Source organism: Oncorhynchus masou, chromosome 8 (assembly GCF_036934945.1).
Source record: "Oncorhynchus masou masou isolate Uvic2021 chromosome 8, UVic_Omas_1.1, whole genome shotgun sequence".
Lineage (NCBI taxonomy): Eukaryota > Metazoa > Chordata > Actinopteri > Salmoniformes > Salmonidae > Oncorhynchus > Oncorhynchus masou.
Window position 1 is genome coordinate 34,827,973 of NC_088219.1, and position 72,089 is coordinate 34,900,061.

Consider the following 72,089-nt stretch of genomic DNA (forward strand, 5'->3'; position numbering starts at 1 on the left):
TAGACGTAGCTGGTAAATTCACTCTGGCTAGCTACTCCAATTTCAGAGCACTCTTGTCTGAGTGTGCCAGAGCGCAGAATAACTGACAAATTTACGAACGCTCAACACCCATTGAATATGGCCAGTGTCAGTAAACGTTGGCAAAAAAAGCATAATTAAATTGTTGCCAGCAGCACAGTTGCAGTCACCAACACTCTGGATAACATAAAAACAGCCTAACGAGCTCTGCTAGGGTGAGTAAAATGGTTTTGTGTTTGGAATTTGTTTTGTGTCTCATTTGTGTCTGGAAGTAACTAGCAAGCTAGCCAATGTTAGCCTGGGTGCTTGACTGCTGTTGTTAAATCAGAACACTCGGATCAACCCTACTCCTCAGGCCAGAGCATCCAGTGTGCACTCTGAATGCTCTGAAACCGAATCGCTCGGAATTTACAAACGCACAATCTGACAACGCTCTGAGTTTAAGAATGCCCAGAGCACACTCTGGCACTCCAGATTAAATCCACGAACACACCTGTAGTATAAACCAGCCTTTAGTCTTGAAATCTTTGCTGGTTAAAAAACCTCTTAGAGATCGGGCTACTTTTTTCAACATTCTGTTAAAAATCGCGCAACATTTCAACGTCCTGCTACTCATGCCAGGAATATAGTATATGCATATGATTAGTATGTGTGCATAGAGAACACTCTGAAGTTTCTAGAACTGGTTCAATGGTGTCTGTGACTATAACAGAACGAGTTCCGTGGTCAAAATCGCCAGAAAACCTGGTCACTAAATCAACAAAGAAAAAATCAATCCGCCAGCCCAAGTATTGTCTATTGGAAGGAAAAATAATTAAGAGTGAGATTACAGTTCCTACAGCTTCCACACGATGTCGCTAGTGTTGTGATTTTGATTCAACTAAATCCTTGGTCATCTGAGTAATAGCCACGTCCGGTTGTCAAGTCCACAGATGTAAACAATGGAACCGGAAAAGTTAGTTACGTTACCCAAACTCGTGCTTATTGAATACAGATCGCTCCGTGATCAATTTGATAGTTGATTAACGTTTAGTAAGACCTAAAGTTGGATTACAGAAGTAGTTTGAAGTGTTTTGTCAAAGTTTATAGGCAACATTTTTAATAAAAAAAATAACGTTGCGTTTAAAAAATTTGTTTTTACTGGATCTGACGGTGTTCATAAATTGACATTTTGGGTACACAAGGACCGATTTAATCGAAAAAAAAGACCCAATTGTGATGTTTATGGGACATATAGGAGTGCCAACAAAGAATCTCGTCAAAGGTAATGAATGTTTTATATTTTATTTCTGCTTTTTGTGTAGCGCCGGCTACGCTAATTCCTTTGTTTACGTGCCCTTCTGGTATTTCGGCGTGTTGCCTGCTATCAGATAATAGCTACTCATGCTTTCGCCGAAAAGCATTTTACAAATCTGACTCGTTGGCTAGATTCACAACGAGTGTAGCTTGAATTGACTACCCTGTATGTGAATTTTAATGAACGTTTGAGTTTTAACGAGTGCTATTAGCATTTGGCGTAGCGCATTTGCATTTATTGTTGGAAGGGGGTGCGGTTGCGTCCCGGGTGGGCCAGAGAGGTTAAGTACTTGGCCTCACATATGAATCCTTAAAGAGATGGGTGGGGCTAAAGCTTAAGAGGGTGTGAACAATGCTGAATAGGTATAGATAAAGAAGAGTTCTCCAGTAGGTACCACAACATTCAGGGGCCATTTTCTCGAAAGTGAGGTTACTTGTGAGGTACAACAACACAATTTCGAATTTTCCTACATAAGACGAATCAAAAACATTTTGATTCGCTCAGTCGGTCTATTTTTATTGTGTGACTGAAGGAGAATGTGGTTCTTATCAAGTTCTTATCAAGTTACACAAATCCACGAGGAGTCAGTAGAAACCACAGAGAACTAACTAGGCACACTCCCTCGGGACATACCAAGATGGAGTTTCTCTACCATCATAGGACTATGGTAGAGTAACTCCATCTTGGTATGTCCCGAAGGAGTGTGCCTAGTTAGTTTTCTGTTTGGATATAAATATGTGCATGCTAATGTGAATGTGTGTTTGAGAAATATTGCACTTCTAAGAGTTGCATACTGTAAGTGTGCATGTGTGTGCATGTGTGTGTGCGTGTGTGTGCATGTCTGAGTGTGTGCGTGTGCGTGTGCGTGTGTGTGTGTATTCACTGTTAAAGGGAAACCATTGTGTAAGTGCTAGATGGAAGGCTACAGATGACAACAGCATGGTCTTCTTTCTGTGGCCTTGTTCTTCTATATGCCATTCAGTCTTTGTTTCTATCCTCATTGATCAGAAGCCTTGAGAGGGAGAGAAAGAGAGACAGAGAGAGACATTGAGAATGGGAAAATGAGAGTAAGAGAGATTGAAATCTTATAAAGGGTTTCTATACACCATTTTTATTTTAAATTGTACCAGATATGGCTTGTAACCATAGCAAAACCCTTTTTGGTGCTATGTAGAAACATTTTGTAAGGCTCTTTAGAGAACCTTGCTCATAAGCTTCTAAATGGAACCTATATGGTGCTATATGGTGCTATATTTAACCCTTTTTTAAGGTTATTTTGAGATTTTAGTATGTACATTTTGGTGGCGCAAACTCAACCAGTTTTCCTAGATGCATGCCAGAAAAATCACTACACCACATAACACTAAACAAGACATTAGTTGCACAATAACGGTGACAAACGGTGCCCACAAACTGTTAGGGCCGACTGTACATAAAGCTGTCCCAACAGAGGAGCTTTCTTTCCAGCACCATGGAGCGAATCCTTACCACCGCTACACCTGGCTATCAGCAGAGACTCGTCTGGCAGCGAAACAGTTCATTCAGCCTCATTTACTGCCTTTTTGAAAACCATAGCTGACATGACTGACTTGTTTAAATACGGACTCCTCGTGGATTTGTGCAACTCGATAAGGACCGCATTCTCCTTCTATAATATCGAATGCCCATATGAGTTGTACTTCTGAACCATACCCAAACATTACATGTATGTTCAGTAAACTCCTAATCTTTGTTCTTGTATCATATGAGATGTGAATAGGAAACTTAATTCCGAAGTTGAAGTGTATTTTCTGTCACTTCAGCTCAAATAATGCACGCCGTTGACTTCAATAAAAGTTGCGTAATTTTTTACAGCAGCAGATACACAACAAAACAATCAGCATAAGTCCACCTCTGCATATTTTGGCCAAATTGACAGACCCCTAACTACTTCTTCACCCAGCCTGATACCACAAATGTATGTGCCAAAAGGCATGGATCTGATTTTTCCATGAATCATACTCCCACAGGGCCAGAGTGATCTCTGGAATATACCTGAGCGTTTTGGTACTGCTCAGGAGCCTTCACCTCACCTGATGACACAAGTTCGTTCTTCTCACTTTGTAATATGAAACCAGATAACACAACACGTCACACTCTCAAAAACTGTTGCACAAAAAACAGCTGGGCGCAAACCACACCCCAGAATATTCTAACAGGCCGCTCCCCTACATTTTAATTAGCACTAAAAGATCAGGGAACACTTTTGTGAACTGTAGAGAATCATTGAAGAGCTCGAAGGGTTCTTTGAGTCATTATGGTTCCACATTGACCCATCACCCTTCCCAACGAACCCACATTTTGTGAGTGTTTAGAGTCGCAAAGATCTTCAGCCCCACGGAAAGTGTCAGTGCGAAATCCAGTCTATATTACACTCCCAACAGACTATTTCAGAACCATGGACAGCGTCCACATAGAGACAGACAAAGGGTGGTAGGAGAGAGAGAGAGAGAGAGAGAGAGAGAGAGAGAGAGAGAGAATGGTTACAGGCAGTTCCCAGTAGTGTAGAGTGTTAACCTCTTAAAGCAATTGTAAAGTAAACCAATTGTGTCTGTGCGTGTGCGCATGTGTGTACAGGGGAGCAGTGGTGAAAGGAATGGAGAAGTGAAACGAATGAGATGATAAGAGAATGAGATGATGGCAAGGTTATACCTCCTGGAGCCTCTGACAGATACATCACCGATTTTGAGCTGCTCGACCAGATACAGCATAGTTGCTGGACAGAGAGAGAGCGAGAGAAAGGTGGAGAGAGAGAGAGAGGGAGTGAACAGTTTCACTGTACTTGTGCATGTGACTATAAAAAAAACTTGAACTTGCACTTCGGGCAGAGAGAGAGCCAGAGCCAGAGACAGAGGAAGAGAGTGAGTGAGAGAGATTTTAAGAGTGGTATTTTCATCAGACACTCCATGTCTCTCTTACACACACTTACACACCCTTTCCAGTGTTTCTCTATTTTGGATCTCAACCTCTTTACCTTCTCTCACTCTGTCTCACCCACACATTATAACCAGAGGCAAATTGAAGATTGGATAGTATTTTCTCCTTCATATGCTGCCTGCTTGGCATCATAGAGATATTTCTGCCCTCAAGACATTTCCTGTTATTTTTTGTTCATCCAAAACAATATGCTGTGTGTGTGTGTGTCTAGATGTACTGTTTACAGTTTGCGTAACTTCCTCTGTTCATTCACCTTGAACGGTTCAATCATCTTGATAGACACCTCGGCTGCCCTACTGTTTTGGACAGATTGGTTTATATCTCCATGTCTGCATCTAAAATAACAGCCCCATGGGCCCTGGTCAAAAGTAGTACACTACTTAGTGAATAGGGTGCTCTTTAGAACACAGCCCATATATGTGGAATGAGAAGTGTTCGGTTTCCTGGAGGTGATTTCAATCTGTCTGAAATGGAGCTCCCATTCATTTGGCTTCTGTCGCTTGCTAGCCTGCCTGGGCTGGTGCTACTGCTATCAAATAGAGATGTTAGATTAAGTCCTACTCTTATAAGACGCACAAGAGCTGCACAGCTCCCCGGCATAATGGACCTCTCTGTTCCCCGGCTTCCCTATTAATCAAGGGGTTCTTTCATGCACACATGAACACGCACACACATGGACAGCATACAAGTTAGTAGACACCCACACATGTGCAAGCGTGCATACATGCACACACATACACAGAGACACGCACACACACTAAAAACAAATGGTTATATATCGTGCCAAATAAGTGTTATTTGGCTTGTAACCATAGCGGAACCCTTTTTTGGTGCTATATGGAACCTTTTTCTGAAGGTTCTCTATAGCACCAAAAAAGGGTTTCGCTATGGTTTCAACACGTTTGGGGGCACTTTTTATGGTTCTTTATAGAATGTTTATGGAACATGGTTCTATAAAGGACCTTGCTCAAACACAAAGGTTCTTTGAGATGCCCCACTGTGTTCGCCTATCATCTGTCATATACAAAGCATGGAAATCCTATTTGTCTTTGTGTTAAAGACACATGGTGAAGCCCTGATGATTGAGTTGTGTCTCCCTGACTGAGTAGTGCTCTCCTCAATCGCATTATTGGGTCTATTCTCAACCAAATGGGGCTGTTTCCTCTTCAAACCGGTGTCATATATTTACCCACTAACAAGTGCAGTTCAACTAACAGAGAGCATTAATAATGTCTTTATGGGCCAGGCGCCATCAAGTGTCCCAAGGTTAATAGATATTTTAATTGACTTGAGGCAACTGGAGGGAAGGATGCTTATAGTTTCCCCTTGGCTCATAGTGTTCGACAGGGATGGGTGACTCTGGTCCTCAGGGGCCTGAGTGTCTGCTCTGCTGATTTTGATTCTGTCTTTCAAATGAGTGTCTGGTGTATGTATACCTGGAGAACCAGGTTTGTCTACTCATATTTTTATGAATCTGAGCACTGTCGGGGAAAGAGGGATGGAATAGAAGAGTGGGCAGGTGAGAGAATAGAAGTGGTTCTGCGGTCAAAAGATCTGCAGTGCACCCTCCCCCACTACAGCCTGGGGTTCGATACCAGGCTGTGTCATAGCCGGCTGAGTCCGGGAGCACCATAGGACGGTGCACAATTGTCCCAGCACCGTTCGGTTTAGGGGAGGGTTTGATCAGGGGGCTTTCCTTGTGTCATTGTGCTCTTGCGACTCCTTGTGGCAGGTCCAGACGCCTTCAAGCTGATGTCAGCTTAACTGTGTTTCCTCCAACACATTGGTGCGTGCGGTTCACTCCTGGGTTAAGCGAGTTGTGCGATAGGGATGGGTGACTCTGGTCCTCAGGGGCCTGAGGATCAGAGTCACCGCCTGAAATTTGGTAATGATGTAGTGCGGCCAGGCGGGTCATGTTTCGTAGGACGCATGACTCGACCTTCCCCTCTCCCGAGCCCATTTTGGAGATGCAGCGATGAGCCAAGGTTGCAATTTGGGGAGAAACAGGATTTTTTTATATACTTGTGACCATACCGCCCTGAAAACACCTGATCTTGTCTGATCTTGGTAGCTATGCAGTGTCAGGCTTGGTTAGTACTTAGTAGAGCTGTAAGCTCCCCCTCAAAAAATGTAAGAAGATTAAAAAAAATAACAGGTGATTGTAGTGATGGGAGGGTGACAAAGATGGAGTGATGATGTATCACAAGAGACAAAGTTCTCTGATGGCAGATATCAGATTTAGATTCCGTTTGCGATGGAGAACAGAGGGCTACAGCGATGAGTTCATTCCTACTGTACTATAAAACACTTATGACAAACTCATGGCTAATATATTAACAGAGTTATCGTCTGCCATTCATAATTTATTCACCATCAAAAATTCAATCTGGCAGACTGTGTGCCATTATTCAGCCTCGCTGGGGGAAAGCAGTCGCTGCTGTTTTAATAAATGAGGAGTTTAAGGACTCGACTCCCACGGATCACAGTTATTCCAAACCCCTGAATAGAAATGGAGGGAGGGCGGGAGTTGGAGGGAGTTGTTGTGGAGATCTCTGGAAGTAAATGTATTGGGATTGGTTGTCTTCACGCTTTTAGAAATCAGGACAATAAGTGCTTGTTTGCGTTTTCTGAAGTGACACTTTTTGGTTCTTGAACCCTCTTCAAAATCAACAGTCTGCTGTGATTGCCTTTTACAACCGGAAGACATGAAAACACCAGTCTCTCTCTCTCTCTCTCTTACTCTCTCCATCGCTCCCTCTCCGACTGCCATTGAAGTCAATGTATTGTGTAACCCTTGTGTTTATGCTGTAGTTCTATGTACTTGGATGTTACTGTAGCCCTCTGTGCAAAATGTGCAGCAGGCGGCAATAAGCCTGATTGGATATGGAAATGGGAGGTGTTGGGGGTCCAAAGACTTTCTGCTGATGCTGTACAACTCTTTGCAGTGTGCATACTGGGGATCTCTTTGTATTACACGCGCACACACACACGCACGCACGCACGCACGCACGCACATACACACACACTGAGCATGAAACAGCTCTCATCCCCCCCCCCCGTGTAGCGAACACTAATCTTATAAAATAGGACAGGAGTTAGCACGTGTGGTTTCTTCGTATTACTTTGACCAATTTGATCATGTTAGATTACTAATCTCTGCAAGGAAGGGCCAAAGGAAAGATTTTTCCAAAACACCACTGTGCTGTCTTCCGCCATCTTGTCTGTCACCTTTTTTTGAATTCCCTCCCTGCTGCTGATGCTCCATGACTCATATCCACAGCCATAGAGAGATGAAGGGAGAGAGACAGGCTGAGAGAGAAAAGCAGGGAGTGAGAGTGAGACAGAGAGAGAGAGAGAGAGAGAGACCGATGGAGGTTACAGACTAAGAGGGATGGAGGGGGAGAAAAAAATAGGGAGAAAAGGATGAAGGAGGGGAGAGTAGAAAGACTGAGAGAGACTGTTGTAGGTATTCCAACAGGTAGACTATCCCAATAGGCGAAGCACCGCCACAACATGTAATTTTTTACTACGAAAATGGCAACAGAAGCTAACTCCTTTCCCCGCTTCGTCTGCTACAGTATGTTGAGTTTACCGGGGAAGCAGTGAAGCCAGCTGTAGAATATTGAGTGATTATGTTTATGAGTCTGTTATTAATAACATTTTACTTTTTCAAAATTGTGTGATATAAAACACTTTCGTTCCTTGTATTAATGGCAGTGTTATTTGCCTATCGCTATAATAACCATTTAGCTGTGAAATTAGAGATTGAGTACCAATCATCAGCTGAATCAGAAAATATTTTACCAAATGACAGTAAAGTGAACAGCTGTTGTGATAGAGCACCACGTTTTTCTGGAATGTTTTGATGTTGTTACACAAGGGATAGTCCAAACTATACAGACTCAAAATGTAGGCCTATAGCATTTTTTAAAAAAGGTTCAAAAGCTGAAAAGCTCTCCTGAGTGGGGTCACTACAGACCCAGGTTCGATCCCGGGCTGTGTCCCAGCCGGCCGCGACTGGGCGACCCATGAGGCGACGCACAATTTGCCCAGCGTCTTCCGGGTTAGGGGAGGGTTTGGCCAGGCGCATGCACGCTGACACGGTCGGCAGTTGTACGGTGTTTCCTCCGACACACTGGTGCGACTGGCTTCCGGGTCAAGCAAGCAGTGTGTCAAGAAGCAGTGAGGCTTGGCAGGGTTGTGTTTCAGACGATGCATGGCTCTTGACCTTCGCCTCTCCCGAGTCTGTACGGGAGTTGCAGTGATGGGACAACACTGTAACAACTGTCGGGTTCACCTAGGGGTCATGATAAGGGCCATACCAAAATGTTTGATGTATTAGAATAATTGATTATGCTTATGTTTTACTAATAGAAGGGTAGGGGTTATAAGACCCCTTCCCTTACATGTATAGATAGGGCCATAGACTACAGATGAACAATATATATATTCATTATAGAGTTTCATAATTGTTCCACAGTTGTTGTTCTCTCTCTCTCTCTCTCTCTCTCTCTCTCTCTCTCTCTCTCTCTCTCTCTCACAAAGGAGACCCCTCTTAGAAATGTGTGACTGACACAGAACTCTGCAGGGGAGTGTGGGAGATAATAGAGGGGGTCAGACATTCCACAATAAATCAACTTTGTTGAGTGGACATTTATTGCCTAGCTTTTAGATAACATTGAAACGCTATGTTTTGTATAGCTATGGATGCATGGGCTTGGTCTCCGGAGTAGAAGGTAATGACATAGTCAGTGACATCACTAAGGCTGGATTTTGGTTTAACAAAACAACTGGAGACCTTTTGTTTGATGCAGAACTTACTCAGAAACATGCGTGCTATGTTCCTGATTGTCAACTTCTGTCTGCAATTGCATTAATAAAAGGTTTTTGAATGATTTAATTAAAGATGTTGTCCTAATGCTAATTTCACCACTGAGGCATTAATGATTGCCAAGGACCAATTTGATATCACGAAATTGGGGAGAAAAAAAGAGTAAAAAATAATACGAAAAATATATAGAAAGCTTTCTTTGCTTGTTATTAATTTTATTCAATGGTTTCACCTGAGTGTCCTTGCCAGCCAGGGTAGGGCAGCACTACAACATTCCGATGTGATAGTCTTGTGAATCTTTCATGCATCTTTTTTGATTGAAAATGGGAGCGATAAGAGGTGAAAATTATTTGAATGTGTGTCCAGACAAGACAGGGCAGCATTTTACAGCATTATAATGTTATAGTCTTGTGAATCTCTCAGGCATATTTTTGTTGTTGTTGAAAATGGGAACAAATACTGATTTCAAACAAAAAGGACTACATTCTCATTCATATTATGAAGACATGAGGTGAGAATTAAAATAGTTTAAAAAAATGCCCTTGCCTTAATAAAGTTGAAGCATGGATAGATCTTATGTGTAATAGCCTATTACAGTCAACTCAAAATATAGTGTTCTGTTCTTATGAAATAGCCTACTTTTTCCATATCATAATGAGACTAAATGAAAGGACATAGGCCGAATCGATGTGATTTTGTCCAATATTAAATTGTTAAAATGTAGGGGGAAAGGCAGACATTTTATATAAACATTGGGTTTGAGTGGCTCAAAGTTTTCAGACTTTTTCTGTTGGTAGGCCTACCCATGTGTCTCTCCTCATTCGGAAAGGCTGCTCACTGCTGTCAATACAAAAACTGATAATTCTGACTTGGAATGATGTGAATAATGATGATGATGATGGTGAGAGCTCAGTATAGCCTAACCCTTGAATGAAATTCCATTTCTATAGTCATGTGACAGAGTATTTTTTTTTTACATTGAAACATCCAAATGCTGGCCTTTTACCAGATATATTTTTTCTAGCAAGAAATGTTCGATTTTCAGAACAAATGCTGTTTGCTATAGCATATAGATAACATTCAGCCGATTTGAACACATTTATAGAACATATAAAGAACAGCAATGTACGATCTAATGGATAGCAGCAGACAGACACAAAATTGTTTCACATTCTTTATTAAAAGACACAGAAACAGCCAACATGCAAAACAGTTCACAGCTTCACAGCTTCCCCGCCAAATAGGCCTACTGTCACATCCTGATCTGTTTCACCTTATCCTGTTATTGTCTCCACCTCCTCCAGGTGTCGCTTATTTTCCCCAGTGTATTTATCCCTGTGTATTCTGTCTCTCTGTGCCAGTTCGTCTTGTATGCTTCTAAAGCCAACCAGCGGTTTTTCTGTTTTTCTGCTTTTTGCATGCTCCCTTTTCTTGTCCTCACGGTTTCTGGACTTTGTACCCACCTGCCTAACCATTCTGCCTGCCTTGACCACAAGCCTGTCTGCCACTCTGTACCTCCTAGACTCTGATCTGATTTTGACCTTTTTGCCGGTCCACGACCATTCTCTTGCCTACCCCCTTTGGATTAATAAACACTGTAAGACTCCAACAATCTGCCTCCTGTGTCTGCATTTGGGTCTCGCCTTGGGCCTTGACACCTACAAGGAAACTTGATGTATCTTGATGACGTTGAGTGCATGAGGGGATCTGTGCGCTACGTAATACCTTCTATAAAAAAAACAACAACATTTTGCTTGACAAAAAGACACGTAAGCCTCAACAGGTATTCCAATTAGGTATTCTAAATGTAGGTGCCCTTGACATTGGGTTTGAAACTTGAAGGAAACAGTAATTAAGTGGTTCCATAGCCACTTATTAAATATGCTCTGTTATTGGCACTGAGACACTGGTTGGTTAAAATAGACCCTCTCATTCACCTCTCTCCTATCTCACACATACACACAAATTCACAACCACACCAAAACCTGTAAAGCCCACACACTATAACACACACGTATATGCATGCAAGCAAACACACACACGCACACACTCACTCGATGTGAGTGTGAGAACTGGAATCAGTGAGGTTGGAGTCAACTCTCCAGCGACTCTTCCCCTGTAAGGGAAAATGTAGGCCAGGCTTCACAGGCCCTGTAATGTGCCAACATAAGAAATCAATCAAACTCACACTACTCGTACAGGCCTACAACTCACATTGATCTACTACTGAAAATGTGCAAAAGATGGAGGGAAAACACCACCATGCAGGTTTCTACTGAACAGCGTTGGGGACAGGAGGATGAAGAGGGTTAGGAGGGATGGGAAGAGGTTGCAGAGGAGGGAAATGCAGGTGAGGAGGCATGGGGAAATACAGGAGGTAGTGTAAGGGGGACCTTTGTTCTGACCTTTGATCTGATTGGCTGATACCAGTGACCCTGGGGGTGATGGAGCTGTCAATCACATGACAGGAAGTCTGGGAAAGTGATTATGTCAAAATTCTGCTGTGGCGTGCCGGTATGAGTTGAGGTTGGGATGGGGAGGCATTTATTTGTATTTGTGCGTGCGTGCGTGCGTGCGCGCTGTGGTTTATGTTATTTCCACTCTGACACCCTTGACAGCAGCTGTCGCCTGTGGTGAGTCATGGTTCAGAGGTTAGTGGGATGCCCCTGCTTCTAACAAGACACCCCATACTTTTGATCGACTTATTCGGCACTAAACTTTCTTGACAGACCAAACCAATTGCAAGTTCAATATTTTACAGAGGATCCTCTGTTTTTGTCGTGCAGTAGATGACTACAGAGCAACAAGCTCTCACAGTCTCACTGCAAGATTAAACATTTCTCCAACAGTAACATTTTGTTGACATTGCACTGCTTATCACAGGGATTGAACACATAACCCTCCAATACAGAGCCTGCGGTCTTACATCCCTCCACCATCCTCAAAATCCAAGCATACTTGATGGTAATAGCGCTCTTCATTGCCCCTAATGGCAATGTAGGTTAAGTTAAGGGTTTAGGTTAAATTAAGGGTTTAGGCAGATTAGGGTTTAGGAATATTAGGCACACAGAAACAACTCTACGGTTCAGTTAAGGCATTCATTCAGACTGGGTTAAGTTAAAGGCTAATGTTTGGGATACATAATTACCTCTAGGGCTCACTTCAGGCATACATTCTGAGTGGTTAAATTAGGGATTAAGGTTTGGGATAGGGTTAAATCATTTCAGGAATTAATTCGAATTGTTTAACAATTCGGGCATACATTTCAATTGGTTAGATTAAAGATTACAGTTTGGAATAGTGTTCATTAACTTCAGTCATTAGGTCTGATTGGTTAAATGAAGGATTACGGTTTGGGATAGGGTTAAAACAGAACAACAACTCCACGGTTACGTTTAGCCGTTTACTAAGACTCGCCTTTCATCACATTGTGGATGGAGAGGAGATATGTTTTATAGACCAGGTTTCAATTCCAGCTCCCGTCACTTGCATTTTTCGATGTTGCCCATAGTGACCGGTTTTGACGGAGTCAAAAACGTCAAATTGCTACATTAATCTACATTAATCTCCCAGCTATAAAGACCGATAACATTTCTACAGTCCAAATTTTTTTTTTCCATTTTCATCCCATCAAAGATGTTTTTATTATACTAATGTCATAAGTGATACATCTCCTGCAGGGGATAGTTGCAGTATTTATAACCAAACTTGCTTTTCCATTTTAGATGTGGGAATCAAACCTCTTCAGTAAATATGCGTGTATCTAATTCTGGTCTAAATGCAGAGAACATTGACATTTTTATTTAGCAAAAACTTTAACCAGTGCTATGGTATATTTATGCAATATTCTCCTAGCATCCCTACAGTGTACTAATGACTCAATGTGTCTGAGAAAGAAGAGGATATTAGACAGATAGATATGGGACAAGTGACACAACACGGATAATGATTTCAGTGTTAGAAGGATCCATCCATGCATATGGGTGGTTTAACCAGCTAGCGACCACACTTGTCCCTGGTCAGATAAGGTGATAAGGTCTAAACACATTAAAATAAATTCACGTGAAATGTCCATGTGTCGGACATGTGTGACATTTCACAATACTTTTTTCACATGACTCAGACACATGTGGTTTACCAAAATGTCACGTGTTATTTTAAGTTTTCCATGTGCTTTTGTAAATGGCGGGATTAGAACGTGGGTCTTCCATGGGATAAACCAACATCTTGTACATTAGACCTAGAGGGACAACACTAATTTGGAAGTTGTACGCTGGGCTACCTCATCACGTGACCAAGACATTGTTTTTTTTGTTGTCCATTTTAGCTAGGGCTGTAATTTCATATTATTCATACAAAAAGCAAGAATATTGACGTCTTGATTTTATCCAAAGCAAATGTTAGGAAAAGCAGGTAAATTGATACACTTTCTTTAACCACAATGTCAACTTGTTTTGACATCGCATTGTTTTTAATTGTATTGATTATGTATTTTGGATGTGCTCAGGGTATTTTGACCGCTTTCAAACAATGCTTTCAAAATAGATGTCAACGTTTTTAACATGTGAAACTGCAAATTTCACATGTGCAACTGCAGTTCACATGTGAAGTGAAAACATAGGATGATTATCCGCCGTATGTGACGTGTCAACAATTAGAACTGTTGGTGATCCTGAGGGGTCATAGGTCAGATGAAGATCAGCGCTGGGGTGGATGTAAAGTGCTGTTTGGAACATGCATTAGGGTCACGCAAACCATACTATTTCACCGTAAGGTATGGCTAAATAGAGCGATAGTATTTATATTATTCCATATGGAGGAATGTATGGTGTTGTGCTTGATGCTCTATCCCAGTCACACAAACTAGACTGTATTTATGGATTGCATTTATACTTCTGTGCTCCATTCCATATAGTTGAATATAGTGCTTGATACTCTTTGAAGGATTTACGTACGGTGCCTTCGGAAAGTATTCAGACCCCTTGACATTTTCCAAATTTTGTTACGTTACTGTCACGCCTCCTCCCCCTCTCCCTCTCTCTGGTGCTCGAACCTGCCCTTCATTACGCACGCCTGTCAACATCATTACACGCAGCTGAGCAATATTGTAATCACCTGGACTCCATTACTTTGTTGATTGCCCTTCTATATCTGTCTGTTCCTCAGTTGGTTCCCTGTGTCAACATTAATATAATTTCGGTTTCCCCTGTCCAGACGCTGTCTGTATTCTGTTTCTTTCCGTGGTTATTAAATGTTCACTCCCTGTACCTGCTTCTCGTCTCCATTGTAAAACCTTACAGTTGCATGTTTATTTTCCACACAATACCCCATAATGACAAAGTGCATTTTTTTCAATTTTTTTACATTTTAGCAATGTATTCAAAATGTAAAACCGAAATACCTTATTTACATAAGTATTCAGGCCCTTTGCGATGAGACTCGAAACTGAGCTCAGGTGCATCCTGTTTCCCATTGATCATCCTTGAGCCGTTTATACAACTTTATTGGAGTCCAGCTGTGGTAAATTCAGTTGATTGGACATGATTTAGAAAGGAACACACCTGTCTATATCAGGTCCCACAGTTGACAGTGCATGTCAGAGCAAAAAGCAAGCCACGAGGTCAAAGGAATTGTATGTAGAGCTCCGATACAGGATTGTGTCGAGGCACAGATCTGGGGAAGGGTACCAAAAAATGTCTTCATCTTTGAAGATCCCCAACAACACAGTGGCCACCATCATTCTTGAATGCACAAATTGTGGAACAACCAAGGGTCTTCCTAGAGCTGGCCACCCAGTGATCAGGGCAGAAGGGCCTTGGACAGGGAGGTGACTAAGAACCCGATGGTCACTCTGACAGAGCTCTAGAGTTCCTCTGTGGAGATGGGAGAAACTTCCAGAAGGACAACCATTTCTGCAGCACTCCACCAAGCAGGCCTTTATGGTAAAGTGGCCAGATGGAAACCGCTCCTCAGTAAAAGGCACATGACAGCCCACTTGGAGTTTTTTTTTCACCTTTATTTAACCAGGTAGGCAAGTTGAGAACAAGTTCTCATTTACAATTGCGACCTGGCCAAGATAAAGCAAAGCAGTTCAACACATACAACGACATAGAGTTACACATGGAGCAAAACAAACATACAGTCAGTAATACAGTATAAACAAGTCTATATACGATGTGAGCAAATGAGGTGAGATAAGGTAAAGGCAAAAAAAAGGCCATGGTGGCAAAGTAAATACAATATAGCAAGTAAAACACTGGAATGGTAGATTTGCAATGGAAGAATGTGCAAAGTAGAAAAAAATAATGGGGTGCAAAGGAGCAAAATGAATAAATAAATTAAATACAGTAGGGAAAGAGGTAGTTGTTTGGGCTAAAATATAGGTGGGCTATGTACAGGTGCAGTAATATGTGAGCTGCTCTGACAGTTAGTGCTTAAAGCTAGTGAGGGAGATAAGTGTTTCCAGTTTCAGTGCTTTTTGTAGTTCGTTCCAGTCATTGGCAGCAGAGAACTGGAAGGAGAGGCGGCCAAAGAAAGAATTGGTTTTGGGGGTGAGCTGTGTTCCAATATATTTCACTAGTGATTTTCATGAATAGGAATATTTTCTAGGAAGATTTATGTCCGTTGCGTTATGCTAATTCGTGTCAGATGATGATAACGGTCCAGTCACGGACTGGGCGTCACTACAGGTTAAAGCTTTATTCTAAAATCGATTCAGTTGTTTCTTTTCCTCCTATCTACAACACTATACCCCATAATGACAAAGTGAAAAGGGGTTTTAATTTTGTTTTGCAAATGTATTATAAATTAAAACTGAAATATCACATTTTCATAAATATTCAGACCCTTTACTCGGTACTTTGTTGAAGCACCTTTGGCAGCGATTACAGACCTCAAGTTTTCTTGGGTATGATACTACAAGCTTGACACACCTGTATTGGGGTAGTTACTCTGATTCTTCTCTGCAGATCCTCTCAATCCCAGTCAGGTTGAATGGGGAGTATTGCTGCACAGATATTATCAAGTCTCTCAAGAGATGTTCAATCGGGTTCAAGTCCGGGCTCTGGCTGGGCCATCTCAAGGACATTCAGAGACTTGTCCCGAAGCAATTCTGCGTTGTCTTGGCTGTGTGCATAGGGTCGTTGTCCTGTTGGAAGGTGATCCTTCACCCCGGTCTGAGGTCCTGATCACTCTGGAGCAGGTTTTCATCAAGGATCTCCTTGTACTTTGCACCATTCATCTTTGCCTGACTAGTCTCCCAGTCCCCTGCTGCTGAAAATATCCCCACAGCATGATGCTGCCACCACCATGCTTCACCGTAAGAGCAGAAATTTGCTTCCTGCAACACTAACTCAAAAAAGTTCTGGGACACTGTAAAGTCCATGGAGAATAAGAACACCTCCTCCCAGCTGCCCACTGCACTGAAGATAGGAAACACTGTCACCACTGATAAATCCACCAAAATTGAGAATTTCAATAAGCATTTTTCTACGGCTGGCCATGCTTTCCACCTGGCTACTCCTACCCCGGTCAACAGCACTGCACCCCCCACAACAACTCGCCCAAGCCTTCCCCATTTCTCCTTCTCCCAAATCCGTTCAGCTGATGTTCTGAAAGAGCTGCAAAATCTGGACCCCTACAAATCAGCCGGGCTAGACAATCTGGACCCTTTCTTTCTAAAATTATCTGCCGAAATTGTTGCCACCCCTATTACTAGCCTGTTCAACCTCTCTTTCGTGTCGTCTGAGATCCCCAAAGATTGGAAAGCAGCTGCGGTCATCCCCCTCTTCAAAGGGGGGGACACTCTTGACCCAAACTGCTACAGACCTATATCTATCCTACCTTGCCTTTCTAAGGTCTTCGAAAGCCAAGTCAACAAACAGATTACCGACCATTTCGAATCTCACCATACCTTCTCTGCTATGCAATCTGGTTTCAGAGCTGGTCATGGGTGCACCTCAGCCACGCTCAAGGTCCTAAACGATATCTTAACCACCATCGATAAGAAACATTACTGTGCAGCCGTGTTCATTGATCTGGCCAAGGCTTTCGACTCTGTCAATCACCACATCCTCATCGGCAGACTCGACAGCCTTGGTTTCTCAAATGATTGCCTCACCTGGTTCACCAACTACTTCTCTGATAGAGTTCAGTGTGTCAAATCGGAGGGTCTGCTGTCCGGACCTCTGACAGTCTCTATGGGGGTGCCACAGGGTTCAATTCTTGGACCGACTCTCTTCTCTGTATACATCAATGAGGTCGCTCTTGCTGCTGGTGAGTCTCTGATCCACCTCTACGCAGACGACACCATTCTGTATACTTCTGGCCCTTCTTTGGACACTGTGCTAACAACCCTCCAGGCAAGCTTCAATGCCATACAACTCTCCTTCCGTGGCCTCCAATTGCTCTTAAATACAAGTAAAACTAAATGCATGCTCTTCAACCGATCGCTACCCGCACCTACCCGCCTGTCCAACATCACTACTCTGGACGGCTCTGATTTAGAATACGTGGACAACTACAAATACTTAGGTGTCTGGTTAGACTGTAAACTCTCCTTCCAGACCCATATCAAATATCTCCAATCCAAAGTTAAATCTAGAATTGGCTTCCTATTTCGCAACAAAGCATCCTTCGCTCATGCTGCCAAACATACCCTTGTAAAACTGACCATCCTACCAATCCTCGACTTTGGCGATGTCATTTACAAAATAGCCTCCAATACCCTACTCAACAAATTGGATGCAGTCTATCACAGTGCAATCCATTTTGTCACCAAAGCCCCATATACTACCCACCATTGCGACCTGTACGCTCTTGTTGGTTGGCCCTCGCTTCATACTCGTCGCCAAACCCACTGGCTCCATGTCATCTACAAGACCCTGCTAGGTAAAGTCCCCTGTTATCTCAGCTCGCTGGTCACCATAGCATCTCCCACCTGTAGCACACGCTCCAGCAGGTATATCTCTCTAGTCACCCCCAAAACCAATTATTTCTTTGGCCGCCTCTCCTTCCAGTTCTCTGCTGCCAATGACTGGAACGAACGACAAAAAGCACTGAAACTGGAAACACCTATCTCCCTCACTAGCTTTAAGCACCAACTGTCAGAGCAGCTCACAGATTACTGCACCTGTACATAGCCCACCTATATTTTAGCCCAAACAACTACCTCTTTCCCTACTGTATTTCATTTATTTATTTATTTTGCTCCTTTGCACACCATTATTTTTATTTCTACTTTGCACATTCTTCCATTGCAAATCTACCATTCCAGTGTTTTACTTGCTATATTGTATTTACTTTGCCACCATGGCCTTTTTTTGCCTTTACCTCCCTTATCTCAACTCATTTGCTCACATCGTATATAGACTTGTTTATACTGTATTATTGACTGTATGTTTGTTTTACTCCATGTGTAACTCTGTGTCGTTGTATGTGTCAAACTGCTTTGCTTTATCTTGGCCAGGTCGCAATTGTAAATGAGAACTTGTTCTCAACTTGCCTACCTGGTTAAATAAAGGTGAAAAAAATGTGTGTATATATATATATATATATATATATAAATATATATATATCAGTCGGGACAATTAGTTTTTCACTCTGACCGATTGGAGTAATGGCTACTTCTGTATTTTACGCGAGAATCTCTCTCCGAGCCACCATGTGACCACTTACGCAATGTGGCTGCCTAACGGCGATTCTTCAACAGAAATACGTAAAACTACGTCACAATGCTGTAAACACCCTGGGGAATACGTAGAAAGCGTAAGCTCGTTGATGGTATATTCACAGCTGAATAGGGAGTCATTGGAACGCAGCGCTTTCACAAACCTGGGGCAATTCCGGATTGGATTTTTCTCATGCTTTCACCTGCAACATCAGTTATGTTATACTCACAGACAATATCTTTACAGTTTTGGAAACGTTAGAGTGTTTTCTATCCAAAGCTGTCAATTATATGCATATTCTAGCATCTTTCCCTGACAAAATAGACCCGTTTAAAACGGGAACGTTTTTTTTCCAAAAATGAAAATACTGCCCCCTTACACCTAGAGGTTTTAAAGCAACAAAATGTGGAAAAAGTCAAAGGGGTTGAATCATTTTCAAAGGCACTGGTTATAAAGTGCGTGCTGTGCTCGAATCTCAAATGGCTGAATTACCGATTTGACCTCATGTCACCCATGACCGAAAACATTGCAATGTTGGCCATGGTGATTCATCAACTAAGGTGAAACCCAGGTTTTAGATAACCAAACAAACACTTCCAGGATAGCCTATAGCTCAAGACTGTTTCTCTCCAACTCAATGAGAGATGATGCAGAATGCACGAGTCCCTTGTGTTGCTATGGTATGTCCGTTGGAATAGAAAGAGGGGGAAAAAATCGAGAAAAACATTTGGAAAGCCTTTGCAGTTTGTCCAGGGTCATTCCATTAGGACCGTCCAGGCATTTTAACTCATCCCACAGTGATCCTACTGGGAATGCTTCATTTCCTATCAAGCTGTGCTCTCACAGGCACCCTGGAAAGGCAGGAGCAGTAAGGTGTAAAGAGGTTTCGCCGTTCTATTTTACGGTCTGTGGCTTTGATCTGCACCATGTTACTGCTGAGAGATGGGCTGCTGTTATTAGGGAGCGGTTTATGTGCATGTGTGTGCGTGCGTGCGTGAAGAGGAAGTTGGGATAGGGGTTAAAGTGGTCATGTTTTTCTGTGAAATTACATCATCAGACTGCTTCAACAGTGCTTATCTATCATTACAAATCTCCTACTAGTGCCAGTGCAGTGGTAATTCTACCATGTACAACCATGTTAATATTGGATTAGTGGTTTATATCATGGTGCTGAATGTATAATGCTTGCGGTGGGTCTCTTATTTACATTCGATACTGTAATTACACAACCTGAACTGACATGTTTCACATCACATTGGAATCATAAAAATCACTTTTCCAACATGATAAATCCCTCACGGGTTAATCCGTGCCATCAGATAGTGTGAGAGATGCGTGGGCTGGTGGCCTTTATCTGTGATCGTATTTGTCAGATGTCAGTCCAGATGACAGGGTGACATTACGGGGTGGCAAGGCTGGCAGCGCCAACTGCCAACATTCCCATAGGGCTCTGGTGAAACGTAGTGCACTATGTAGGGGATAGGGTGCCATTTGGGATGCACACCTTCCTGGCATCCTCTCTACATTTTTGACTCTTCCGCTCTCCTATAGGGCTCTGGTCAAAAGCAGTGCAGTTTGAAGGGAATAGGGTGCCATTTGTGTCGTAGCTAGGGACTCAGTGCCGCAGTCTCTCCAGATACTACTTAAGACTTTAAACACCAATTAAGGTGGACTTGTGTTTCCATATCAACACCTCCAGTCTATTAGATTGTCACCCAACTGACTCGTGGCTGTTGGAACAGAAGACACTCTAGAGCCCTATGGCATACTACTGGTGAAATAATTACTTTCTACTGCCTATTCAGTTTCATAATTACTGCCTTTTAAATGGGTTCATTTTACCCACTCTAAAAAAGCTAGCTAGTGTAGAGCTCTCTCTTTTGATTATGGTCTTGTTCCATCCCCCTCGTTGTCTCTCTCTCTCTCTCTCTCTCTCTCTCTCTCTCTCTCTCTTTCTCTTTCTCGCTCTCTCTCTCCTTTTCAGTCCTTCTCTCTCCCTCTCCATCTTCTTTCTTTTTCAGGAACCTGTCTATCAAAGATAATTAATAAAAATCCAAATAACTACACAGATCTTCATTGTAAAGGGTTTATTAAACACTGTTTCCCATGCTTGTTCAATGAACCATAAACAATTACCGAACATGCACCTGTGGAACGGTTGTTAACTGACAGACAATTTTTGAGTGTTTTCTATCCTAATCTGTCAATTATATGCATATTCTAGCATCTGGTCATGAGAAATAGGCCGTTTACTTTGGGAACGTTATTTTTCCAAATATAAAAATAGTGCCCCTTAGCTTCAAGAGGTTATTAAGACACTAAGAGCTTACAGATTGTAGGAAAATAATGTCAAAGTTATGAAAACTTAGGACACTAAAGAGGCCTTTCTACTGACTCTGAAAAACACAAAAAGAAAGATGCCCAGGGTCCCTTCTCATCTGCGTGAACGTGCCTTAGGCATGCTGCAAGGAGGCACAAGGACTGCAGATGCGGCCAGGGCAATAAATTGTCATGTCCGTACTGTGAGATGCCTAAAACAGCACTACAGGGAGACAGGACAGACAGCTGATCGTCCTTGCAGTGACAGACCACGTGTAACAACACCTGCACAGGATCGGTACATATGAACATATGAACAGGATGGCAACATCAACTCCCTGTGTTACACCAGGAATGCACAATCCCTCCATCAATACTCAGACTGTCTGCAATAGGCTGAGAGAGGCTGGCTGACGGCTTGTAGGCCTGTTGTAGTAAGGCAGGTCCTCACCAGACATCACCGGCAACAATGTTGCCTACGGACACAAGCCCCTGGACCAGGCAGGACTGGCAAAAAGTGCTCTTCACTGACGAGTCGCGGTTTTGTCTCACCAGGGGTGATGATCAGGTTCACATTTATTGTTGAAGGAATGAGCATTACACCGATTCCTGTACACTGGAGCGGCATCAATTTGGAGGTGGAAGGTCCGTCATGGTCTGGGGCGGTGTGTCACAGCATCATCCGACTGAGCTTGGTGTCATTGCAGGCAATCTCAACGCTGTGCATTAAAGGGAAGACATGACCCTCCAGCATGACAATGCCACCAGCCATACTGCTTGTTCTGTGCATTATTTCCTGCAAGACAAGAATGTCAGTGTTCTGCCAAGGCCAGCGAAGAGCCTGGATCTCAATCCCATTGAGCACATCTGGGACCTGTTGGACCGGAGGGTGAGGGCTATGGCCATTCCCCCCAGAAATGTGTGGGAACTTGCAGGTGCCTTGGTGGAAGAGTGGGGTAACATCTCACAGCAAGAACAGGCAAATCTGGTGCAGCCCATGAAGAGGAGATGCACTGCAGTACTTAATGCAGCTGGTGGCCACACCAGATATTGACTGTTACTTTTGATTTTGTCCCCGCTTTGTTCAGGGACACATTATTCTCTTTCTGTTAGTCACATGTCTGTGGAACTTGTTCAGTTTATGTCTCAGTTGTTGAGTCTTGTTATGTTCATTCAAATATTTACACATGTTAATTTTGCTGAAAATGAACGCAGTTAACAGTGAGAGGACGTTTCTTTTTTTGCTGAGTTTATATTACATGGATGATTCCAGATCAGTTTATTTAACTCTCATTACTACAGAGGAGTACACTAAACTCCAGAGGCTCCCGAGTCTCATAGCAAAGGTCCAGAATACTTAATGCACTGCATCTCAGTGCTAGAAGCGTCAGTACAGACCCTGGTTTGATTCCAGGCTGTATCACAATTTGCCTAGCATCGTCCGTGTTAGGGTTTGGCTGGAGTAGACAGTCATTGTAAATAATAATTTGTTCTTAACTGACTGTTTTAATATTCATAAAAACTATAGTCTTCTCTAATCTATCTAATCACCGAGCATCTTTACTCCAGAAGGCTAATGCATCTCTGTTTTAAATTCCTCAGTACAGGGAACTCACTCCTGAATTCCTTTTGATATGTTTGCTCATGCTCTTGTTGCCTCTGTGATGTATTAATGATACACTAGTTGTCAAGCATCACAATGAATACATCTGCTGGTTGTTATTTATCTCCCTTGACATGTGAACCTGATTAGTAAATATTATGGCGTGTTTGAACTAAGACTTTGAAGAGTAGAGAAATGTAAACCGCTTCTAGTCTGCTGAACAGCGTGATCTCCTTTCTGTATCTCTTAGTCTTAGCCTTATTTAGCAATCGCTAAATGTGCTAACAGTGAGGCAGCCATTTGCCTAAATTGATGCACACAAGTCCTCTTCAATAGGTATTTGCCTTGTGTATCTTCGACATCTCCTGTGTAAATTGACAGATGAATAGCAGAAGTGGCAGCTGTCAGCGAGTGGCTGGGGACTCATTTCAGAGCTGCGTAGGCATGCCATGAGGTTAGTAGGCTTCTCCTCTGATGTGTTCCCAGCTCCCGAGGATTCCTGCTATTGACATAAGATGCTGTTAGCTTTATTTAGCAAAGTGTTAAGCTTTACCCTCGTTCTTCTTTTTTCCTCCATAGACAACAACAGACTTTATTTAGTTTGTTAACCTGTTATCGCTGCAATCCCCCTTTCGGAATAAGTGTCATCAACAACCGCTGAATAGCATAGCACTACATACAATAAATATTACTATAAATATTTATATTAATGAAGTCACAAGTGCAATATACAAAAACACAGCTTAGCCTTTTGTTAATCCATCTGTCGTGTCAGATTTCGAAATTATGCTTTACAGTGAAAGCAATCCAAGCGTTTGTGTAAGTTTATCGATCGCACGATAAAACATTATGTACACTTAGCATCAGGTAGCTCGGTCACGAAAATCAGATAAGCAATCAAATTAATCGTTTACCTTTGATGATCTTCAGATGTTTTCACTCAAGAGACTCCCAGTTACACAACAAATGTTCCGTTTGTTCCATAAAGATGATTTTTACATCCAAAATACCTCTGTTTGTTTGTCGCGTTATCCGTTTGTTTGTCGCGTTATGTTCAGAAATCCACAGGAAAGAGCGGTCACGTCAACACAGACGAAAATTCCAAAGAGTTTCCATTATGTCCACAGAAACATGTCAGATCCTCAGGTTGTTTTTAAAATATATAATCGATAATATATCAACCGCAAATGTCTTTCACTGTAGGAGAGGGGAAAACAATAGCTGTCCAAATTCTGTTGCGCAAGAAAAACTCATGTGACCACTTGACGCGATGCTATCGTTCTGGCTCATTTAAAAAAATAAAAGCCTGAAACTATGTATGAAGACTGTTGACACCTTGAGAAAGCGATAGGAAAAGGAATCTGGTTCAAATCCCTTTAACCTCTAGCATCGAGCAATCCCGTATCCGGGAGCGTAATCATAGCCTCAAGCTCATTAGCATAACGCAACGTTAACTATTCATAAAAATCGCAAATGAAATGAAATAAATATATTGGCTCACAAGCTTAGCCTTTTGTTAACAACACTGTCATCTCAGATTTTCAAAATATGCTTTTCAACCATAGCTACACAAACATTTGTGTAAGAGTTTTGATTGCTAGCATAGCATTAAGCCTAGCATTCAGCTAGCAACATTTTCACTAAAACAAGAAAATCATTCAAATAAAATCATTTACCTTTGAAGAACTTCGGATATTTTCAATGAGGAGACTCTCAGTTAGATAGCAAATGTTCAGTTTTTCCAAAAAGATTATTTGTGTAGGAGAAGTCGCTCCGTTTTGTTCATCACGTTTGGCTAAGAAAAAAACCCGAAAATTCAGTCATTACAACGCCAAACTTTTTTCCAAATTAACTCCATAATATCGACAGAAACATGGCAAACGTTGTTTAGAATCAATCCTCAAGGTGTTTTTCACATATCTATTCGATGATAAATCATCCGTGGCAGTTGCCTTTCTCCTCTGAACCAAATGGAAAAGTGGACGCAGCTGGAGACGCAGCTGCAATAATTTTGACGGAGGACCCCAAGCGGACACCTGGTAAATGTAGTCTCTTATGGTCAATCTTCCTATGATATGCCTACAAATACGTCACAATGCTGCAGACACCTTCAGGAAACGACAGAAAGTGTAGGCTCATTCCTGGCGCATTCACAGCCATATAAGGAGACATTGGAACACAGCGCATTCAAAATCTGGGGCATTTCCTCTATGAAACTTCATCTTGGTTTCGCCTATAGCATTAGTTCTGGGGCACTCACAGACAATATCTTTGCAGTTTTGGAAACGTCAGAGTGTCTTCTTTCCAAAGCTGTCAATTATATGCATAGTCGAGCATCTTTTCGTGACAAAATATCTTGTTTAAGACGGGAACGTTTTTTATCCAAAAATTAAAAGAGCGCCCCCTATATCGAAGAAGTTAAAATGTCCAGTGGTTGGGTCTCAATACAGTATATACATGTGATATGAGTAACTGAACTTTTTTATGGCTGCAGGGGCAGTATTGAGTAGCTTGGATGAAAAGGTGGCCATTGTAAATGGCCAGCTCCCCAGTCTCAGTTCCCCCTATAATCGAAGAAGTTAAATTGAGCAAAGGGAGGCTATGGAACACGGGATTTTCAAAACAGAAGCCACTTTGTTTTTTATTTAAAATTTTTATTTCACCTTTATTTAACCAGGTAGGCTAGTTGAGAACAAGTTCTCATTTACAACTGCGACCTGGCCAAATTAAAGCATAGCAGTGTGAACAGACAACAACACAAAGTTACACATGAAGTAAAGAATAAACAAGTCAATAACACAGTAGAAAAAAAGAGTCTATATACATTGTGTGCAAAAGGCATGAGGAGGTAGGCGAATAATTACAATTTAGCAGATTAACCCTGGAATGATAAATTATCAAATGGTCATGTGCAGGTAGAGATACTCGTGTGCAAAAGAGCAGAATAGTCAATAAATAAAAACAGTATGGGGATGAGGTAGGTCAATTGGGTGGGCTATATACCGATGGACTATGTACAGCTGCAGCGATCGGTTAGCTGCTCAGATAGCAGATGTTTAAAGTTGGTGAGGGAGATAAAAGTTTCCAACTTCAGCGATTTTTGCAATTCGTTCCAGCCACAGGCAGCAGAGAACTGGAAGGAAAGGCGGCCAAATGAGGTGTTGGCTTTAGGGATGGTCAGTGAGATACACCTGCTGGAGCGTGTGCTACGGGTGGGTGTTGCCATCGTGACCAGTGAACTGAGATAAGGCTGAGCTTTACCTAGCATGGACTTGTAGATGGCCTGGAGCCAGTGGGTCTTGCGAAGGATAAGTAGCGAGGACCAGCCGACTAGAGCATACAAGTCGCAGTGGTGGGTGGTATAAGGTGCTTTAATTAACAAAACGGATGGCACTGTGATAAACTGCATCCAGTTTGCTGAGTAGAGTATTGGAAGCAATTTTGTAGATGACATCGCCGAAGTCGAGGATCGGTAGGATAGTCAGTTTTACTAGGGTAAGTTTGGCGGCGTGAGTGAAGTAGGCTTTGTTGCGGAATAGAAAGCTGACTCTAGATTTGATTTTAGATTGGAGATGTTTGACATGAGTCTGGAAGGAGAGTTTACAGTCTAGCCAGACACCTAGGTACTTATAGATGCCCACATATTCTAGGTCGGAACCATCCAGGGTGGTGATGCTAGTCAGGCGTGCGGGTGCAGGCAGCTAACGGTCGAAAAGCATGCATTTGGTTTTACTAGCGTTTAAGAGCAGTTGGAGGCCACGGAAGGAGTGTTGTATGCCATTGAAGCTCGTTTGGAGTAAAAGCTTGTTTCCTGCTTTGATTTTCCTCAGAGTTTCTCCTGCAATATCAGTTCTGACTAATAATAATGTGCATGTATTAGCAACTGAGACTGAGGAGCTGGCCTTTTACAATGGGCACCTTTTCATCCAAGCTACTCAATATTTCCCCTGCAGCCATATGAAGTTAAGTAAAAGAATGTCATTTCAAACGGCTGTTATAAGAGAGCAGTTATAATTGTGGGGATTCTGAAACATTTTTGAGCTTTGTGGAGGACCTTTTTATCCAGAATCGCCATGGAAAACACAGTTTTTTGGCATAGAGCCTGAAATGGTCCTCCTCTCACGTGGTGGATAGGGCATGGTGTCGGCTTTCATAAACACTTTTTCAACTGTGATTTACTGTTACGTATTCAGCTCTACTCGAGAGCCTAGTGCTTAAATAAAACCCCACTCTCTACCCACTAGGAGAGAGAGAGAGAGACCACTCAATGGAGCACACATGATGCTTAGCGGATAAGTTTTTATCCTACCTTCACATTCTACATCGTGTCGTTTTCATCTTGTGGGGTTATTTTGAATACAAAACCAATGCCTGCAATGTTCTCCATACAATTTCAGAAAAATGTATCTATTACCTCGTTCACTTCTCCCTCATTCCTTCTTTTCAACTATTCCAGAGTTGCAAAGAAAAAGCCATATCTCAGACTGGCCAATAAAAATAAAAGATTAAGATGGGCGAAGAACACACACTGGACAGAGGAACTCTGCCTAGAAAGCCAGCATCTCGGAATCGCCTCTTCACTGTTGACGTTGAGACTGGTGACTGCCAGTTGAGGACTTGTGAGGCATCTGTTTCTCAAACTAGACACTCTAATGTACTTGTCCGCTTGCTCAGTTGTGCACCGGGGCCTCCCACTCTTCTTTCATTTCTGGTTGGAGACAGTTTGTGCTGTTCTGTGAAGGGGGTAGTATGCAGCGTTGTATGAGATCTTCAGTTTCTTGGCAATTTCTTGCATGGAATAGCCTTCATTTCTCAGAACAAGAATATACTGATGAGTTTCAGAAGAAAGTCCTTTGTTTCCAGCCATTTTGAGCCTGTAATCAAACCCACAAATGCTGATTCCCCAGATACTCAACTAGTCTAAAGAAGGCCAGTTGTATTGCTTGTTTAATCAGAATGACAGTTTTCATCTGTGCTAACATAATTGCAAAAGGGTTTTCTAATGATCAATTAGCCTTTTAAAATTATAAACTTGGCTTAGCTAAAACAATGTGCCATTGGAACACAGGAGTGATGGTTGCTGATAATGGGCCTTGGTACGCATATTCCATTAAAAATCTGCTCTTTCCAGCTACAATATTAATTTACAACATTAAGAATGTCTACACTGTATTTCTGACCAATTTGATGTTATTTTAATGGAAGAAAATGTGCTTTTATTTCAAAAACAAAGACAAGTGATCCCAAACTTTTGAACGGTAGTGTATATATATCTGTATATATACATTACCAATCAAAACTTTGGACACACCTACTCGTTCAAGGGTTTTTCTTTATTTTTAATATTTTATACATTGTAGAATAATAGTGAATAAATCAATACAATAAAATAACACATATGGGCTCATGTAGTAACCAAGAAAGTGTTAAATAAATCAAAATATATGATATATTTGAGATTCTTCAAAGTAGACACCCTTCAAAATAGACAGCTTTGCACACTCTTGCCATTCCTCCAACCAGCTTCATAAGGTAGTCATCCGGAATGCATTTCAATTAACAGGTGTGCCTTGTTAAAAGTCAATTTCTGATTTTTTATTGAACCTTTATTTTGCTAGGCAAGTCAGTTAAGAACAAATTCTTACGTTTAATGATTGTCTAGGAACAGTGGGTTAACTGCCTTGTTCAGGGGCAGAACAACAGATTTTTACCTTGTTGGCTCAGGGAGTTGAACTTCAACCTTTCAGTTACTAGTCTAACGCTCTAACCAATAGGCTACCCTGCCGCCCTGTGTTTGAGCCAATCAGTTGTGTTGTGACAAGGTAGGGGTAGGATACAGAAGATAGCCCTATTTGGTAAAAGATCATGTCCACAAGAACAGCTCAAATAAGCAAAGAGAAATGACAGTTCATCATAAAAATGTTCAAAAACATCAAGTGTAATGGTGAAACTGGCTCTCATGAGGACCGCCACAGGAAAGGAAGACCCAGAGTTACCTCTGCTGCAGAGGATAAGTTCATTAAAGTTACAAGCCTCAAAACTTGCTGCCCAAATAAATGCTTTATAGATTTCAAGTAAGAGACACATCTCAACATCAACTGTTCATAGGAGACTGTGTGAATCAGGCCTTCATGGTCGAATTGTTGCAAAGAAACCACTACTAAAGGATACCAATAAGAAGAAAAGACTTGCTCGGGCCAAGAAACAAATGTCCTTGTTAAACTTTGACACAAAGTAGTTTGTGATAAATAGCACAATATGTTTCATCTGAGCATTTGTTATAGACAACCAACCACCGTGTCTTTGTGAGATGCAGAGTAGGTGAACGGATGATCGTCATATGTGTGGTTCCCACTGTGGAGCGTGGAGGAGGAGGTGTGATGGTGTGGGGTGCTTTGCTAGTGACATTTAACCAGCATGGCTACCACAGCATTCTGCAGCAATACTCCATACCTTCTGGTTTGCGCTTAGTGGGTCTATAATTTGTTTTTCAACAGGACAATGACCCAACACACCTCCAGGCTGCGTAAGGGCTATTTGACCAAGAATGAGAGTAATGGAGTGCTGTATCAGATGACCTGGCCTCCACAATCACCAGACATCAACCCAATTGAGATGGTTTGGGATGAGTTGGTCTACAGAGTGAAGGAAAGCAAGCCAACAAGTGCTTGGAAAAACATTCCAGATGCTGGTTGAGATAACATTCCAGAAGCTGGCTGAGATAATGCCAAGAGTGTGCAAAGCTGTCATCAAGGCAAATGGTGGCTTCACATGTGAATCCTTAAAGAGATGGGTGGGGCTAAAGCTTAAAAGGGTGTGAACGATGCTGAATGGATGTAGACAAAGAGGAGCTCTCCAGTAGATACCAAAACATTCAAGGCCATTTTCTCAAAAGTGAGGTTACAAGTTCATCAACTTTCAAAGCAGACTTACTTTCCCATTGTTCAACTGCAGTGTATGATATACCATTTTCTGGTTTTGAGTCTCTACTTTTCTCCAATGTAAAAAAACACAATATCCAGCGAGTCGGTCACATTTTGATTCACTCAGTCGTCTATTTTTATTGTGAAATTTGACTCGTGTGACTGAGCTGTGGGACTATGGGACGATGGTAGAGGAACTCCATCTTGGTATGTCTCGAGGGAGTGTGCTTATTTACTTCTCTTTTTGGATATAAATATGTGCATGCTAATGTGAATGTGTGTATGAGAAATAATGCACTTCTGAGAGTTGCATAAGTGTGTGTGTGTGTGTGTGTGTGTGTGTGTGTGTGTGTGTGTGTGTGTGTGTGTGTGTGTGTGTGTGTGTGTGTGTGTGTGTGTGTGTGTGTGTGTGTGTGTGCATGTTTGAGTGTGTGTGTGTGTTTACGTGTTTGTATTCATTTATACAACTTTCTAGCTCTGAGTCTGTACTTTTATCCAATGTATAAAAACACAATTTCAAATGTTGTTACATAAGACCGAATCGAGCTTGTCCGTCACATATAGACAGTTGTGGGTCTTTTCAAATCATGTCCAATCTATTGAATTTACCACAGGTGGACTCCAATCAATTTGTAGAAACATCTCAAGGATGATCAATGGAAACAGGTTGCACCCTAGCTCAATGTCGAGTCTCATAGCAAAGGGTCTGAATACGTATGTAAATAAGGAATTTCTGTTTTTTATTTTGAACACATTTGCATAAATGTCTAAAACACTGTTTTTGCTTTGCCATTATGGGGTATTGTGTGTCGATTAATGAGGAGAAAAAAATATTGAAACAATTTTAGAATAAGGCTGGAACATTACAAAATGTGAAAAATGTCAAGGGGTCTAAATACTTTACGAATGCACGTATATATATGTGACACAAGGAATAAATATAAAGTGAATAACCAATAACAATAACGAGTAAAAAATGACATGGCTATATACAGGAAATACTAGTACCGAGTCGATGTTCAGGGTACAAGGTAATTGAGGTAGCTATGTACAAATATACTGAACAAAAACATAAATGCAACATGCAACAATTTTAAAGTTACAGTTCATATAAAAAATGTTTTGAAAAAATCGGTCAATTGAAATAGAGGAACTTTAAAATTGAGGTAACATGAAGCCCTCATGAAGCCCTCAGCACTCACTTCACCCTTGAACACTACAGCTGCCTCTGTCCACCATGAGAGACTGACCGAACTGAAACAAATACTGCTGGGACAAAACAGACACACACACATATCAAATTATGTCACACAGACACATATGCATGCATGCATGTCAGGAGTTCAGAGGTGAAAACAATGGGGGATGTGTGCGCGCGCGCGCGCGCGTGTGTATATGTAGGTGGGCAGGCGGGACCTCCACCTCCACACCAACCTCGCCATCCATCAAGCTGTCTGCAACACCACACACTTACCTATGGTCTCCAGGTCAAGCAGCTTGAGCGAATCCATATAGGATACCTGCAGAGCATCCTGGGAATCACCTGGTGTGACCGCGTGCTCTGTACGGAAATACTTGCCAAGACCAACTGCAAGACAATGGAGGCCAATGGTCACCCAACACCAATTGGCTTGGCCATGTCGTCAGGATGTCTCAGGAGCACCTGCCATGGAAGATCCTATATGGCCAGTTACACCTTGGTCGGCAGTCTGCAGGGGGGCAAAAGAAGCGCTACGAGGACCAGCTAAAAATATTGAGGTAGTTCAACAGGAAGACGTGTCACATCAAACCCACAGACTTAGAGGACGCTGCTGCCGACCATCCAGCGGGTGGTAGCTCCGCCAGAGAGGTGTACAGAGGTGCAACAATAAGAGGAGCACAAAGAGACAGCAAAATCAGCCCCAGAGAAACACAACCATTCCTGGCCCCACCGACACAGACTACACATGCCCCACAATAACATTTGTAATAACATTTGTAGATCTGCAATAACGTTTGTAGATCTCGGATTGGACTCTACAGCCACCAACAAATTCACCGTTAACTCAGAAGTGGAAGTCCTCATTTGAATATGATTGACTACCATAAGTAAGTAAGTAAGTAAGTGTGTGTGTGTATATGTATGACTTACCCAACTGTATACTTGCCCTGTCCTCAAGAAGGGGGGGGGGGGGGTGTTAAAATGAACACTCACCAGCCCGTCTCACCCCATCACCATCAAACTGTGCTCCCTGAGCTCTGTCAAGGTCAATACTGAAGCAGGGAATGGGTGTTCACTTCGTACTGCCTCCCAAACACACATACACACACCACACACGGCTTCCTCTCAACCACCACCTACCCACCCATCACCACGTCACACACCATATTCCCATAAACACATAACTCAGTCTGTAGAGAAGCTGTACCGTGAACTAAGGTGAATGTGTTATTGATGTGTGTTTATATGGCACATGCATGGAGATAGAAGTATGCAAATGTATACATTAAGGAGGAAAGGGCTCTTTATTTCTCTCTGTGTGGAAGTGTCAGCACTCTCTCTCGAATCACACTTTAGACTTCTATAAAAATGCTAAGGCTGAGGGGTGGGATGATCTTTCTAGTCATTTAAATGCCATGTGTGTGTGTGTTTGTCTGTGCATGCATTCATGAGTTGAACTTAGAACCGAAAGGTTGCAAGATCGAATCCCCGAGCTGACAAGGTAAAAATCTGTCGTTCTGCCCCTGAACAAGGCAGTTAACCTGCTGTTCCTAGGCAGTCATTGAAAATAAGAATTTGTTCTTAAAACGTCTTAGGGATAGGCATCCCGTCAGCGGGACAACTGTCGACAACATCCGGTGAAATTGGAGGGCGCGCAATTCAAATAATCGTAATATTAAACATTCATGAACATACAAGTATCTTATATCATTTAAAGGCTTAAATTCTTGTTAATCTAACTGCATTGTCCGATTTACAATAAGCTTTACAGCGAAAGCATACCATGCGATTGTCTGAGGACTGCTCCCAACAACAACATATTTTTCAACCAGCACAAGCTTCATAAAATAGCAATTAAATAAATATCTTACTTTTGAAAATCTTCCTCTGTTTGCAATCCCAAGGGTCCCAGCTACAACATGAATGGTTGTTTTGTTGGATAAAATCCTTCTTTATATCCCAAAAAGTCAGTTTAGTAGGCGCCATCGATTTCAGTAATCCACTCATTCAAGAAGGCAGACAAAGGAGTCCAAAAGCTACTGCTAAACTTTGTTCAAAGAAGATTAACTTCTTTTCTATTTAATCCTCAGGTATCCTAAAATGTAAATAAACTATAATATTTCATATGGAAAGAAGTATGTTCAATAGAAAAGTAAAATTAATAACTGCTTGTCTTCTTCGTCGCGCCAACAGACTGATATTGAACTGAGAGTCTTTGCACAAAAGCTCCAAATTCTTGCACGTTTTGAAGAAACAAGCCTGAAACAATGAACAAAGACTGTTGATAGCTAGTGAAAGCCATAGGAATTGCAATCTGGGAGCTGGAATTACATAGAACCCATAGCCTTCCATTAATCTCCAATTCTGGTTGGTTTTTATTTTTATTTTCACCTGCCATATCAATTGTGTTATAGTCTCAGACATTAGTTTAACATTTCTAGAAAGTTCAAATTGTTTTCTATCCAATGCTACAAAGTATATGCATATCCTGGCTTCTGGGCCTGAGTAACAGGCAGTTTACTTTGGTCAGTCAGGAAGACTGTCAGGACAATTCAGGAAAATAGATCCTACTGACTTGCCTAGTTAAATAAAGGCAAAAATAAGTGTGCGTGTGTGTGTATGTGCTTGTGTGTATTTATTTATGGCTCTTTCAGAAGGGAACTTGAAGTGGAGGCCGAAGGCCAGACCGCCTGTAAGGAGGAGCTCAGAGACCTGGCCGTGTGGTGCCAGGACAACAACCTCTCCCTCAACGTGATCAAGACGTGATCAAGACAAGGGAGATGATTGTGGACTACAGGAAAAAGAGGACCGAGCACACCCCCAGGTTGAGAGCTTCCAGTTCCTTCCAGTTCCATCACCAACAAACTAACATGGTCCAAGCACACCAAGACAGTCATGAAGAGGGCACAACAAAACGTATTCCCCCTCAGGAGACTGAAAAGATTTGGCATGGGTACTCAGATCCTCAAAAGGTTCTACAGCTGCACCATCGAGCGCCTTTTGACTGGTTTCACCACTGCCTGGTATGGCAACTGCTCGGCCTCCAACTGCAAGGCACTACAGAGCGTAGTGTGTACGTCCCAGTACATCATTGGGGCCAAACTTCCTGCCATCCAGAACCTCTATACCAGGCAGTATCAGAGGAAGGTCCTAAAAATTCCAGCCAGCCTAGTCATAGACTGTTCTCTCTGCTACCGCACGGAAAGCAGTACTGGAGCGCCAAGTCTAGGTCCAAGAGGATTCTAAACAGCTTCTACCCCCAAGCTTGAACATGTACATACTACATACTACCTCAAATAACTGGTGCCCCCACACATTGACTCTGTATCTGTCATGCTCGTCTGAAGAAGAGGGAGTGAGATTGAGAACCACACCCGGACAAACACATTGAAATAGAAAAAATAGAAATAAAGAAACTAGAATGCCCACCCTAGTCACACCCTGGCCTAACCAAAATAGAGAATAAAAGCCTCTCTATGGCCTAACCAACAACTGCATTGTTGGTTAGGGGCTCTTAACTAAGCATTTCACTGTAAGGTTTACACCTGTTGTATTCGGCACATGTGACTAATACAATTTGATTTGATTTGAAGTGCTGACAGAATGGAGAGCTGGAGCCTGTGACGTTTCCTGTTTTTCTTTATTTTTACTATTTTCTACATTGTAGAATAATAGTGAAGAAATCAAAACTATGAAAAAACACATATGGAATCATGTAGTGACCAAAAAAGTGTTAAACAAATCAACATTTATTTTGTATTTGAGATTTAAAGTAGCCACCCTTTGCCTTGATGACAGTCCATTTTCCAAGACCTGAAAGTCAGTCAATCCGGAACATTTCAGGAACTATGAAAGTTTCTTCAAGTGCAGTCACAAAACCCATTAAGTGCTCTGATGAAACTAACTCTCACGGTGACTGCCACAGGATAGGAAGACGCATAGTTACCTCTGTTGCTGAGGATACGTTCATTAGTGTTACCAGCCTCAGAAATTGCAGCCCAAATAAATGCTTCACAGAGATCAAGTAACAGACACATCTCAACATCAAGTGTTCAGAAGAGGACACTGTGTGAATCAGGCCTTCATGGTCAAATTGCTGCAAAGAAACCACTAGTAGGACACCACTAAAAAGAAGATACTTGCTTGGGCCAAGACATACAAGCAATGGACATTAGACCGGTGGAAATCTTTCTTTGGTCTGATGAGTCCGAATTTTAGATTTTTGGTGCAAACCACTGTGTCTTTGTGAGACGCAGAGTAGGTGAACAGATGATCTCCGCATGTGTGGTTCCCATGGAGAAGGAGGTGTGATGTGTGTGTGTGTGCTTTGCCAGTGACACTGTCTGTGATTTATTTAGATTTCAAGGCACACTTAACCAGCATGGCTACCACAGCATTCTGCAGAGATATGCCACCCCATTTGGTTTGCTCTTAGTGGGACTGTCATTTTATTTCAACAGGACAATGACCTAACACACCTCCAGGCTGTGTAAGGGCTATTTAACCAAGAAGGAGAGTGATGGAGTCCTGTTTCAGATGACCTGGCCTCCACAATCACCACAAATACAGATTGTTTGCAATGAGTTGGATGGCAGAGTGAAGGAAAAGCAGCCAACAAGTACTCAGCATATTTGGTAACTCCTTCAAGACTGTTGGGAACGCATTCCATGTGAAGCTGGTTGAGAGAATGCCAAGAGTGTGCAAAGCTGTCGTAAAGGCCAAGGGTGGCTACTTTGAAGAATCTAAAATACATTTTGATTTGTTTAACGCTTTTTTGTTTAGTAAATTATTACGTATGTGTTATTTAATTGTGTTGATGTCTTCGCTATTATTCTACAATGTAGAAAATAGTAAAAATAAAGACAAACCCTTGACTGAGTCGGTGTGTCCTAACTTTTGATTGGTACTGCATATGTATGGCCTCCTTGATAGGAATGCTTGTTTATGTGTGTATCATTTACCAGAAACAATGTAGAGGGAAGGGATTATGAAGCTTCTTCTGAAGGGCTATCATAGACGTGTGTGTGTGTGTGTGTGTGTCTATGCATATGTGTCTGTGGGTTTGTGGTGTGTGTGTGTGTGTGTGTCTATGCATATGTATCTGTGGGTTTGTGGTGTGTGTGTGTGTGTGTGCATGTGTCTCTGTGTTTGTAATGTATGTGTCTCCGATCAATTGTGTGTACACATGTGCGTGTGCTTGATTAAGTGTGTGCGCACACGCAGAGGCAGCAGCAACAGTGATGTGGGCAGCCTCTTTTGAAGGGCCCTCATGTTGTGATGAAGATGTTTTTACTGTCGGAGAAGTGCTGCTCGTGCATTTATATTTCACCAGGAGAATTCAAGCCTGCTGAATGTGTCAAGGCAGGACCATTTGTGTTTATGACTTCATTACAAATGTATTTTAAAAATGCAGAGTGTTTAAGAATGTGGGGGGTCATTTTGGGTCCATAGTGGTCGCCAGATGTACCATACATGCACTCCTCTATCCCGCAGAGGTATAAAAAACAAACCTGAGAGAGGAACAGGCAAAAGACCCACACACTAAAAAGTGAGGGTTCGTCATTTATTTATTTATTTTTAACATTTCTTTAACTAGGCAAGTCAGTTAAGAACACATTTTTATTTACAATGACGGCCTACCAAAAGGCAAAAGGCCTCCTGCGGGGACGGGGGATTTAAAAAAAAATAATATTTATATATATATATAAATATAGGACAAAACACACATCATGACAAAAGAGACAACACAACACTAAATAAAGAGAGACCTAAGACAACAACATAGCAAGGCAGCAACACATCACAACAGAGCATGGTAGAACACAACATGGTAGCAACACAACATGGCAGCAGCACAAGACATGGTACAAATATTTTTGGGCACAGACAACAGCACAAAGGGCAAGAAGGTAGAGACAACAATACATCACGCACAGCAGCCACAACTGTCTGTAAGAGTGTCCATGATTGAGTCTTTGATTGAAGAGATTGAGCTTGTCTGTTGCAGCTCGTTCCAGTCGCTAGCTGCAGCAAACTGAAAAGACGAGCTACCCAGGGATGTGTGTGCTTTGGGGACATTTATTAACAGAATGTGACTGGCAGAACAGGTGTTGTATGTGGAGGATGAGGGCTGCAGTAGATATCTCAGATAGGGGGGAGTGAGGACTAAGAGGGTTTTATAAATAAACATCAACCAGTGGGTCTTGCGACGGGTATACAGAGATGACCAGTTTACAGAGGAGCATACCGTGCAGTGTTGTGTCCTATAAGGAGCATTGGTGGCAAATCTGATGACCGAATGGTAAAAAACGTCTAGCCGCTCGAGATCACCCTTACCTGCCAATCTATAAACTATGTCTCTGTAATCTAGCATGGTAGCATGGTCATCTGAATCAGGGTTAGTTTGGCAGCTGGGGTGAAAGAAGAGCGATTACAATAGAGGAAACCAAGTCTAGAATTAGCTTTAGCCTGCAGCTCTGATATGTGCCGAGAGAAGGACAGTCTACCATCTAGCTATACTCACATGTACTTGTGTAAGGTTCTTGGGGCAAGATGGGTTTTTTATGTGGAACTACAATAACTGAAAGAAACCTCTGAGCTCTTTAATGGTTATTTACAGTTCACAAAAGGGTTCTTAGCTCTTTAAGTGATCATTAAGATGTAGGGTAGGTGGCTCATTCAAATATTTTGGGGGTTGGTTTGCGCACAGCTCTTTTTGTGTCACCATGAGTGAGAGTGTCTTTCCTGTTTGTCCAATGTGTTGTGTTATGCCATTGCACATTATATATGGCTGTAGCCAGTTATGGTGTCTTGTGAAAGAGTCCTCTATCGCCTTGTTTCAGCTCAGAATGGCTGACTACATCAGGATCTCCCAGCAATTCCAGAGGTTGTTCGATTAAGTACATTTGATAAATCTGCAACATTGCAACTCTTTGGGTTACCTGACCAAATAGAAATGTATGTAGATCTGTCATTTTCAATGAAAGCAAGTCTAAGAAGCAGTAGCTATACTATATGAGTGCTATTTCTATGATTCCTGTTCTTAAGTTTAGTTTGTTTAACTTTCGGTTTGTACACCGGCTTCAAATATTTGAAAATACAATATTTAGGTTTAGATGGTACGTTGATTATCTACACTATGCTTGCTTATTTTGTCACAAACTGAAATTAGATGAACTATTAGAATTTTAGAAACCAGGAAATGGCAGAGAGATTTCTGCATAGTGCATCTTTAATGAACACAATAGTCCTTATAGGAATTTTTAAAAATATAATATGCCTGACCAGAATAAAAAAATAAAAAAATGTGGTTCTTCAAAATGATCTACAAAGAACTTTTCAGATTTAGAAAGGTTCTTTATAGAACCATTCTCCATCAACGTTATATAAAGAACCATAAAAAGGGGTCTATATAACCATAGCAGATCCCCTTTTCACCCTATAGAAAGTCTACACCCCCTTAAACTTTTTTTTCTCTCTCACATTTTTTTGTTTGAAAAAATTGGGATTGAAATATATGCAATTGCAATTTTTTTGTCATTGATCTCCACAAAATACTCCACAAATGAATACAAATTAAATAACTCAAATAAATGCATTGCTTAAGTATTCACCCCCTTTGTTTAGGAAATTAGTTCAGAAGTAACATTTGGCTTAACAAATCACATACTAAATTATATGGACTGACTGTGTAGATAATAGGTGTTCACATCATCTTTTCATGACTAACCCTGCCTCTGTCCCCCATACAAACATCAGATTTTTAAAAGCCTCATAAAGAATGGCAGTGATTAGTATGCAGGTTACAATAACAAATTAGACATTGAATATTTCTTGGTCAAATTAGTAAATATGGCGTGGATAGTTTATTAAACCAGCCAGACTCGTCAAAGATGCAGTCGTTCCTTCTGAACTGAGCTGCAGGACAGGAAGGAAACTGCTTAGGGATGTCACCATGAGGCCACTGGTGTTTTTAAAACAGCTACAGAGTTCATTGGCTGTGGTGGGTGAAAACTGAAGGTGGATCAACAACATTGTAATGACTCCACAATAATGCCCTAAGTGACAAATAATACAAATATAAATATTCCAAATCATGCAACAACAAAAAAAGGTTATACACTTTTTTTGCCTAAATGCAAAGCCTTATGTTTGGGGAAATTCCAACACAACACATCACTGAGTAACTGCCTCCATATTTTCAAGCATTGTGGTGGCTGTGTCATGGTATGGGTATGCTTGTCATTGGCAAAGACTGGGCAGTTTTTCAGGAGGAAAAGAAACGGGATGCAGCTAAACACAGGCAAAATCCTAGAGGAAAACCTGCTTCAGTGTGCTTTACACCAGACACTGGGTGAGGAATTCACCTTTCAGCAGGACAATAACCTACAACACAAAGCCTAATCTACACTGGAGTTTCTTACCAAGAACACAATGAATGTTCCTGAGTGGCCAAGTTACAGCTTTGACTTAAATCTGCTTGAAAATCTATGGCAACACTTGAAAATTGCTGTCAAGCCATGATCCCCAAAACCTTGATAGAGCTTGAATAATTTTGAAAAGAATAATGGGCAAATATTGCACAATACAGGTGTGAAACTTACCAAAGAATCGCTGCCAAGGGTGTTTCTAACATGTATCGACTCAGGGGGAGAATACATAGAGTGTCTACTCAACCTTAGGAAAGGTTTCTTTATAGCACCATACAGGTTCCATTATGAACATCATGAGCATGGTTCTTTATTGAACCTTCAATAAAGGGTTCTATATAGCACCAAAAAGGGTTCCACTGTGATTACACGCCAAATAACCCCCATCTGGTTCTAAATAGAACCCTTCTTTTGGGGCGTGCAACAGGTATGCAATCAAGCAGTTTGGGTCAGGGACGTGTGTGCGTGTGTAATGTCTAGAGTGGAGAGGGTGGGGGTTATGGTCCTAAGCTCTGACATCCATATGAATGGAACAGTTTTTACTCTGTAATCCTCCCATTTCCAGCTCTACCCTGTGCCTTCAGTCTGTTCTTTCATCCTTTCATACACACTAAAAACAAATGGTTCTAAAATAGTAACCAAAGCAGAACCCATTTTGGTGCTATATAGAACCCTTCCCTTAGGTTCTATAAAAAATATTTCTTAATCTCAGAGGTTCTTTGTAGAACCACACTGTTTTTTTATATTCTGGTTTAATAGCCATTTTAAACTGTTAAAGTTCCATAGATTCTATTATTTTGTTTAGCAGCAAGTTGAGTCAGGTACGCTAGCTCTGGAACAGCTGGAGGTCCCTAAAGAGAGAATTTGAAAAGTACTTACTTAGATAACTGCTCTTAATTGACACAAGACACCATTACAGACCATAATCATGTACAGTGTAACATGTAATCGCATAACTCAACAGATTAGATCAACTGTAATGACACTCTCACTCAAAGTTGCACAAACGTATGAACTGCAAAGAAACATTGGTGGTCTATTTACACGTGCATGTGTGTGTGTGTGTGTTTTGGTGGGTGTGCACATGCGTGTGTGTGTGTGCACATGTGTGTGTGTGTGTGTTCGTGCGTGCCTCCCTGCCTGTTTGTGTATTTGCATGCCTGTCTGCTTGTGTATGTTTGTGTGTGTGTATGTGTGTTTGTGTGCATGTGCGTGTGTTTAAAGGAGACAAGTATTCCCATTTTTCCCATCTAGTTGTGTATTCATGTATGCATGTTGGTCCTAAGTGATTCAGATTCTCTGCATGTTGCTTTGCACAAAGTATGCAGGTGGTCATGCGTGCAGTGTTCGAGTTGCCCCTGGTGTAGTCGGAAGAATAAAAGCCTTGAATCTGCATCCCATACCCCTCTATTTTGATGGAGCCACGAAAACACAGTACAAACACAATAGAGGGTAATAGTGGTGCCTGGAACTCATTTAAAACCATTCTCACTGAGCTATTAATTTTACAGTGACCACAAACAGTTACACAGAGGGGCCTTCAGTTCCTTTAAACCTATTCACATTCAGCTCCTACTTTCACTGCAACAGCAAACAACACAAATAACTCACTTACACTACCACTGCCCGCTTGTCAACGTATTCACATTCAGATCATGTGTAGGTCTATGTTTTTTATATCTTTATCTCTCCAGTGTGGGCTTAAGGAAAGTGTAGCTAGTGGGGTGTGTGTGTGTGTGTGTGTGTGTGTGTGTGTGTGTGTGTGTGTGTGTGTGTGTGTGTGTGTGTGTGTGTGTGTAGCTAGTGGGCTCACACAGAGTTTGTTTACTACTAGAGGATGATGTCTCACGGACTATTGAGCTGATCCGAGATATCTAAGGAAAAGGCAGGCGGATTAAAAAACCAATGTAAAAATTCAGAAGATTTGCCTCAAAATACATGCCAACATAATGTAGAAACTCATCAAATCAATCTTAAATACACATCTAGAATATGCTTCGGAATTAAATTGAATAGTAATGTCACAAACAACACTCTAAACCATTCCCCTCAATTAAGAGGCAAAAACTAACCACACCTGTTGAGGTTTGAGATAAAGCTATCAGGTATGTGTGACCTGGGCTGTAAATTGTACACTGAACAACACTATAAACGCAACATGTAAAGTGTTGGTCCCATGTTTCATGAGCTGAAATAAAAGATCCCAGAAATGTTCCATATGCACCAAAAGCATATTTCTCAAATTTTTGCACAAATTCTGTGAACAAATGTGTTAACTGACCTGCTAGTGAGCATGTCTCCTTTTCCAAGATAATTCATCCATCTGAAAGATGTGGCATAACAAGAAGCTGATTAAACATCATGATCATTACACAGGTGCACCTTGTGCAGGGGGCAATAAAAGTCCACTCTAAAGTGTGCAGTTTCATCACACAACACAATGACACAGATGTCTAAAGTTTGAAGGAGCATGCAATAGCCAGATAATTTAATGTTAATTTCTCTACCATAAGCTGTCGCCAACGTTGTTTTACAGAATTTTCCAGTATGTCAAACCGGCCTCACAACCACAGACCATGTGTAACCACGCCAGACGATAATCTCCACATCCGACTTGGTCACCCAAGGGATTGTTTGAGACCAGCCCCCAGACAGCTGATGAAACTGTGGGTTTGTACAACCGAAGAATTTCTGTACAAACTGTCAGAAACCACCTCAGGGAAGCTCAGCTGCATGCTTGTCGGACCAACGTCTTGTCCAGACTGCAGTTCAGCGTGGTAACCAACTTCAGTGGGCAAATGCTCACCTTTGATGGTCACTGGCATGCTGAAGAAGTGTGCTCTTCACAGATGAATCCCAATTTCATCTGTACTGGGTAGATGGCAGCATGCATGGTGACGTGTGGGTGAGCAGTTTACTGATGTCAATGTTGTGAACAGATTGCCCCATGGTGGAGGTGGGGTTATGGTATTGGCAGACATAAGCTACAGACAACAAACACAAATACATTTCATCGATGGTAATTAGAACGTATAGAGATACCGTGATGAGATCCTGAGGCCAATTGTCATGCCATTCATCCGCCACCATCACCTCATTTTTAAGCATGATAATGCAGGGCCTCATGTTGCAAGGATCTGTACACATATTTCCAGTATAGCTAGGCTGTCTCAATAGTTACATGATCAGCCTTAAAGCCTGGCGGAATTGAATTTGAATGCGTGAAATTGTTGGGGATAATATTGAATTGGGAATTTAATTATTGGAATTTACTTAACATTGAATTGAATTGAATCTGAATTCACAGACTGACATGGAATTTGTATGGAATTTAATTCAATTTACAGGGAGAGGGAATTTAATTGGAATTGAATTTGTTGTGCAACAAAAGTTTTCCCTAATGTCTATGGAAAACTAGTTTTTTTCTGGTCTTTGACTTCTGTCTTTGTCTTTGTCTACGCTATGCTCTCCTTCTATATCTCTCTCTCTCCCCCTCCATCCCTCTCTCCCTCCCACCTATTGAGCCCTGTAAACGATATACCCAGGACTGAATGTGTGCTAAGCCTCTTCCTTGAGATTGGATTAGCGAGCAGTAAGCTAAAACTCACCTCACCTCCCCGTGCACACACACACACACACACACACACACACACACACACACACACACACACCTATCTCAAACAAACCAAACACACTGTCCCATGACACATTTTTTCACCCAATGTTTTTAAATCACAAGTAACACACACACACACACACACACACTGCCCCTTCCTGCTCACATTGACTATAAGCTCTGCCACTTCTCACAGCCAGCCTGAATCTCAGTTCATCAGATTGAATCCTCTCTGCCAGGTCCAACCAATAAAAGCCAAAAATATGCTTTTAGGTGTAAATCCCTTGCTGTTTTGGAGCTAGATTAGGTCGAGGCAAACACAGAGAAAACAAACAAAGTCACACCCTCACCCACGTCACATTTTAATCCCACAGCCACAAACACAGCGGGTGGCATGAGGAGTGTACTGTATGTGTGTGTGCAAGAATGAATGAGTGAATGAATGAATGAAATACATTTTATTTTCTTGTCAAATCGCCAGTTGGCAACCCATCCATTGCGGGATCAATTGGAACATAAACAAACATTACAATGATTCACAGTGATAATTATCCCGGTGTTCTGTACAGTTCACAATACATAAAGAATGAAAAATAAGTCAATACATAGTAGTAGATAATTTTACACACAACAAAAATGTGGGTTCCTCAAGGGTTCTTTACAATTCACAAAAGGGTTCTTTGCTCGTTTAGTGATTATTCAAATGTGGGGGAGGCAGCTTATATATTTTGGGGTGTTGGTTTATGCCCAGCTCTTTTTGTGCAACTGTCAGTGAGAGTGTCATTCTAGTTTGTCTAATGTGTTGTGTTATGCCACTTTCGATTATAAATGACTATGGCTATGAAGTTGTTTTGTCAATTAAATATATTTGACTAGATCAGTCAGTGGTTCTCAATTCCTTTCTCAGGAACTCACAGCTGTTCCAGAGGTAGCTCCCTTCATTAAACTTCTCAATTAACACAATAGTAACACCTATGGCATTTTTACAATATAATACGTCTGACCAGAATAATTAAAAAAAAAACCTGTATAAATCTTCAAAATTATCTACAAAAAAATATTTCAGATTGAGAAAGGTTCTTTATAGAACCTTTCTCCATAATGGTTCTATAAAGAAACATAAAAACGTTATATATCGCTTGGTGCTATATAGAACCTTTTGTAATGGTTCTTTGTAGAACCTTGGGAAAGGGTTATTTATAGCACCGTACAGGTTCTATTTAGAACCTTTTGAGGATGGTTCTTTGTTGAACCTTCAAATAAGGGTTATATATAGCATCATAAAGGGTTCTGTTATGGTTACAAGCCAAATAACCCATATCTGGTACTATTTATAACCATTAATTTTGTGTACACAAAATACTCTGTAATGTCAAAGAGGAAAAACATTTGTAAAACACATTCATGAAAAATAAAACACTAAAAACAACAAGGTTACGGTACAGCGTTATTCCGTGCTGTACAATATGGTCAAAGGTACAACGGTATCTTATGTGTACCTTTGTAGTGATTCATATGTTGATGATGTAACAAATATTTGCTGGTCTATGGTGTGTAATGAGGAGCAACCAGACGCTGCACTTGACACATTTATGAAATTGCGTATTCCAGTTACTAATTAGCATGCAGCCATTAAGAAAATGACTGTGAAAACTGTTCAATCCCAGCGGATTGATGAGGAATTGAAAATGGTATGGTTGAGAGGGATGAGACAAAAGATATTGCAAATAAGTCTGGCAGCCCAACTGATTGGCAAACGTACTGCAAATTAAGAAATCATGTGACTAAACTATATAAAAATAAACTATACTATGAAACAAAGATAAATTATATAAAGAAGGATAGTAAGATGCTTTTGGTCACCTTAAATGCCCCAAAGCTTCATTGAATCAGATCAGCTCATTCATCACAAAGCCCACTGATATTGCCAACTACTTTAATGACTTATTCATTGGCAAGATAATCAAAAATAGGGATGTCATGCCAGCAACAAACACTGACACTACACATCCAAGTGTATCGGACCAAATTATGAAAGACAAGAATTGTACTTTTGATTTCTGTAAAGTCAGTGTGGAAGAGGTGAACAAATGATTGTTGTCTATCAACAATGTCAAGCTACCAGGGACTGGCAATCTGGATGGAAAATTACTGAGGGTTATAGCAGACAATATTGCCACTCCTATTTGCCATATCTTCAATTTAAGCCTACTAGAACATGTGTGCCCTCAGGCCCGGAGGGAAGCTAAAGTCATTCCGCTACCCAAGAATAGTAAAGCCCGCTTTACTGGCTCAAATAGCTGTCCAATCAGCCTGTTACCAACCCTTAGTGAACTTCTGGAAAAAAATGTGTTTGACCAGATACAATGCTATTTCAGAGCAAACAAATTGACAACAGACTTTCGGCACGCTTATAGGGAAGGACACTCAACAAGCACAGCACTTACACAAATGACTGGTGATTGGCTGAGAGAAATGTGTGATAAAATGATTGTAGGGGCTGTCTTGTTAGACAAAAGTGTATCTTTGGACATTATCATAGTCTGCTGCTGGAAAAACATATGTGTTATGGCTACACACCCCCTGCTATAATGTGAATAAAGAGTTACTTGTCTAACAGAACACAGAGGGTGTTCTTTAATGGAAGCCTCTGGAACATAATCCAGGTAGAATCAGGAATTCCCCAGGGTAGCTGTTTAGGCCTCTTTTTTTTTTTTTTTTTTTTTTTTTTACTAATGACATGCCACTGAGTAAAGCCAGAGTGTCTATGTATGCGGATGTCTCAACACTATACACGTCAGCTACTACAGTTACTGAAATGACTGCAACACCTAACAAAGAGTAGCAGTTAGTTTCGGAGTGGGTGGCAAGGAATAAGTTAGCCCTAAATATTTCTAAAACTGTATTTGGGACAAACCATTCACTAAGCTATAAACCTCAACTAAATCTTGTTATAAATAATGTGGAAATTGAGCTACCTGAGATGACTAAACTGCTTTGAGTAACCCTAGATTGTAAACTCTCATGGTCAAAACATATTGATACAATAGTAGCTAAGATATGGAGAAGTATGCCCATAATAAAGCGCAGCTCTGCCTTAACAGCACTATCAACCAAGCAGTTCCTACAGGCCCTAGTTTTGTCGCATATTGACTACTGTTCAGTCGTGTGGCCAGGTGGCACAAAAACGGACTTAGGAAAACTGCAATTGGTTCAGAACAGTGCAACACAGCTGGCCCTTGAATGTACACAGAGAGCTAATATTAGTGATATGCATGTCAATCTCTCCTGGCTGAAAATGGAGGAGAGATTTACTTCATCGCTACTTGTATTTATGAGAGGTCATGTTGAATCTCCCGAGCTGTCTGTCTAAAGTACTGACACACAGCTCGGACACCCATACATACCCTACAAGACATGCCACAAGAGGTCTCTTCACAGTCCCCAAGTCCATAACAGACTATGGGAGGCGCACAGTACTACATAGAGCAATGACTACATGGAACTCTATTCAAAATCAAGTAACTCATGCAAGCAGTAAAATTAGATGAACAAAAAAGAGAAAATAACACATTATGGAACAGCTGGAACAGCTGGGACTGTGAAGCGACACAAACATAGGCACACGCACACACACACACACACACACACACACACACACACACGATAACATACACCCTATACACATACATACACATGGATTTAGTACTGTAGATATGTGGTAGTGGTGGAGTAGGGGCCTGAGGGCACTTAGTGTGTTGTGAATTCTGTGAATGTATTGGAAGGCAGCAGCTAATGGAGTTACATAATAAATACAAATACACATAAGAACTCACGTGGTACTGGTCGGTACCTTTTTGTTCTGTAGTTGCCATGGCATCCTAGTAACCAGCCTAAGCAGAGCGCTCCTGTAAATGTGTACAAAGTTAATTATTTGCAAGTGTTTTTATTATTATTTTTTTATCAGCTGTTTTGTTTTGAATAACATGGAGTTTTATTACAAATTTCTGGTAGTTTTGACCCACACATTTGCAGATGGACTGACAGGTCAACTAGCTAGCCAAGCCAAAAAGAGTAGGCATTTATAAATACTGAACTTCACGTGAAAATGCGCTGATCCTCCCGTAGACATTGTGGACACACTGTTTCTAGTGGTTGATTTATTGCATTGCAAGAAGGCAAAAGTAGCCAAGTTGTAGCTTTGGGGAATATATGATGGTAGTCTTTTTCTTAACAAAAAAACAGGCAGCTAGGCCTAAATAGAATAACAAAATGCAATCATTTGCTGTAAGTGAGAAGAGAGAAAATATGTGTTATACCTTGCATTCAAAAATAATTAGCAATAGGCATCCCATAATCCATAGGCCTAATATATACAGTGGGAGAACAAGTATTTGATACATTGCCGATTTTGCAGGTTCTTCTACTTATAAAGCATGTAGAGGTCTGTAATTTTTATCATAGGTACACTTCAACTGTGGGAGACGGAATCTAAAACAAAAATCCAGAAAATCACATTGTATGATTTTTAAGTAATTAATTAGCATTTTATTGCACGACATAAGTATTTGATACATCAGAGAAGCAGAACTTCATATTTGGTACAGAAACCTTTGTTTGCAATTACAGAGACCATACGTTTCCTGTAGTTCTTGACCAGGTTTGCACACACTGCAGCAGGGATTTTGGCCCACTCCTCCATACAGACCTTCTCCAGATCCTTCAGGTTTCGGGACTGTCGCTGGGCAATACGGACTTTCAGCTCCTTCCAAAGATTTTCTATTGGGTTCAGGTCTGGAGACTGGCTAGGCCACTCCAGGACTTTGAGATGCTTCTTACGGAGCCACTCCTTAGTTGCCCTGGCTGTGTGTTTGAGGTCGTTGTCATGCTGGAAGACCCAGCCACGACCCATCTTCAATGCTCTTACTGAGGGAAGGAGGTTGTTGGCCAAGATCCCGCGATACATGGCCCCATCCATCCTCCGCTCAATACAGTGCAGCCGTCCTGTACACTTTGCAGAAAAGCATCCCCAAAGAATGATGTTTCCACCTCCATGCTTCACGGTTAGGATGGTGTTCTTGGGGTTGTACTCATCCTTCTTCTTCCTCCAAACACGGCGAGTGGAGTTTAGACCAAAAGGCTATATTTTTGTCTCATCAGACCACATGACCTTCTCCCATCCCTCTTCTGGATCATCCAGATAGTCATTGGCAAACTTCAGACGGGCCTGGACATGCGCTGTCTTGAGCAGGGGGACCTTGCGCATGCTGCAGGATTTTAATCCATGACGGCGTAGTATACTACAAATTTTTTTTGAGACAGTGGTCCCAGCTCTCTTCATGTCATTGACCAGGTCCTGCCGTGTAGTTCTGGGCTGATCCCTCACCTTCCTCATGATCATTGATGCCCCACGAGGTGAGATCTTGCATGGAGCCCCAGACCGAGGGTGATTGACCGTCATCTTGAACTTCTTCCATTTTTTTATAATTGCGCCAACAGTTGTTGCCTTCTCACCAAGCTGCTTGCCTATTGTCCTGTAGCCCATCCCAGCCTTGTGCAGGTCTACAATTTTATCCCTGATGTCCTTACACAGCTCTCTGGTCTTGGCCATTGTGGAGAGGTTGGAGTCTGTTTGATTGAGTGTGTGGACAGGTGTCTTTTATACAGGTGCAGTTAATACAGGTAATGAGTGGAGAACAGGTGGGCTTCTTAAAGAAAAACTAACAGGTCTGTGAGAGCCGGAATTCTTACTGGTTGGTAGGTGATCAAATAATTAAATGCAAATGAATTACTTTAAAATCATACAATGTGATTTTCAGGATTTTTGTTTTAGGTTCCGTCTCTCACAGTTGAAGTGTACCTATGATAAAAATTGCAGACCTCTACATGCTTTGTAAGTAGGAAAACTTGAAAAATCGGCAGTGTATCAAATACTTGATCTCCCCACTGTATATCATAACCTTTGCAGAATAAATTCCTCACATTTTCGGACCATGATGAGTTCACATTCCCAAAGTAGCCATACAACAAATTTCCACGCGCATCATTAGGTTTGGGAAAAAGAAGGCCTAAATGAAAAACATTCTTGAATCCAAACGATCTGTTTACAGGTCCGCAACAACTTGCGAATGTTTTTGTCGTTCAGAAACGGCCAGATACAGCAGATGTGACTGCTAACAAAAACAGTCGGCCAATACCTCCAAGATATTTGATCAAGTTCACCATTGCTATTTCCTTTATTTCCTTTAGATACTGTCTTGGCCAAATTCCAATACTTCCAAAGTATGCAGCAAATAATATTGTCGACATAGAAGGTGAATGATGGGCGTACATCAGGCGGAGTTATAAGGCCCAGGTATGAGCAGGTATGACAGGTATGATTCACTACGGGGAAACATGCGTATGTATGGCATGCGCCAATCTCAATATTTCTGTGTCTGCTCAGTCTTTTAAGAATATAGTTAGCATAACATTTCCACAACATTTATAAATGAGGCCCCCGGAAGCTTGGGAGGAATGTAAGATGCAATAGAGGAATGTAGTGCTGAGGCAGAGGGCTCGCAGTGAGGATGACTGGCACCTACTCTGAACTGTGTGTGGTGAGCTTTCTGGGCATCATCCAAGTGGGTGCCATACATTGTGAAGGAGGAAAATGCCAATAGCTACACGACTGAGGCTCGTTCCCAGAGTAGCATTCTACATGATCGTCAAAGGACATGATCGTGGACTTCAGGAAAAGGAGGGCCGAACACGCCCCCATTCACATCGACAGGACTGTCGTGGAGCGGGTCGAGAGTTTCGAGTTCCTTGGTGTCCAACAAACTTTTATGGTCCAAACACTACAATTAAAGTTGTGAAGGGGGCACAACAATGCCTTTTCCCCCTCATGAGACTGAAAAGATTTGGCATCTGACTGTAAAACTCCTCAAATTGTTGGAAATATTTACTTTAAAAAAGTAGATAAATGTATTCTTGCCAATCGCTATTATGTTTAGAGACCTGGTGGCGCAGCAGGATAGTCAGGTAGTTCGTAACTAAGAGGTTGTGAGTTAGAGTTCCAAGTCATCAGCATACACTCTGCTAACATCTGAATTTAGCTGTAAAATTACGTTAACTAGTTTAAGATTTACTGTATTTTCACAGCAACTAGACAAAAACCTCCAGGAGACCATGACATATTGTTCTAAAAACATCCCAGGAACAAACTGGGAACTCACAAACACGGTGGCAGGTAGCCTAGCGGTTAAGAGCGTTTGAATCCCAGCGCGACTAGGTAAAAAATCTGCCATCATGCCCTTGAGCAAGGCACTTAACCCTATTTGCTCTGGATAAAATTATCTGCTAAATGAGGCAAATGTAATTTGTACCTAGACAAAACCTGCAGGGGAACACGACTATTTACATTTTTCAAAGTAAAATATTCTCAATTACATTTGACTCCTAGGTTTTCACGTGCTCAAATGTTGTCACGTGTAGTTTCATGTCATCGCATGTTGAAATTTTGCATCCCGATGTTGCCATATTTATTTCACATGATTTTTACATGAGATAATGTGCTCACATGTGCTCATGTTGTCACATGTAGCTTTATGTTAACACATGTTACTTCACATGTTGTCATGTTATCACATTAACTACACGTTCAATCACATGAGATCACACAAGATCACGTGAAATTTATGTGGTTTTTCCGTAAGGGATCCGCTCTCTGTACCAGCATTGTGTTAGTTGGGTGGACTGAGCTTTGTCCTGAGATTGTGTGTGTTCTATGGTTCTAGGCTAATTGGTCTGGTCAATGGTGTGTGTAGAAGGTCAGGGACAGCATGTACTCTCCTAAAGCAGTTACAATGCCATCAGCTAGGACATAGCCCTAGCATAATTACATTAAACTTTCTGCTGCACACAAGTGCTTGCTCGCGTCGCTTGTCACATACGCACGCGCACACGCACGAATACGCATGCACACACAAGCACGAATACACACACGCATGCACACACACCGGACACACACACACACACGCACACACACCAGGGACACGCACGCACACACACGGTAACCTTTTGCAGAGAAGTTGAAGACACACTCAGCAGTGACTTAGAAGGGACATGAAATCAAAATTATTCCTGGTATCCTTCCTCAGTTGTCCTCCTGTTATGTACTAAATGTCTCTTCTCTGTTGTTCTGTGTGTGTCTGTCTGTGTACTGTCATGGGTTTATTCTTTATACGTGGGTTGTTACTATATCATTTTACAATAGCATGATTTTGGTGCTTCATTTTCAATAATTGAGCATTTGTAGAGGTTATATACCTTGCATTTGCGTTCCAATCGTTGGCCTTTTTTTTGTGTGAGAGCTGAAAGTGTACTGTAATATCGGCACATCGAAACAACACCGACAAACACAACAACAACGGTTTGTTTGTTTGTTCCATGCAGACATTCTGTGAGTGTGTACCCAGCTCCTCCCAGATCAAACACCGCTGGTCAGACTCAGACACAGTCAGAGAGACCCCCTCGCCCACGAAGGTAAGAGCGCCCACACACCTTACCTCTCTCACACACACACCTATAACACAAACATACATACTAGACCCACCAGATTACTCTCTTACACCTCAAACTTCTAGTGTTGTAACCCAACCTGCCCAATGTTAAAATTCTACACGCTGTAACACCCCACTGTAAACCTGTCACAAAACTATGTGTAATAGTGCAGTTAACATGCAAGCAAATCCTAAAATAACGATGAATAATCTTATAATCAGTATTGCAGTTATCTATTTTTTATGTGGTGAAATGTGTTTGTGGAAAGATGAAAGTCCTCTAATGTAACTCGTGATTTGTCGTGTGACAAGTACCCTAGTGGTTAGAAAGGCTGTCACGCCCTGGTCTTAGTATTTTGTTTTCTTTATCTATTTGGTCAGGCCAGGGTGTGACATGGGTTTTTGTATGTGGTGTGTTTTGTCTTGGTTTTTTTTCACAGGTATTGGGATTGTAGCTTAGTGGGGTGTTCTTAGGTTAGTCTATGGCTGTCTGAAGTGGTTCTCAATCAGAGGCAGGTGTTTATCGTTGTCTCTGATTGGGAACCATATTTAGGCAGCCATATTCTTTGAGTGTGTCGTGGGTGATTGTCCTTATGTCCTTATGTCTGTCGTGTGTTAGTTTGCACCAGTATAGGCTGTTTCGGTTTTCGTGTTACGTTTGTTGTTTTCGTATTGATTCATGTTTTTCCTTGTTTCATTAAAATATGAATCACAATAGCCACACCGCATTTTGGTCCGACTCTCCTCCACATACAGAAAACCCGTGACAAAGGCAAGCAAGCATGAATGTTGACAGTTTGCATCCTTGGTCTGACTGGAAAGCTCAGGTGGGAAGTGAGCTGGCAACTTGGAGGATTGCTGGTATCAAATCCTAGAGTCGATCACCTGCTGTTGTGCACTTCAGTAGGCACTTAAACCCCCAAAAAGCTGCTCCACTGGTCCTCAATGTATGTGTGTCTTTCAGAGGAGCCAATGCTGACTTGGGTCTAATGTAAATCAAATCACATTTTGTTGGTTACATACACATGGTTGGCACATGTTAATGCCAGTGTAGCGAAATGCTTGTGCTTCTAGTTTCGGCAATGGAGTAATATCTAAGAAGTATTCGAACAAATTCACAATAACTACCTCATACACACAAATGTAAGGGATGAATAAGAATATATAAACATATGGATGAGCGATGGCCGTGCGGCATAGGCAAGATGCAGTAGATGATATAGAGGAGTATATACATATGAGATGAGTGATTTAGGATATGTAAATATTATTAAAGTGGCGTTGTTTAATGTGACTAATGATAGGCATAGGCAAGATGCAGTAGATGGTATAGAACAGTATACACATATGAGATGAGATGCGTTATTTTAGCTGACTAGTGATACAGTTGAAGTCGGAAGATTACATACACTTAAGTTGGAGTCATTAAAACTCGTTTTTCAACCACTCCACACATTTCTTGTTAACAAACTATAGTTTTGGCAACTTTGTGCGTGACACAAGACATTTTTCCAACAATTGTTCACAGACAAATGATTTAACTTATAATTCACTGTATCTCAATTACAGTGGTTCAGAAGTTTACATACACTAAGTTGACTGTGCCATTAAACAGCTTGGGAAATTCCAGAAAATTATGTATGTCATGGCTTTAGAAGCTTCTGATAGGCTAATTGACATAATTTGAGTCAATTGGAGGTGTACCTATGATGTATTTCAAGGCCTACCTTCAAACTCAGTGCCTCTTTGCTTGACATCATGGAAAAAGCAAACTAAATCAGCCAAGAAAATAAATTGTAGCCCTCCAGAAGTCTGGTTCATCTTTGCGAGCAATTTCCAAATGCCTGAAGGTACCACGTTCATCTGTACAAACAATAGTACGCAAGTATAAACACCATGGGACCACGAAGCCATCATACCACTCAGGAAGGAGACGTGTTCTGTCTCCTAGAGATGAACGTACTATGGTGCGAACAGTGCAAATCAATCCCAGAAAAACAACAAAAGGACCTTGTAAAGATGCTGGAGGAAACAGGTACAAAAGTCTCTATATCCACAGTAAAACAAGTCCTATATCGACACAACCTGAAAGGCCGCTCAGCAGGGAAGAAGCCACTGCTCCAAAACCGCCATAAAAAAGCCAGACTACGGTTTGCAACTGCACATGGGGACAAAGATTGTACTTTTTGGAGAAATGTCTTCTGATTTGATTAAAAAATTGAACTGATTGGTCGTTCTAATGTTGTGGGGGTGCTTTTCTGCAGGAGGGACTGGTGCACTTCACAAAATAGATGGCATCATGAGGGTGGAAAATTATGTGGATATATTGAAGCAACATCTCAAGACATCAGTCAGGAAGTTAAAGCTTGGTAGCAAATGGGTCTTCCAAATGGACAATGACCCCAAGCATACTTCCAAAGTTGTGGCAAAATGGCTTAAGGACAACAAAGTCAAGGTATTGGAGTGGCCATCACAAAGCCCTGACCTCAATCCTATAGAACATTTGTGGGCAGAACTGAAAAATCGTGTGCGAGCAAGGAGGCCTACAAACCTGACTCGGTGACACCAGCACTTTCAGGAGGAATGGGACAATATTCACCCAACGTATTGTGGGAAGCTTGTGGAAGGCTACCCGTAATGTTGGACCAAAGTCAAACAATTTAAATGCAATGCTACCAAATGCTAATTGAGTGTATGTAAACTTCTGACCCACTGGGAATGTGATTAAAGAAATAAAGACGTGCATGGCCAAGCAGTCATGACTGAACAGTGAGTACAGGAGAGAGCTGAGAACGCACCCTTGTCGGGCCCCAGTGTTGAGGATCAGCAGGGTGGAGATGTTGTTTCCTACCTTCACCACCTGGGTGCGGCCGGTCAGAAAGTCAAGGTGTAACAGTATAATTTTAAACCGTCCCTCGCCCATACCCGGGCGCGAACCAGGGACCCTCTGCACACATCAACAACAGTCACCAAAGAAGCGTCGTTACCCATCGCTCCACAAAAGCCACGGCCCTTGCAGAGCAAGGGGAACTGCTACTTCAAGGTCTCAGAGCAAGTGACGTCACCGATTGAAACGCTATTTAGCGCACACCGCTAACTAAGCTAGCCGTTTCACATCCGTTACACTCACCCCCCTTTTGACCTTCCTCCTTTTCCGCAGCAACCAGTGATCTGGGTCAACAGCATCAATGTAACAGTATAATTTAAAACCGTCCCCTCACCCATACCCGGGCGCGAACCAGGGACCCTCTGCACACATCAACAACACTCACCCTCGAAGCGTCGTTACCCATCGCTCCACAAAAGCCAAGGCCCTTGCAGAGTAAGGGGAACCACTACTTCAAGGTCTCAGAGCAAGTGACGTCACCGATTGAAACGCTATTTAGCGCGCACCGCTAACTAAGCTAGCCGTTTCACATCCGTTACATAGGCATGGTCGAGCCCCAGGGTCTCAAGCTTAATGACGAGTTTGGAGGGTACTATGGTATTAAATTTTGACCTGTAATCAATGAACAGCATTCTTACAAAGGTATTCCTCTTGTCCAGATGGGTTAGGGCAGTGTGCAGTGTCGACTTATTGGGGCGGACCTATTGGGGCGGTATCAAATTGGAGTGGGTCTAGGGTATCAGGTAGGGTGGAGGTGATATGCTCCTTGACTAGTCTCTCAAAGCACTTCATGATGACAGAAGTGAGTGCTGCACTAGTCATTTAGTTTAGTTACTTTAGCTTTCTTGGGAACAAGAACAATGGTGGCCATCTTGAATCATGTGGGGACAACATACTAGGATAGGCATTGATTGAATACGTCCGTAAACACACCAGCCAGCTGGTCTGCGCATGCTCTGAGGACGCTGCTTGGGATGTCGTTTGTAGCTCTAAAGCCTAGGTAAAATTGAGTCGAATGTATCTCTAAACACTAGACTGACTTGGGTCTAATGTAGCTCTAAAGACGAGGCTTACTCGAGTCTAATGTAGCTCTAAAGACTGGGCTAACTCGAGTCTAATGTAGCTCTAAAGCCTATGCTAACTTGGCTCTAATGTAGTTCTAAAGCTTAACAAGACTCTTCACGTCTCAGGCACGGTTAGTCATCAAATGATCATGGTTCATCTGAGTTCTTATTCCAGGCACTGTCACAGATGGAGATTTGAAGTGTTCTCATTGAGTGGAGAGGGGATAGGATGAAGCATTTTACTGTCAGTAGCTGTGGAGAACAGCACAGCACGGCTCAAGTGTTAATAAAATCCAATTAGATTTGATTTGTATTGTCATAATATGGCTGTGGCATTTTCTCTCTTTCTGGCTTTCACCCTCTCTGTCTCGGCCTGTCTATGCTTTTTTCTGTTTCTGCCCGTCTCTCTCTTCCTTCATGTTTTATTCCCTCTTTCCCCCTCTCTCTTTCACCCTCCCCTCTCTCCCCTGCTCTCTTGCTCTCTCTCTTTCCTTCTCCCCCTCTTTCTCTCCATCTCCCCTTTCTCTCTCTCCCTTGAACCACCTCACCCCATCTACCCTCTCTCTCTGAGGAGAGGATGATGAGAACTGAGGTGCTCATCTACAAGGAGGATTTAGGGCTCCTTCACGATGTCAGCCTCGCCTCGTCAGTGTCTCCATCACCATGGCGATCGCATTCAGGGGATTATCACATATTAAATGTCACATTTGCGCATGGAGCAGAACAGGTGGCAAAACCTGGCTCAATAGAAATACCTCAATTAACCATGGATTTAGCTTGTGTTGCTGTACCACCTCACATGAGTGCATGTGGGGAGGTACAGAATATTAATGTGTATGTATGTATGTATGTATGTATGTATGTATGTATGTGTGTGCGTGTGTGTGTGTGTGTGTATGCGTGTGTGTGTGTGTGTGTGACCTCTGCTGTATCTCCTGTGGTTTTCTAGTTACCTAATGAGCGGATGGAGCCTGTCATCTAGCCACCAGCCTATGACCCAGTAATGTCCCGACAGGGAGGTCTTGCCTCCCAGTGTGCCTCCTCTCATCCCAGAGTAAGCTGTCTGAAACAGAAGAGAGGGAGGAAGTGAGAGGGAGAAAGTAAGAGAGAGAGACAGAGAGAGAGAGAGAGAGAGAGCGAGAGCAGGGCCCATAGAGAGAGAGAGAGAGAGAGAGAGTTTTTAAAAATACCTTTATTGGGTCTGGGAACCCACAACACGATAAACAAACAAACAAAAACATGGTTGAACATCAATTAACCCTTGTGTGGTTTCATATTTTTGTTATTTACCCAATGTTTGCAAGTTTGATGTACCCTCAAAATTATTGGGTTTTTAAAACAATACAGCCATAAAATTTTCCATAAAAATACTTAATACTTAGATGTTGACTTATATCAATTACAATAAATATAGACAGCATACATGGTTAATATTTGCCATTTAACTAGATTACATTTATCAGTAAAGTGCTGTTTTTTTATTTTAAAAATTAGATTTTTGTAAATGAAAATCTATTATAATCAAGACATGGGTGGAATAAATCATGTTTATCTTGAACAAATATAAATTAAACAAGGTTATCACTATTGATGTTTATTGCTTTGAACTGAACAAATTGGATGGACACATTTTACATACAGCATTTTATGGAAATGATAAATGAGCCCCATTGAACACAAATTAAGGCTTGTCTACACACCACATGAGGGACAGAGTTTGTGTGTGTGTTGAAGAGGTATTTATTGCAACTTTCTGCATGTGTACTGTGTCTTCCTGTCCTTCTTGGGTCCACACATACCACAACGCTTCTTCTTGTTGCTACCGGATGCAATCTAGAATAATGAACACACTTAGTTCAGGAATTTTACTAACATCTCATTCACTCACATATGTAATTACATCAGGCCAAGGTAGGATAGTCAGACACACACACACATGCAGAAACATCACTCACACTTATGTCCGGTATTGGAGTTGTTGGTTCTGTGGGCGGGCAGATGGGGCGCCAGTTTTCTCCTCCTCACGATGGCTGCAGAAGCTGGGGTCCTTGGGATATGTTGTCTCCTCTGGATTTGAGGTCTTGCCAATGCCTTGCCCAGCTCCTCTAGAAAGAGCTGTCTCCTCTGGAGCTTCCCTCTGTTCCAATCTGGGTTCAACGCCATCCAGATGATCAACACGTTGTATGCTGAGATGTCCAAGAATACCACAGTGACCAGCATAGGGTTCTTCTTTTGCAGCTGTAGCCAGTCACCAGCTTGTCTAAATTGTCCACCCCTCCTTTTGTGGCATTGTAATCCATTATGATTTCTGTTTTTTGATGTTCCTGGCCACAGATTCTTACATCCCTATGCAGCGTACTCATGAGTACCATATTTCTGCTTTTCTTTGGCACGTAGGACACTAGGGATGTGTCGGCCGTGAACACAAACAAAATTGATAGGCCTGTTCCGTGTATTCAACAACTGAGGTGGGAACTCTGGCTTGTTTTTTCATACTGTTCCTACCATAGTCAGCTTCCTCTTGACGAGCTCCTGTCCCAGCTTGTGCGAAGTAAAAAAGTTATCGCATGTGATATTGTGGCCACGGAGTTCAGGTATCACAACCTGCGTCCCTTGGTTCTTCTTAGGGGCTCCTCCATCTGGTTTCCCTGTATACACTTACAAGTTCCACACATATGATGAAGCAGCATCACAGGCAGCCCAGATCTTGGTTCCATATTTTAGATGGTATGTACTGCCTGAAGGGGCAGCGTTCCCTTAAACGGCATAAGCTGCTCATCAACAGTAACGTTTGGCCCAGTGTTGTAAAACAAGTGAAGGCGGTCCACCCATTTGTCCCACACTGACCTGATTGCAGCTAGCTTGTCTCTCTGCTGCCGAGCTGGTCTGGTGTCTCGGTTCTGGAAGCAGATAATCCTGGAAATAATGAGGAAGTTTTCCAGAGACATTGTTGCAAAGACAAATGATCTGCCAGTTTCTGTCTCCCAAAGGGATTCGGTGGATTCCCCATTGGATCTGAAAACACCAAGGATAAGAACCCCAAAATATGCATGTAAATGACTTTGGCCCATCTCAATCTATCCCTCTCCAAAAACATACCTTCCCTCCAAATTAGTGCAGTCCAGAATGATTTTCTGGATGGTGTGTGGGTTGATCAGTTCAAAAGAAGACTATGTCCTGCTCATGAGTAACCGCCATCCGTGTCGGCCCTGGTTGCATCCTTATCACATTGGCAGCTATGTCGTGTGGCTCCTTTCTTGGGCAAGAAGACCATTCAATTTCACATTTTTCAGACTCCGAACTGACAGAGACATGATCCTCATATTCTGAAAATTCTTAATCTTCTAAAATAGGAGACACTCCTTCCACACTAACATCTCTCTCTGCAAAAGAAATGTCTAAGGCCCTCTGAGCAGAAATTATTTTTGCGATGCTGATTGATTGTGGTAAGGAGACACACATGCAAGGCTATTTATTTGTTGTGTCCCTCCACCAATTTGCACCTGGCTGGGGTAGAGTGCTGTAAAACGCTGTATTTTTTTTTTTTTTTTTTTTTTTTACAATGTATCGAAATAATGTTTCCTAATAATGTGTTGTAATAACATTGTGCAGGTCCTTGTGTAGTTTCACACACTACATAGGGTAAAGAGTGCGAGAAAAGCGGCACCCAGGCAGGGAGACAGTCAGGTTATTGGTGTTGAAACATCAGACCCAGGGAGGAGGAAGACAAAGTTTTCATTTTTACTTGTTTTCACCTTCACACACACACTTTTCCACACTTTTGCTACCCTTGGGTTCAGTGAACCCGAACACCACATATGTCATATAAATGTGTAGGCGGGAGCACAGTGTGCACTCAATGAAAATGGGTTATTTTACATGTTCATTACAGAAAAAGGCCAATTAGTCTGGAAGTTTGGAAAAATAGGTTGGAAAAAAATAATTCATTGTATCATTTTTCTTTTAATAAACATTGAAAACGGGTCCCACAGACACGAACACCACACGAGTTAAAAACACAACACCAAATCTTCCTTCACAGCAACTAAACAAAACAACCTCTGAATTCCCCATATCCTCATAAACATCCCTATGTTATTAACCACTTTGTAATAGGCAAACTCGTCCCTCAGTATCGCTGCCAACATCCCCTCCAGCATGCCCACCACGTCCACAGATCCCTGTCCCTGAATACTATTCTTTCGTGTCTTCCAAATTGCTAATTTAGCTGCCCCTGACAGAAAGTTAATTAAGAGAACTACACCCCTTCAACTAAACCTGTACTTTGGTCCAAAGTTGGGAAGAGAAAAGCTCTCCCAGAGCTGGGAACAAACTAGTGATAAGGTCAAACATCCTGACCAACCTGGAACACTGTAAAAAAAAAATGATGCTCATTTTTGTCAGAATGGACACCCCACCCCAACAGTAGGATCCAGGTGTACCAGCTGCATATTGGTGGCTATTGCTCCATGTATTATCTTCCATTGGAGGTCAGCTGTCCTCTTATCAATAGGCGGTTTATATAAAGACCACCAGCAGCCTTTTGGGGAGGTGCCTGGACCAAACACACCCGCCCACCTCGTCGATTTTACCCCTTCCAGGGAAGAAGCATGGGACACTTTTACACATATTGTGTACATTGTCTTCTTTCCCACCGGCTTTAACTCCCCCAGCTCCGGGGTATCGAAGGAAAGCAGTATCCTCATGTCCTCATCTAATGCCCCCTCAAAAGCACTAACATTCAGCGCAGGGAACACACAATCCAGACCCTCCGTCCACCAATCAGAGATGGAAATGTCAGTCGCACACTGCCGAGTAAGTACCGGCAAGGAATTGCAGACCTCAGCTATGGCCTTCTTCAGTAGGAGAGATGACCAGATCCCCTCTCTTTCTCCCAGCTCCTCCAATGATCTACTCCTGCTGCGCATCAGATGACCCAGCTTGGTACACCCCACACCTAACAGTCATGAACGTAGGCTGACTGAACCCATAGCACGGGACTGGGTGACAGTGTTATAAAACAGAGGCTCTTCAAAAAGCCACATCCCGGTGGCGTGCTGGCCTTATAGGACATATTGAAAACTCTCCAAGCCTACATAACAGACTCATAGAATGTAGTCAGGCCAGACAAATCCCCCCTCTAGCTTTAAGAGGAAAATGGGCTTGTCTAAGCCCAAACAGCCCGCTCTCCTCATCAATGTGTAGGCTGTATCAACCCAACTGGAACCGTCACAGTACAACGGTCTCTGGGCTGCTTGAAGCCAGAAAGCCATGATCCTGGAAGAAATACCCACCAGGCCTTACCCACCCGTGTGCAGTGGCAGGTATAGGGCTGCAGCTTTAATCCAATGTTGTCCAGACCAGAAGAAATTGGCAAGGGTCCTCTGAAGCTCTTGTATCAAGCCCCCTGGTCTCTGTAAAGTCTGTGCCACAGGATAGAGGTGGCTAGGTTATTGATAAGACAGATGGGATAGTACCCATTTTCACTTAGACAATCTAGCACACAACTTCTGCACTATACCCTCACAGTTATTTTCTTGAAAGACATCTGAGCCTAGAAAATCTCCCAAAGTCTTCATCCCATCTCTGCCCCACTGAAGCCCCTCTGGCAACCGTGGAGCGGACCCTATCTGAAGCTGACATGTCCACAGCGAATCATTCTTTTCCCAATTGACACTATCTGAGGAGGCCCCATCATACATATTTAGAGCATTTGAGAGAACCTTAACATCCTCACCCCCTGTAATAAAAACTGTCACGTCATCCGCAGACAGTGTTATCGTGGAACCCTTCATAAACCCATCGCACAGAGAAACCAGTAAGCCTTGCTCTTACAAAAAACACTGGTTCAATTGCCAGACAATATAACTGTCTTAAAAATTGGGCATCCCTGCCTAATACTGCAATGGACGGGGATGGGGCAGCTCAACCTCCGCCCCCCACCACCTTCACCATACATGAGGCCCCAGCATTCAGTAAGCTCATCCAAGACAAAACTGTGGTTCACCCAATCAAAAGCCTTCTGATTCAAAGAAAGCAAACCCACATTCACATCAGACACTTTAAAAAGTATCTTATTAGAAACAAGTTATCAAAAATAGAGCAGTCAGGTACACAATAAGAGCTGTTTGAGAGACACTTAGATATAATTTTATATTCTGCACACAACAATGCAACAGGTCGCCAGTTAAAATGAAAGCACAGCACGTTGACAGCATACAGGAAGAGAATCACACACCACTTCATAAACCCCCCCCAATAGACCCCCAAAAGTTATTATAGAAGTCAGATTGTAAACCATCAATGCCAGAAGCTTGGCCAGATGAGAGCTGCATAACTGATGTGGACAGCCCCAGCAGAGTAATGTCAGAGTCCAAAGCAGGTCTCTGCTCAGGGCCCGATTGAGGAAGTCCATGTAACAACTGTTCAGCACACAGAGGATCACAATCCTTCACCTTGTAGAGGGCAGTGTAGAAATCCACGGCATGTTGGTGCATCTCACCGTCATCCGTGGTCACTTTCCCATCAGGGAGACGAAGGCAGACCATCTGTTTACGGTGCGATGTCAAGTGCCCTAGGTTTTTTTTAAGTGCTTGGAGCATCCATAACCTTGAAGGTAGCAAAACAATACCTAATCAAGGCAACCTTCACTCTTTCATGTAAAAAACAACCTGTTCATATCTCTTGTCCTGTATGTTCATGACTATTCCCGGATCATTCTAAGTGAGCAATTTCAATTCAATAGATTTGATGTCCTGTTCAAGGGCCCTGATAGTCTCTCTAACTTCAGTACTAGACAGGGCAGTATACTGTTGACAAAACGTTCTATTTTTTCCCAAAACAACAAAAACGTTCACAAAACATGACATCAAGTAATAACTTAAAATTAAAATACGAATGAGCTGATGACCTTCGTGGACAGGACAAGTGAATATCAACAGTAACACTATGGTGATCAGAAAAAGCCACAGAAGTAATGTCACAACTTCCAACCTTAATGACTTAAATGTAAATGTAAATGTAGTGCTCAGATACAGACAACCTGTTTAACCTTGCTGCACTGACACGACCTTCATGAATTTTCAGCCATATGTACTGCCTAACTTTTGCATTTCTTACTCTCCACTCATCAGAAAGCTCAAACTCAGTTAATAAACCGGACAGACAAGTAGCTGACCGGAGGTGAGGTTCTTCCGCAGTGCGATCAAACTGTAAAATCAACTGTACAGTTCCAGTCCCCCCTAAAACCATAAACCCCTCTTGTTCACACTGGTCTTAAGGTTTCCTTTATTTGATAAAATACAACAATATGTAGCCTCAGTAGGAAGCATAAACATAAAGATAAAAAATACCTAACATCTGCCTTGACCAATAAAACCTGACAATTGACAATCTCTGTTGTGGATACCACATTCACCCCTAAACCTGAGGATAAAATAGCCACCCCAGCACTGGAATTAGTACCATGACTGAGTATACGTTGCCACTTCCACCACATAACTCAGTCAAGCTCATTAGCCTCATCACGACGTACAGTGGGGCAAAAAAAGTATTTAGTCAGCCAACAATTGTGCAAGTTCTCCCACTTAAAAGATGAGAGAGGCCTGTAATTTCATCATACGTACACTTCAAGTATGACCGACAAAATGAGAAAAAAAATCCAGAAAATCTATTTTTTTATGAATTTATTTGCAAATTATGGTGGAAAATAAGTATTTGTTCAATAACAAAAGTTTATCTCAATACTTTGTTATATACCCTTTGTTGGCAATGACAGAGGTCAAATGTTTTCTGTAAGTCTTCACAAGGTTTTCACACATTGTTGCTGGTATTTTGGCCCATTGCTCCATGCAGATCTCCTCTAGAGCAGTGATGTTTTGGGGCTGTTGCTGGGCAACACGGACCTTCAACTCCCTCCAAAGATATTCTATGGGGTTGAGATCTGGAGACTGGCTAGGCCACTCCAGCACCTTGAAATGCTTCTTACGAAGCCACTCCTTTGTTGCCCGGGCGGTGTGTTTGGGATCATTGTCATGCTGAAAGACCCAGCCACGTTTCATCTTCAATGCCCTTGCTGATGGAAGGAGGTTTTCACTCAAATGCTCATGATACATGACCCCTATTCATTCTGTCCTTTACACAGATCAGTCGTCCTGGTCCTTTTGCAGAAAAACAGCCCCAAATCATGATGTTTCCACCCCCATGCTTTACAGTAGGTATGGTGTTCTTTGGATGCAACTCAGCATTCTTTGTCCTCCAAACATGATGAGTTGAGTTTTTACCAAAACGTTATATTTTGGTTTCATCTGACCATATGACATTCTCCCAAACTTCTTCTGGATCATCCAAATGCTCTCTAGCAAACTTCAGACGGGCATGGACATATACTGGCTTAAGCAGGGGGACATGTATGGCACTGCGGGATTTGAGTCCCTGGCGGCGTAGTGTGTTACTGATGGTAGGGAGATTATCAGTGGTCTTGTATGTCTTCCATTTCCTAATAATTGCTCCCACAGTTGATTTCTTCAAACCAAGCTCCTTACCTATTGCAGATTCAGTCTTCCCAGCCTGGTGAAGGTCTACAATGTTGTTTCTGGTGTCCTTTGACAGCTCTTTGGTCTTGCCATAGTGGAGTTTGGAGTGTGACTGTTTGAGGTTGTGGACAGGTGTCTTATATACTGATAACAAGTTCAAACAGGTCCCATTAATACAGGTAACGAGTGGAGGACAGAGGAGCCCTTTAAATAAGTTAAAGGTCTGTGAGAGCCAGAAATCTTGCTTGTTTGTAGGTGACCGAATAATTACAGTATTTTCCACAATAATTTGCAAATAAATTCATTACAAATCCTACAATGTGATTTCCTAGATTAATTTTCTGATTTTGTCTGTCATAGTTGAAGTGTACCTACGATGAAAATGACAGGCCTTTCATCTTTTTAAGTGGGAGAACTTGCACAATTGGTGGCTGACTAAAAACTTTTTTGCCCCACTGTATCTCCTGTAGAAAAACTACGTTAAGCCTTTTCTATTTTATTACTTCTTCTACCCAAGCCCTATAATTCCTGTCCCTTCCCCCATTCATTTTTAGATAACCTACCCTTCGTAACCCCATATATAAAAGTGGAAGAAAAAACAGAAGAAACCACAGAAAAAAAAGACAAAATGAAAAAAAAACATGCTATGAGGCATGATAATCATAATTGATTTGATTTTCTCTTAACCTTGCCACGTTTACCACTACCAGAAACGCTTCTTCACACTCAACTAGTCTAACCCCACCATCTTCTTTAACTCTCTCTCTAATATATATATATATATCTCATCTATCTGTCCCCACCTACTTTCCTTCCTCACACAGCAGCATCCTGTACTCCTGGACTCTGTTACAGTCAGGGATCAAACTATTGTTTGTGTTATGCACCTCTTGGCTTTGTTCCTCTCCAATGTGTTTGGATGCAAATGCTTTCTCTGTGTACTCTGTGTGGATGTGTGTGTGCAGATGAAACACAAGTGAGGATTTCTATATAGAAGTTTGCACATCACTAAATCCAACACAGACTAAAGATGTTGAGAGTGAACAAACACACACACATGGCCATGACATCCACATCTGTGCAGAGAGACTATGAATAAACACAGTGATGAGGAAGTGCTTCCTGGAAAACAAAGTGTATTTCCCAGAGGGCCACACAGTAATACAACTCCATAATTGTCACGCCTTGGTCTTAGTATTTTGTGTTTTCGTTAATTAGTTGGTCAGGCCAGGGTGTGACATGGGTTTATGTTGTTGTATTTCATAGTGGGTTTTTTTGTAGTATTTGGGATTGTGGCTGAGTAGGGGTGTTGTATAGGCTTGGCTGCCTGAGGCGGTTCTCAATCAGAGTCAGGTGATTCTCGTTGTCTCTGATTGGGAACCGTATTTAGGTAGCCAGGGTTTCACTTTGTATTTCGTGGGTGATTGTTCCTGTCTCTGTGTAGTGTTCACCAGATAGGTTTTACGTTTCCCGTTTTGTTTTCGTGTATCGTCATTTGTTCCATTAAAGAACATGAGTAACCAACACGCTGCATTTCGGTCCGACTTTCTTTCGACAAACGAAGAACGCCGTTACAATAATGAAGTGAAGGTTGGCATTTATTGGGATGAGTATTGTCCTGGAGGCAAAACTAAGGAATTCCACTAGATGGGCCAGATGCAAAGTACAATTGGCTATATGTGACACACCACCTGGATTAGGTCTTAGGTAGCAACATTAATTTCTGTTTTTTTACAATGGATAAAAGTAGAGACTCTGAGCTACACATTTGTATATAATACACTGCATTTGAGGAAACAATGGAAAAGTAATTCTGCTTTGAAAGTTGATCAACTTGCAACTCACTTTTGAGAACACTGTCTTTCAATGTTGTGGTACCACTATTGGAAAGCCCTTCTTTGTCTACATCCATTCAACATTGTTCACACCCTCTTGAGCCTTAGCCCCACCCATCTCTTTAAGGTTTGACCCAAGCGTTCTGCACTAACTTGCCAGCTGCTTCCAAACATCCAAGAGAGATAGAACAGCTCACTGAACAATACTCGCCCTTGCAGAGCTGGTTAGGCTGTTATGTTATCCAGAGCGTTGGTGACTGCAACTCTGCTTTCAGATTGTCCATTCTTAAATTCAGAGCGTTTTGTGTTCAGAGTGCACACTGGTTAACATTGGCTAGCTACTTCCAGACACAGAATGAGAGAACACCCCACTCTGACCATTTTACTCACCCTAGCAGAGCTGGTTAGGCATTTTTCATGTTATCTTTTTGTGGCAGGGCTGAAATGCAGTGGAAATGTTATTTGGGATTCAGTTCATTTGCATGGCAAAGAGGGACTTTGCAATTAATTGCAATTCATCTGATCACTCTTCATAACATTCTGGAGTATATGCAAATTGGCGTCATACAAACTGAGTGTCACACCCTGGTCTTAGTATTTTGTGTTTTCTTTATCTATTTGGTCAGGCCAGGGTGTGACATGGGTTTTTGTATGTGGTGTGTTTTGTCTAGGTTTTTTTTCACAGGTATTTGGATTGTAGCTTAGTGGGGTGTTCTAGGTTAGTCTATGGCTGTCTGAAGTGGTTCTCAATCAGAGGCAGGTGTTTATCGTTGTCTCTGATTGGGAACCATATTGAGGCAGCCATATTCTTTGAGTGATGCGTGGGTGATTGTTCCCGTCTCTGTGTTAGTTTGCACCAGAATAGGCTGTTTAGGTTTTCACGTTACGTTTATTGTTTTGTTCGTGTTTATCTTTTATTAAACATGTATCGAAATAACCACGCTGAATTTTGGTCCGCCTCTCCTTCCCCATAAGAAAACCTTAACACTGAGGCAGCAGATTTTGTGAAATTTAATTTCTGTGTCATTCGCAAAACCTTTGGCCAACGACTCAGTCAATCCTCAACAGGCAGGTGGACAAACACTCACAAATTCGAACAAACTCCAAGCATTGATTATGCAAGAATGGGTTGCCATCAGTCAGGACGTGGCCCAAAGTTAATTAACAGCATGCCAGGGCGGATTGCAGAGGTCTTGAAAAAGAAGGGTCAACACTGCAAATATTGATTCTTTGCATCAACTTCATGTAATTGTCAATAAAAACCTCACACTTATGAAATGCTTGTAATTATACTTCAGTATTCCATAGTAACATCTGACAAAATTATCTAAAGACACTGAAGCAGCAAACTTTGAAAATTAATATTTGTGTCATTCTCAAAACTTTTGGCCATGACTACAAGTCAAGGTGTCTTACACCATCGTAGTGGTGATAGCCTTGAAATAGACTCCTTCATACCTATGTTATCCATGGAGGAGCTAACCTCACTACAAAGTTCTCTATAAGCACTGAACCAGTTGTACGCAGTGTGATCATGGTTGTTATGAATCCCTTTTGGCCCGACAGTCTCGGGAGATAGTAACGAGACCCGTAGTAACATAACTCATGCAATTTATAATAGTGACAAAGTAAGTGAGAACAAAATAACCACGACAACTGAAATCTACCGTCAAACTCAGGGTTTATTGGAAAACACACGGTAATGGGGGGGAGCAGGAAAATGGGCTGAGCTGGCCCCAAGGAAAGAAACAAGCATCCAAAACACCCCTAAGCTAGACTAGCGTATTTCAACAACAGCTAACTAACTAACCAAAAATACAGTGGGTGGGCCACCCAGTTTTAACTAGTGTTTTTAAACAAAGTTTACCTACGGGTAGTGTATGCCCATGGGTGACTTGTCTTGGTTCCCCCTTTTCCCACCAGCAAACAAACAAACACCATAACCAAAAACAATACTCACAGGTGAGGACAAAGTGATATGGAGGTGCTCAAACAAAAGATAGCTCAATACATAAAGAGCGATAGAGAGACATAGTAGGAGAGGGTGAAACACAGAGCGATCTACAGACATATGGCATTTACAGAGAGATTGAGCTACAGAGCAAACAACTGACAGGATTTTTAAACCAAGGGAAAGGAACTGTGATTGTGTAGGAAACAGGAGGAAGTGTGTCTTCTGATTGATGATTGATTGGTGACTGATTGGGGAGTGATGATTTTCACCTGTGAGGGGAGAAGGAGAGAAAAGAACACAGGATACATACACACACCCACAGGTTACCTGTATCCGTAACACTCCCACCTTTAAAAGAGCAACCCTAGGGATTGCGACCACAGTATTACAAAACATCAAAATCATAATTTTTCTTTTAAACACGAGATAAAGCGTCTGCCAATACATTATCTGAACCCTTTTTGTGGCGGATCTCCAAATTATAATTCAGCACAATAAGCGCCCAACGCATAAGGCGCTGGTTCTGATTGTACATCCTGAGGAGAAACACTAAGGGGTTGTGGTCAGTATATACAATCACTGGTAGGGCACTGGAACCAATATATACCTCAAAGTATTGCCGAGCCAACAACAAAGCAAGAGCTTCTTGTTCTATTGTGGCATAGTTTGTTTGACATTTATTACATTTACATGAAAAAATTACAAACGGGATGATCCACTCCACTCTTGTCCTGCTGCAGTAGAACAGCACCAGCACCTCTGGCACTAGCATCTACCTCACGTTTGAACGGTTGTTCAAAATCCGGAGCAGCAAGTACAGGGGTATTACATAAGAGTGCTTTCGCAGATTCAAAAGCTCTCTTACAATCAGGGGACCACACAAATGATCTAGCCGGACTGAGCAAATCGGTTAATGGAGCAACTACCGCAGAGAAGTTCATACAGAAACTACGGTAGTAGCCAACCATCCCTAAAAAGCGGCGTAGCTCTCGTCTGGTGGTCGGTGCGGGAAAAGCAGTTATAGCCAAGACCTTGGCATCAACAGGGCACATCTGTCCATGGCCGACCTCTTTACCGAGATAGGTAACAGTAGCCTTCCCAAACTCACACTTTGCCAAGTTCAGGGTTAGAGAAGCAGCTGCCAAACATTCACATACTACCCTTAGAGAGTCAACAAGATCTGACCACTCAGACGAATAAATGACTAGATCATCAAGGTATGCACTACAATTGGGAACGCCAGCTAATACGGAGTTAACCAGTCGTTGGAAAGTGGCTGGTGCATTTCGCATCCCAAAAGCCATGACTAAGTACTGTAGGAAGTTGTCTGGGGTCACAAAGGCAGAAATCTCAGAAGCAAGTGAAGTTAACGGAACTGCCAGTGACCTTTTAAGAGGTACAACTTTGTTACATACTTAGCAGCACCAAGTGTCGATACAGTCGTCCAGTCTGGGTAACAGGTATGAATCTGGCATTGTAACAGAATTTACCTTTCGATAATCCGTACCTAGGGGTATGTTCAATTTTCAAAACTGAGATGTCAGGACTCTTAGCGCTGCTCACTTTTGATGCCTCAAAGAGTTCTGATATTGGCAAACCAACGTGGGCTATAGGGCCCAAGGCGCGGGAATTCGCTGTAAACAAAAATGGCTGCTCTCCCTTTGTTAGCTTAACATCTAATGCAAAGCTAGCCATTCTTGTACAATAATGTTATTTAAGCACCAAATGGTTATTGGCGATTCTTCACCACAAGGGGTAATTTAACCCTGAAAGCTGAACTCACTAAGGGTTCCAGCAAAGGCGGGACTTCCGTCGCACAAGGCAGGGATTTCCGCTGGAGACAAAGGAACATTCCTGTTTGGATTTGGAGAGGGATGTTCTCTCTTCTTAATTTACAAGAGGAAGTGAGGTGTCAACCCCCCACCAGCTCACCCCTCTGTGGGTGAGAGAGGTCTGGTTACTGTCTTCCATTGCCAAGCTGATCTGACCCATTCGGATCCTCACAGGACAGTCATACCATTCTTATTGGTGTCCTTTAGTAGTGGTTTCTTTGCAGCAATTAGACCATGAAGGCCTGATTCACGCAGTCTCCTCTGAACAGTTGATGTTGACATGTGTCTAAAGCGTTTACTTGGGCTGCAATCTGAGGTGCAGTTAACTCTAATGATCTTGTCCTCTTGCAGCAAATGTAACTCTGGGTCTTCCTTTCCTGTGGCGGTCCTCGTGAGAGTCAGTTTCATCATAGTGCATGATGGTTTTTGCAACTGCACTTGAAGAAACTTTCACATTTCTGAAGTGGTCCGTATTTACTGACCTTCATGTCTTATAGTAATGATGGGCTGTCATTTCTCTTTGCTTATGTGAGCTGTTCTTGCCATAATATGGACTTGGTCTTTTACCAAATAGGGCTATCTTTTGTATACCACCCCTACTTTGTCACAGCACAACTGATTGGCTCAAACGAATTAAGAAGGAATGAAATTCCGCAACTGAATTTTTTACAAGACACATGTGTTAATTGAAATGCATTCCAGGTGATTACCTCATGAAGCTGGTTGAGAGAATGCCAAGAGTGTGCAAAGCTGTCATCAAGGGTGGCTACTTTGAAGAATCTCAAGTAGAAAATGTATTTTGAGTTGTTTAACTCTCTTGTGATTACAACATGATTCCAAATGTGTTATTTCATAGTTTTGATGTCTTCACTATTATTCTACAATGTAGAAAATAGTAAAAATCAAGGAAAAAAACATTGAATGAGTAGGTGTTCAGATTTTTTGACCGGTAGTGTATATATTTAAATAAAATAAATGTCCCTTTTTCAGGACACTGCCTTTCAAAGATAATTAGTAAATATCCGAATAATTTCACAGATCTTTCTTGTAAAGGGTTTAAACACTGTTTCCCATGCTTGTTCAATGAACCATAAACAATTAATGAACACGCACCTGTGAAACGGTCGTTAAGACACACACACAGCTTACAGACAGTAGGCAATTAAGGTCAGAGTTATGAAAACTGAGGACACTAAAGAGGATTTTCTACTGACTCTGAAAAACACCAAAAGAAAGATGCCCAGGGCCCCTGCATGAATGTGCCTTAGGCATGCTGCAAGGAGGCATGAGGACTGCAGATTTGGCCAGGGAAATAAATTGCAATGTCCGTACTGTGAGACGCCTAAGACTGCGCTACAGGGAGACAGGATCGTCCTCGCAGTGGCAGACCACGTGTAACAACACCTGCACAGGATCAGTACATCCGAACATCATACCTGCGGGACAGGTACAGGATGGCAACAACAACTGCCCGAGTTACACCAGGAACGCACAATCCCTCCATCAGTGCTCAAACTGTCCGCAATACGCTGAGAGAGGCTGGACTGAGGGCTTGTAGGCCTGTTGTAAGGCAGGTCCTCACCAGACATCACAGGTAACAACGTCGCCTATGGGCACAAACCCACCGTCGCTGGACCAGACAGGACTGGCAAAAAGTGCTCTTCACTAAAGTGCTCTTCACTGACGAGTTGCAGTTTTGTCTCACCAGGGGTGATGGTCAGATTTGCGTTTCTCGTCGAAGGAATGAGCATTACACCGAGGCCTGTACTCTGGAGCGGGATCGATTTGAAGGTGGAGGGTCCATCATGGTCTGGGGCGGTGTGTAACAGCATCATCGGACTGAGCTTGTTGTCATTGCTTGTTGTCATTGCGGGCAATCTCAATGCTGTGCTTTACAGGGAAGACATCCTCCTCCCTCATGACCCTCCAGCATGACGATGCCACCAGCCATGCTGCTTGTTCTGTGCGTGACTTCCTGCAAGACAGGAATGTCAGTGTTCTGCCATGGCCAGCGAAGAGCCCGGACCTCAATCCCATTGAGCACGTCTGGGACCTGTTGGATCGGAGGGTGAGGGCTACGGCCATTCCCCCCAGAAATATCTGGGATCTTGCAGGTGTCTTGGTGGAAGAGTGGCGTAAAATCTCATAGCAAGAACTGGCGAATCTGGTGCAGTCCATGAGGAGGAGATGCACTGCAGTACTTAATGCAGCTGGTGGCCACACCAGATACTGACTGTTACTTTTGTCCCTTTGTTCATGGACACATTATTCCATTTCTGTTAGTCTGTGGAACTCCACATGACTGTAGAACTTTTTCAGTTTATGTCTCAGTTGTTGAATCTTGTTATGTTCATACAAATATGTATACATGTCAAGTTTGCTGAAAAAAACGTAGTTGACAGTGAGAAGACGTTTCTTTTTTTGCCGAGTTTATAAGTTCAGGAAATGTTTGTTATTTTTTTACAAATATTTTACGCCTTATTTTTTGAGGCACAAAATTATCTCTATACTTCTATTTGTTTGTATGGATTACATTCAGATGAATCGCTTGACACTTGT